Source organism: Nelumbo nucifera, chromosome 4 (genome assembly GCF_055504915.1).
Source record: "Nelumbo nucifera cultivar China Antique chromosome 4, China Antique-T2T, whole genome shotgun sequence".
Lineage (NCBI taxonomy): Eukaryota > Viridiplantae > Streptophyta > Magnoliopsida > Proteales > Nelumbonaceae > Nelumbo > Nelumbo nucifera.
Window position 1 is genome coordinate 66,498,504 of NC_142652.1, and position 60,948 is coordinate 66,559,451.

The window sequence follows — 60,948 nt, forward strand, 5'->3', positions numbered from 1 at the left end:
TTAATATATTTTTAGTACTTATTGTATTTTTCATTATCAATATATTTTCAATAATTGTGTATTTTTGCTATAGATTTTCAATAATTATTGGAGATTAAACCACTGTTATTTATCGAAGATAAGACTATTAATTTAGCTAAAATTATGAGTTTTATGATTTGGTTTGGTCCGGCCATAGGCAATTTGGCCAACCAAATTGACTTGGTCAGGTTGGAGAGTTGGTCAATTGAAACCGATTGACCTTTTGTGAAAACCGACCCACTCAAGCTATACCGGTTTGGGTCAGTTTTCACAAAAGGTCAGTCAGTTCAAAAGATTTAAACTTAAAAATTAAATTGAATTTTAAAAATTATAGTGAAACTATTAAAACTTAAATTTAAAAATTAGATTTATGAAATAAAACATTTTAGACTAAGAAATATGGGAAATTTCTCACTTTTTCATATTAAAAATTATATTTAAAATATAAAAATATTAATATATATCCATGATTAGGTTGTTCGACTTTGGTCGGTTTACAAATGGCGAAAGTGAAACTGATCCAATTTGGTTGAATTGGGAAATTTTTGAACCAAAACCAACCTACAATACTAGAAAACCGACCAATTTAGGTCGAGTTAATCGGGTTAGTCAGTTTCATAAGTTTGATTTATAAACCTAACTGAAATTAATTATTTTTATTTTTGTATTATAAGAAATTTATTAAAAGTAGTATATAAAATATGAACAATTATTAATTATTTAAAAAGTTGAAAATATAAAACAATTGTATACTCTTATGTGTTTCTATTAGGGTCATTTACTAGAACACACCTTATAGTTTTACATATTTACTTAAACCTACCTTATTTAATTAATCAACCTTTCATTAAGGAGTGTTTGTTTTGCCATTAGGCCCATGATTTATTATTCCAAAAACACCCTTAACACTTTTCTATAAAGAAAACAAAATTGGCCAAATATAGCCAATAAAGTGGTTGCCCATGTCTTATTAAGGGCAAGAATGGTATTTTTATTTCTACTTTCGTTTGATTAAATTTATTTAAATGAACATTAGGGTCAACATTGTCATTTTCACTATCACCTAATAGAAGATTGATAAAATCCATTGCAAATTATAAGTGGTGTTTTAGTAAAATTCTAATTATAGGGTAGATTTTAAAAAATCCATGAAACTGTAAGGGTATTTTTGTAAACGACCCTTTCTATTGTTTATCTTTAGCTAAATATATCTCGTGCATCGCACGGGTCCCCGCTAGTATATATTAAAACAAGGAAGTCTAGAAATTTTCTCTTTTTTTTGAATTTTTATTTTTTTTAATTCCATGTCATTTTTGAAAGAACCAATGAGATGCACTTTCCTAATAACCTAAATAATCCCTTCTCCTAAAATTTCTCCTAAACTACCTTCCTCATTATACCCCATTTTCTCCTAAATTATCTCTAATTCCTATTTATCTTCTAAATTATCTCTAATTCCTATTTATCTCCAAAATTATTCCTAATTTAGTAGAGAGTTTCTCTCCTAAATTATCTCCAATTCCTATTTATCCTCTCCCCCAATTTTTATCTATATCTATCAAAAGAAAGTTTGGATTAAAAAACTTAAGAATTATATAAATATTCTAAAAAATTATATAATAACTTTAAAACATTTATTAAAAATACAAAGAGTAATTTTATATTTTTACAAAATATGTCACAAAATTATGTACTAACAATTTAAATTTTCTTTTTCCATACTATCAATTTAAATGTTATTCAAATAATAAAAATTTGACATTAAAAAATAAAATCTTATTCAAATATTTCAATAAATAAATATCTTAAATAAAAAAATATTATAAAAGTATAAATAATTATATAAAAAAATTCATAATATGTAATAGCTTTAAATAAATAAAATTCAAATAACAAACAATTTCAAATATTTTAAATATTATTTTAATATTTAAATAACTAGACTTTAAATAGTTATGATAACGAAAATATGTAATAAATTTAAAAATTTTTAAAAGTATAAAAATAATTATAACATAATAATTCAATATCTTACAAAATTAATAATGAAATTATGTATTAAGAGTATAAATTATAATTTAATGAATTATTAAATTCAATAAATAACAAAAAAGTTTAAATATTTTACATATTATTTAAATATTTAAATAACAAAATATTTAACATAACTAGATTTTAAATAGTTAAAATAACGGAATTATGTAATAAATTTAAAAAAAAAATCTTATAGGTAGAAAAATACTTATAACATGATATTGAAATTAATAATAATTTAATACCTTACTAAATTAATAAGGAATATATGTAATGACTGTATAAATTATAATTTTGTGGATTAATATTTTAATAATTAAGTAATATTGTAAAATTTAAATATTTTATATATTATTTAAGTATTTAAATATGTAAATATTTTAAATAACAAAATATTTAACATAACCAGATCTTAAATTAGTTAAAATAAATAAATTTTGTAATAAATTTAAAAAAAAATCTGAAAAGTAGAAAATAATTATAACATATTATTGAAATTAATAATAGTTTAATATTTTTACATAATATTGTAAATAACTAATTTCACTTTTATCAATTAAAAGATCATTTAAATAACTTTCATAAAAAATAACATTTATTAATAATTTTAAACTCTTAATATATATTTATTATATAATTATTTATACTAATATTAATATTTTTTGTATTTCAGTAATTATTTATTGTTTCTCGTGATAGATGTATTTTCAATAATTATGTATAAATTTATTTTTGTTTTTTATTTAACAAAAAACTTTTAATAATTATTGGGGATTAAACTACTATTATTGAAATTTTTAAATTTTGTTTATTGTATTTTTTGTATTTTTGTTATAACTTTTTGATTAATATTTATTAGAGATTAAACTAATAGTGTATTTTTGCTATAAATTTTTAATAATTATTGGAGATTAAACTATTATTATTTATTAGAGATGAGACTATTAATTTAGTTGAAATTATGAGTGTTCATGAGCTGGTTCGATTCGGTCATAGGCTGTTTGTCCAACCAAATTGACTTGGTCATGTTGGAGTGTGAAAACCGACCCACTCAGGTTGTACAGTTTGGGTCAATTTTTTGGTTTGGTCAATCAGTTAAAAGATTTAAACTTAAAAAAATAAATTTAAATTTTAAAAATTATAGTGTAGTTTTTAAAAAATAAATTTAAAAACTAAATTTATGATATAAAACATTTTAAACTAAGAAATATGGGAAATTTCCCACTTTACCATATTAAAAATTATATTTAAAATATAAAATATTAATATATATCAATGGTCAGGTCATTCAATTTTGGTCAGTTTACAAATGGCCAAAGCGAAATTGATCCAACTTGGTCGAGTTGGATATTTTTTAACCAAAGCCAACCTAAAATACTAGAAAACTGACCAACTCGGGTCAAGTTGATCGAGTTGGTTGGTTTCATCAGCTTGATGAATAAGCCTAACTGAAATTAATTATTGTTATTTTTGTATTATAAAAATTTATTAAAAGTTGTATATAAAATATGAATAATTATTAATTATTTAAAAAATTGAAAAATAAAATAATTGCATACTCTTATGTGTTTCTATTAGGGTCATTTACTAGAACACACCTTATAGCTTTACATATTTACTTAAACCTACCTTATAGTTTTCATTTTACTAAGATACCCTATATATTTTACAACTTATTCACTTAATCAACCTTTCACTGAGTGTTTGTTTTGCCATTTGGCCTATGTTTTTTATTCCAAAAATACCCTTAACACTTTTTGTACAAGAAACAAAATTGACCAAATAAAGCTAATAGAGTGGTTGTTCGTGTCTTATTAGGGGCAAAAATGGTATTTTATTTTTATTTTCTTTTGATTAAATTTATTTAAATGAAAATTAGGGTCAACACTGTCATTTTCCACTGTCATCAAATGGAAGATATATTAAATCTATTGCAAATTATAAGTGTTGTTTTAGTAAAATACAAACAATAGGATATTTAAGTAAATCCATAAAACTATAGGGGGTGTTTTAGTAAATGACCATTTTTATTATTTAGCTTTCGCTTAACAAATCCTATGCATTGCACGGGGTCCCCACTAGTAAATAGTTAAATATAGTCAATATTTAATCCAACCCATATTTAAGGAATATTAAATAATGTTATTACCAAAAGGTAATAAATAAAGCTTGTAAATTAACAAAAATTAAATATTCTTATTAGTAGGGTTAGTAAATTACCATAAATTAATAAATATTGTTATTAATTAACTCATCATGACTTTTTAAAGTATTTTAGGTAAATAATGCTATATTCATGTTAATTAACAACATTCTATAGAAATTAAAAACTCTTTAACTAATTTCTATAAAATTGAGAATTATATTTAACAATTCTCAAAATGTATAAAATTTTAGTTATTGCTATTATTATAGTTAATAACCGAATGCAAATGGAGGAATAAAATATTATAATGTTGGAAAATGAAATTATTTATTAATTTATATTTGGAAAATAAAAGATAAATTAGTGTAATTTTGTTAGTAAACTACCTAATAAAAATAAATACTTAATAACAATTTAAAATAATTTTCAATAAATCTCCATAATTACACAAATGTAACAAATTTTTTAAAAATTTTCATAGAACTACATTTTCATAAGATAACATTTTGGAAATTAAAAGGTATAGAATTTTTTAAAGTTTATTTAAAATGTATTAGATAATTATTGAAAATTATTGGAATATTTTGGAAATTTTAGAAAAATTTATTACATTTGATAGATTTTGGAAAACTATTGAAAAATTATGTAATTTTCATTGTAAATTATTAAATACAAATGAGAATGGGAAAGGAAAAACTATAGATTGAACCAATAATTACACAAATTATTAAGATAAATTAGTATAATATTGGAAATAGGAAATTATCGATTAGTTTATATTAGAAAATATAAGATAAATTAGTGTAATTCTGTAAGTAAACCATTTAAAAAGAAAATAAATTATTTAAGAACAATTTAAAAATAAATTTGAATAAATTTTCAAATTTACACAAATGTAATAAATTTTTCAAATATTTCATAAAATTACATTTTTGAAAATTAAAGGCAATTTAGTGTACTTTTAGAAATCTACCATGTGGTTGATACTTAGAATATCCTTTTAATCATTTTTGTCATCAAATTGAATATTGGATTGACAGGGAGTTGGTGCCTTGCCTTAAACCCGCTCGACACTAGGGACATGGCAAGGAAAATTTGAGGGTTCCCCATCCTTGATGAGGAGTAGGTGCCTTGCTTGACATTGATGATGGGGCAGGGAAATTCGAGGATTCCCCATCCCTAATAAGGAGTGGGTGCCTTGTCTTGAACCTATTTGACATTGGGAACGGGGCGAGGATGGGGTAGAGTGTCTTGACTGTGGGGGATAGGGATGGGGTGCCCCACCTCGAACCTGCCCCATTGCCATTCATATATAATTGTTAATTATTAGTGAAATTAATAAAAATGTTAGCTTTTGTAATTATTTTTATTTATTTAAAGTCAATCAAAATTTCATTTAAAATTAATGAAAACAATAAAAACTATTAAAATTACTACAAATAATTAATAAAATTAAATTTCTTAAAAAAATATTTGTTCATACTAAATTAATAATAATTATTTTCTATAATGAAAATTGCAATTACTAAAATTTTAAATATTAATAGTAACTTTGAATACTTTTAGTTAATTAACAGCAAATTTGATTATTAATTTATCAATTAATTAATAGTAAATAAAGTTATTCAACTTTTCATATTTTCCCGTGCACCACACGAGTCCCCACTAGTATATACTAAAGTAAAGCTTGCCATGTGAACAGTCCTCTCCTTGCTCCGTTACCCAAACCATTTATTCTAGAGGGGGTTCAAGATCCCTCTAGAAGAACTAGGAATTGCAACCTAACATGGCTTATCACCTTTTTTTTATATCTCCTTATTAGGAAACCAACTATGAGATCGACTTCCGTCAGGGCAAACCTGTGCCCACACCATTCCAACAGTATTTTGCAACGTTGCATTGGGAATATCTCCCCATGAAATAAAGTCCACAAGTACAAAGATATTCTCAATCCAAGGTAGTAAGGCTGCTCGAATAGGCTTTGCCTTGATGGAAGCCGAAACTCACTAACTACTATCCCCCACTTTCTCCAAAATTATCTCTAATTCCTATTTATCCTCTCCCCCACTTTTCTTCTATATCTATCTAAAGAAAGTTTCAATGAAAACATTTAATAATTATTTAAATATTATAATGAAATTATGTTAATAAATTTAAAATATTAACACAAAAAATAATTATAATAGGTTTAATAATATTCATATTTCTATTTTTTTTTTATGAAATTCCTAATGAAATAATGTAATAACGATATAAATAATAATTTTCTGGATTATTCAATGAATTTAATCACTAAATAATATTTTAAAAAAATAAATCAAAATTATTTAAATAACAAAGTATTAAAAATATCTAAATAATTATGTAAGAAAATATTTAAAATTACATAATAACTTTAAAGAAATAAAATTTAAAAATAAAAAAGATTAAATATTTTCCATATTATTTAAATATTTAAATAATGAGATATTTAACACATCTAAAATTTAAATTGTTAAGAAAACGAAATTATGTACTAAATTAAAAAAAATTCTTAAGAGTAGAATAATAATTACAATAGATTTCAGAACTTATGAATTAATAATAGTTTTATATTTTTCAAAATTAATAACGAAATTATTAATTATAATTTCATGGATTGTTAAATTCAATAAATAATTAATATTTTATAATTTTAAATAATGTTATTATTTAATTTTATATAATTCATAACTAAATTATGTAATAACAATATAATGTTATTATTTAATTTTACATTATTAATAACTAAATTATGTAATAACAACATAAATTATGTTTTATGGATTATTCAATCTAATAACTAAATAATATTTTAAAAACATAAATAAAAAAATTATTTAGATAACAAAATATTAAAAATAGCTAAATATTTATGTAAAAAATATTTACATAATAGATTTAAAGAAATAAAATTTAAATAACAAAAATATTAAATATTTTGCATGATATTTAAATATTTAAATAATGAAATACTTAACATAACTAAATTTTAAATAGTTAAAATAACGAAATTATGTAATAAATTAAAAAAATTAAGAGTAGAATAATAATTTTAATAGATTTCGTAACTTTTGAATTAATAATAATTTTATATTTTACAAAATTAATAACAAAATTATGGAATAATAATAAAAATTATAATTTTCTGGATTATTAAATTTAATAAATAATTAGTATTTTAAAATTTTAAATAATGTTATTATTTAAATAATTAAATCATATTATAAATAACTATTTTTTAAATACTTTAAATATCAAATTATTAATAACTAAATCATATTTTATATATTACTTCAAAAACAAAAAATAGATTAATTAACAAAATTATGTTATAACTTTAAAAAAATTATCAAAATAAAAAAATTAATTATAATTAGCAGGGCCCCATGCGATGTATAGGATGTGGCACCCCTCCCTGTCCCTCACCCTTGTAATCAAGACACTCTACCCCATCCATTCCCCATCCAATCCCCAAATTTTCCCCACCTTTAGGCAACCACCTAAAAATAATCTAATTTACAGATATTTTGCAAGTAGGATTATGGGAATTTGGGGTATTTTAGGAATTGGATTATAACAATTTGGAGGTATTTTATAAATGGAATTGTGGGAACCTAGGATTATAAGAATATGATGAAAAACTTAGAGATATTTTAAAAGTCAATATTAAATCTATTGATATTTTACTAATTTACCACCGGATTTGTGGAATTATATGCAAACCCCATTCCCTCCTTGTCCCTGATTTGGAGCAAAAATATTTTCCCCATCCCCACCTTGTCTCTTCCCCATCCTTATTTATGATTTGAGAAAACTTGCCCCTTCTGGGGTGGGGCAAGGTATTATTTATGTTTTATAAACTATTTTTAGTAATTATTTATGTTTTAAATACTATTTTTAAATATTTTCAATATAAAAAATTGAATACTAAATCATATTTTAAACATTACTTAAAAAAATAGATTAAATAACAAAATTCTATAGTAACTTTAATAATTATATAAAATATAAATAAATGAAAAAATAAATATTGTTGATTAGGTCCCACGTCAACAACCCTCTTAGTATCTATACTATATTATAAAGTGATTAGGTCCCACGTCAACAGTCCTCTCCTTCTCCCATTCCCCCTTCTTTCTTCTCTCCTTAAATCTCTCTCCTTTTTTCCTTACCCCTTTCTAGCTCTATCATTCTCTCTCTCTCTCCTCTTCTTCCATACCAAGCCCACCCATTAAGCCACGTGGCAAGGGAGTTAGTTATCAAGGAAAGAAAGAGAGATTTGGATTTATAATATCTGGCCAAGTGGTAGCACTATCCCTTAGCTTCCCCTAAATTATCTCTAATGAAATTATGTAATAACTTTAAAATAATTATTATAAACACAGAAATAATATTTTATGTAATATTAAATTTAATAACTAAATAATATTTCAAAAATATAAATGACATAATTATTTTAACATTACTCACATAATAACAATTTTAAACTAAAAAATCTTATTTAAATAATTCAATAAGTAAATACTTTAAATAAAAATATTAAAAATAGATAACTAATTATATAACATAATATTGAATATTACATAATAACTTTAAAATAAGTACAATTTAAATATTTGATATATTATTGAAATATTTAAATAACTAAATTTTTTAAATAAAAAATATTTAAAATTAATAAATCTTAAATAGTTAATATAAACAAATTTATGTAATAAATTAAAAAAAATATTACAAGTGAAAAAGTAATTATAATAGATTTCATAATATTTGAATAATATAAAAAAATTATAGAATAAGTACAAATTATAATTTATAGATCATTAAATTCAATAAAAAATTAATATTTTAAAATATAAATAATGACATTATTGGAATAAATAAATAATATTGTAAATAACTAATTTTTAAATAAGTTAAGTATAAAAAAATTAATAACTAAATCATATTTTGAATATTAATTAATAACTAAATATATTTTTGTTTTTTTATTTAACAAAAAAATTCAATAATTATTGGAGATTAAAATATTATTATTTAAATATAAAATTTAATTTATTTTACTTATTGGATTTAATGTATTTTTGTTATAAATTATTGATTTATATTTGTTGGATATTAAACTATTATTGGATATTACACTATTTTTTAAATAATTTAATATACTTTTAGTATTTATTGTATTTTCATAATTACTATGTTCATTGTATATTTCCTAGTTATTTGTTATATTTTCATTATAAATTTATTTTCAAAAATTGTTTATTTTCGCTATAAATTCTCAATGATTATTAGAAATTAAACTATTGGTATTTATTAGAGATTAGACTACTAATTTAGTTAAATTAAGAGTGCACATGGGTCATTTTGGTTCGGTTGAAGGCTGTTTGGCCAACAAAACCAACTTGGTTGGGTTGGGGAGTTGCTCACCCGAAAGTAGATGTGTATGGGCCAGGTAGACCAATGGGTTGTCCTAGCTCGGCCCATTCTAAATCAAGCTTGGTCAACATTTTAATCCTAGAGGTTTAGCCTTGGGCTTTAAACATTAGGCCTGACTAGTATTCGGGTTGGGCTCGGGCTTTCTCAAATAAGCCCGGCCCAAGCCCGTCCTGATAATATTATATATAATAACAACTACAATATATATTAATAATACATAAAATATATATTATATAATAATAAAAGTAGTAGTGAAAAAGGTATTATATATTATAAAATGTAGAATATTATAAAATATATATTATATCATTAATAATGTATAATTAATATAATATATAATATTTGTCTAGATCGGGACGGGCTTAGTCAAGCTTAGTCAAGGCCTACCTGGTACAAGTCTACCTGAAATTGACTTAATTTTAAAATTCTCAATAAATTTAAAATATCTAAATATTTTAAATAACGAAATATTAAACATAACTAAATTTTAAATAGTTAGAATAACGAAATTATGTAATAAATTCAAAAAAGTCTTACAAGTAGAAAAGTAATTATAATATATTTCATAATATTTTAATTTATAATATATCAAAATTATGTAATAATAGTATAAATTATAATTTAACAAATTATTAAATTCAATAAATAATTAATATTTTAAAAAATATAAATAATGACATTATTGGAATACCTAAATAATATTGTAAATAACTAATTTTTAAATATGTTAAATATAAAAAATTAATAACTAAATCATATTTTGAATATTAATTGAAAGATAGATTAAATAAGGTAATTATGTAATAGCTTAAAAAAATATTTATTAATAATAATTTTGAAATATTTATCCATATCTATTATTATTTGTATAAAATAATCTTAATATTTAGTGTATTTTTAGTAATTATTTATTTTATTTGTGATAAATATAGTATTAATTGAAGGGATGAGAGATCCATCATATGGATGGCCGAACCCTACAGGAAGGTTGGGCAAAATTTCAAAACTTCATTTTCAATGATCGTTTTTGAATCCAAAACCGGACCAGGTCTGAAACCAAAAAAGAGGAGAGGGATATACCTGATACGAAGTAGCAATAACTCCCAATGAAGGTGTTCACACCCAATGAGAATACCAAAACCCGCTTCCACCGAATATGACACAGTGTGTAATGAAACAGGATCAACAGGACAGCTCTTCAGCAAGAACCGGGATCCTTCAGCAAGAATCGAACAAGGGCTGGTGAGCACTACTTTAGATTGTTTCTTCAGCCAAGAAACAATATCAAGAACCTTTCTTGATCAATTCCTCAAGAGGAGATCGAACTGAGTAGGGATAGCAAGAATAGGAGAAAATTCTGCAGTTTATTGTGTTGTGTAACTAAGGAATTCACCCCCTTTATTTATAGCCTTCTCAGGATCAACCTCCTAATCTAATTAGGAGAGAGTTCCTTAATCCAAATCTGATATTTGGATATGGACTCTTGAATGGATAAGACATATCTTATCCTTCAGCTAATCCTAATCAGATTATAATTCCTATCTTGCCTCCTTTTAATTAACTAACTTAAGCCCAATTTGAATTGGGCTTTAGGCCCATTAAGCTTATGTGCTCACTTAACCTCTTAACCTGTTGCCCAGTTGGCTCTCTTTGTATGGCGTGGGACCCAAACATTGATCTATACATCAGCCACATGGGTTCAGCCCAGCCTTTGTTAGAAGGCCTAGCCGAATTCAAGGTAGGAGATAGTGAACCCCTGAGTCCCATCACCATAGACTCTTAATGGGCCCAACATTTACACTAAATGGTCCTTAGGTCCAGCCACCTTATGGAAACCCAAGGACTATGGGCAGATGCAAGATTAGCCCATCAGGTATTACCCTCAATGGTCTTACACTTAACCTCTCAGCCCATAATGATCACACTGCCCGATGAGAGAGGACCTCTCCCTCGGCTGCAAGGAACAGTATTGTACTCTCTACTCACATGGATCCCGAGAATTAAAACCTTTTGCAAACATTTTGAAACTATAATATATGAGTATATCTCTATATAAATATATTTTGCAAAAGCAAATTTCAACGGTTTAAATCAATTGTCGGCAGTTTAGGTTTCCATCAGAGAGAGTGCATTCCCCGATCATTCACTTTGTCCAACAAAGGGGCTGATCCTGTCATTATGATCACCCACTCAGATGAATTCTCGGACTGCCCCAACATACCCAGGTTTTGACCCCCTCTAAGGATCTCACTAATTGGCATATCAAAGACAACCCAATCCGACACCTAGTGTAGTACCATAATCGAGTCTAGGGTTCGGGTGTAACATTCCAGTTTTGCTCATCTATTTCCAAGGTCTAGGGCAATACTGGAATTTTGGTCTGGTTCAGGGTTTCAATAAAACCCACATTGCATGTACCTCAGGCCTCACCCAGGCAACTGAGACAAGCCACCCCAACCAACTTGGCGGTACATCAGTTTCAGCCTTGGTAGGATAAATCTTCCCAGATCTATCCAACAGCTATGAAGATTCTAAACTAACACGAGTCTCATAAGTGTCCAGTTTAAGGGTATTACACAGAAACACACCACAATGACATAAATCAATTATGTACTTTAATTAATTTTTAATAAATGTCAAAAGATACATCAATCTTATTGGAGCTAAGGGCATAACTGTCTAATAGCTCCCACTTGCACTTAGGCCCAATCGGATGCAAGCTGGAGTTCCATACTTTCCATGTGTTTCTCAAACACTTTCTGTGTAAGTGGCTAAGTCAATGGGTCTATTACATTCTCCGCTAACGCTACTTTCTGAATCAAGACGTCCCCTCTACCAACTATCTCCCATAGTCCATGGTAGTTCCTCTCGATGTGCTTCGATTTCGAGTGGATTCATGGCTCTTTAGCCTGAGTTATAGCTCCATTATTGTCACACAACAGTGGAAGGGGTGATGTGCAGGATGGAACTACTCCTAATTCCTAAATGAACTTCTTCATCCAAACGACTTCCTTAGCAGCTTTACTTGCGGCAATGCATTCGGCTTTGATCATAGAATCTGCGGTGGAACCTTGCTTACTGCTTTTTCAGCTAACTGCACAGGCCCCCACCGTAAAGATGTACCCACATGTAGACTTTCTATCATTTGGATCTGAATGGAAATCGGCATCAGCATACCTTTCGATCTGTAGTAAACTACCATCGAATACCAGACAAAACTCTTTTGTACTTTGAAGGTATTTCAGTATGTTTTTCATAGCTGTCCAGTGTTCCTGTCCTAGGTTAGACTGACTTCTACTTACTACACTCACTGCCTGAGCAATGTCAGGATGAGTGCACAACATGACATACATGATGCTCCCTACGGTTGAGGCATATGGAATCTCCTTCATGCCCTCAATCTCCTCGGGAGTCTTGAGAGACATACCCTTGGAGAGAGTGACTCCGTGCCTGAAAGGAACATTTCCTTTCTTGGAGTTCTCCATACTGTATCTCTTGACAATTTAATGTAAGTAGATTGGGATAATCCTATTATCATTTTCGATCTATCTCTATAGAGTCAAAGTCCCAAGATATAGGCGGCTTCTCCAAGATCTTTCATGGAGAATTGCTGTGAAATCCACACTTTCATCGTAGTTAACATTTCTACATCATTTCCAATGAGTAGAATGTCATCTACATACAGAACCAAGAATGTAACCTTATCTCCACTGGTTTTCTGTAAACACAGGGCTCATTCAAATTTTCCTCAAAGTCAAACTGTTTGACAATAGAGTCAAACTGGATGTTCTAACTCCTAGAAGCCTGCTTCAGTCCATATATGATCGGTTAAGTTTGCATACCATGTGTTCCTGACCTACAGCAATGAATCCTTGTAGTTGCTGCATATAGATATGTTCAGTAAGATCTCCATTCTGGAACACGGTTTTGACATCCATTTGTCAAATCTCGTAGTTACTGTATGCTGCTACAATTAGCAAGATCCTAAAAGACTTTAGTATAGCCACCAACGAAAAGGTCTCCTCATGGTCGATTCCCTCTTTCTAAGTGTACCCTTTCGCCACAAGACGAGCTTTATAGGTCTCAATGTTACCATGTGAGCCATTCTTCCTCTTGTAAATCCACTTGCAATCAATTGCATTCACCCCAGAGGGTGGGTCCACATGAGTTTAGACCTTGTTGGTCTCCATCGAGTCCATCTCGGCTTTCATGGCATCTACCTACTTCAAAGAATCTATATCTAACATAGCTTCCACATAAGTCGTGGGATCCTCCTCACTTGTCGTGGCTTCCACCAAGTAACTTTTTTGGTCATAGATGTAACGAACTGAAGGCCTGGATACCTAGGTAGACCTCCTAGGTTGAGTATCTAGAGATTGTGGGACATCTCCCACTACTCCTGGGCTCTCCTCATCAAGAACAACTTCTTGCTAAAGATTCTCTAGGATGTAATCTTCTTCTAAGAAGCAGACATTTTGACTGCAAAACACCTATTGTTTTTTCGGATCATAGAATAAGTAACCTACAGAGCCTTTGGGGTAACCTACAAATAGGCAACGGTTGGTCTAAGATTGCAATTTGTCAGTACTATTTCTTTCAACATGTGTTGGACAATCCCAAATCTTCAAGTGTCTCACACTTGGTTTCTTACCGGTCCAAAGCTCATAGGGAGTCTTCGAAACGGATTTGGTTGGAACCCGGTTCAACATGTAGATCGCAATCTCTATTGCGTATATCCAAAAGGATTAGGTAATTCTGAGTGGACGAGAAGTGATCAGACCATATCCAATAGGGTCCAGATCCTCCTCTCCGACACACCGTTTAATTGTGGTGTAGCAGGAGGGGCTAATTGTGATAATATCCCATTGTCCTTTAAGTAGTCCCTGAATTCGTTAAAAATATATATACTCACCACCTCGATCTAATCGAATGGCTTTAATTTCTCTCCCTAACTATTTATCGATTTCTTATATGAACTCCTTGAGCTTTTCAAATGATTCAGACTTATGTCTCATTAGGTACATGTAACCATACCGAGAATAATCATCGGTAAAGGTTATAAAATAAACATGTTGATTACGTGTCCTAACATTTAGGGGACCACATACATTAGTATGTATAAAGTTAAGTGTGCTTGTAGATCTTTCAGGCTTACTGGTAAATGGCCGCTTCATCATCTTACCAAGAAGGCAAGGTTCATAGGTTGGAAGATCTTCTATGGTTAGAAAATCCAAAAGACCATCATTTACCAACCTTGTGATACGATCTATGTTGATGTGGCCAACTCGGTAATGCCATAGGCATGTGGGACTAACTGTATCACAGATTCTTTTCTTGGGGATTATTTCTGACGTAGTTTCGATAATGTTGGTTTTTAGAGAGGGATGGAGAACATGGAGACCATTCTCAAGTTCCCCATATGCTAGGAATTTGTTATTACATTTAATAGTAATCACATTACAAAACAAAATAAAATAACCATCCATGCACAATTTTGAGACAAAAATCAAATTTTTCTTAAATTACGTACGAAAAGACAATCTTTTAGTACAATAATTCCTTCTCTAAAAACTAATTCTACACTGCCTATGGCCATAGCTACAACAAATGCAGAAGTCCCCAAGTAAAGTGTCACTTCTCTATCACTCAATCTTCTACTTATCTTGAATCCCTGTAGTGAGTTACACGCATGAGTCGAAGCCCCAGAGTCAATTCACCAAGAAGTAGAAGTGACCAATAGATTGGTCTCTATGATGAAAGAATCGAATGTACCTTGTTTCTTAGTCTCCAGGTATTGAGGACAATTCATCTTCCAGTGGTCGGTCTACTTGCAGAAGTGACAGCCATCCGATGCCTTATCTTTCTTCTACTTTTTAGTTTTGTTACCCTTCTTCTGAGCCTTCCTTTTAGCCTTCTACTTTTTCTTGCCTGATTTGCCACTTTCAGCAAGCATGGCTATCGTTTTATCCTTCTTGATTAGTTCTTTAACCCTCTGCAACATATTGCCGAGTTCTTGAAGGTTAACGTTTAGCTTATTCATGTTGTAATTCATGATAAACTAATTAAATGATGGAGGCAAGGAATTGAGGATAGCATCAATTTTGGTGTCATGATCTAGCCCTGACCCGAAAGCCTCCAGTTCATTGATATAACTTATCATCTTTAGACAATGGTCATGAACTTATTGGTTCTCGGTCATCTATGTGGTCATGAAAAGTTTTAAGACCTTTTGTCAAGTAGAACGGTTCTGTTCTTCATACATAGTCTTCAGACTATCCAATATATCTTGAACACTTTGATCTTATCGAATTGTCGTTGTATTGGATTGTCTAAAGAGACTATAATATAACATTGGGAAAGAGAATTTTTCTCTTCCCATTCTTGATACTCTCTTCTTCGGGCCTCAGAAGCCCTATCACCCGGATGATCCAGAGCAGGGTTCTTAGCAATTTTATCCAATTTCTCGGACATTAAAACCAGCATAAGGTTTCGGAATCAGTTAGCATAATTAGGGCCCTTGAGTTTGTTAACATCCAACAATTTGGTGAAGTTTCTGTTTGCCATTTCTAGTAAAGGCAAAGCAGATTTATAAGTCCACAACCTAATTGATTCATGTCATCACATAGAAAAGGCTTCTAATCTATGTTCCATTTCCATTTGGGGCATCTTTGAGATTCCCTCCAATATCAGTGATTGAGACAGTTGTGTCTCTGGAAATGTGGGAAACCACATGGGGTGCATGGAGCCAACTATTTCAGCTACAAAACCCCACCACCTTCTGTAAGGGATCTCATCCACTCATCTTATGAGCTTTCCCTTTGGCCACTATCAGACAAGGTTCATAGTCATTTTAGGTTAAACATTTTTGTCCAGTAAGTGTTCACCCATCATTTTCATGAAAACCAAGGTACCGTGAGAGAGTCTTCCATTTTAGGATAGGCTCCTCCCACATTGGTCTATGATAACCCTGCATTTTGATGCCTTAAGGGCATCAATTCAAGGGTATTTTCATCCTTAGAGTAGTCAAATTGTGTCATTTTCCAAATTAATTTCAATGTTGTGGCCTCTGAGGGTATCTGTGCAAATCTGGGAAGTTTTTATGGCTGAAATGCAAATTTTGGGAAGCTGGTGTGAAGTCCAATTGAGAGAGGGGGTGTTTATGTGAAAAACTGAAAGCAGGAGGGCACCTCCTAGCTGCTAAACCCAGTTTGGCACCCCTCCTACTGTATTAGCATGCTCCCCATGCCTTAGCAAACCCTAGGGCGCCTTTTAATCCATTATTTTCACTCTGAACAAACCATAGCCGCCCCTAACTACTAAATCCTCACATTCCATCCCTTCTAATCTCCATTATCCATTCTAAGACACTCTCTTTTTAGCATTCTAACCCTAAGAGCCACCTAACTTCTAATCTTCACCATTCAACATATAGCCATTAAATCTCAGCCTTACATAATATTGGGTGCCTTCTCCTTTTATTCTTAGCCTTAGGATCACCCTAGAACCATCCTAACCCTTCATTCTAAACCCTAGGGCACCCATATTTTTGCTCAAACCTAGCTACCGCCCCCCTCTTTCTCTCTATTCCCAGTTGTGTCCACCCTTCTCATTAAAAAGGACCCCAGGGGCCCTGTAGAAGGGGTTGGTCAATTCACCCAAGTAAGAAGGAAGGCTGATCTTGAGAAGCTTAGGGGTAGAGGAAGAAGAGGACGCCCGGTTAAGAGGAGGGGTTCCTACTTGCAGTTCGCCAACACCACTACTGCCACCTCTAGATTTGAATCCCAACCATTTTTTCTTTAGTTTTAGAATTACTTTTTGTTCTTTAATTTCCAGTTCATTTTTCCTTCCTACAAATTTTACTTTTATTAGATTTAATTTGTACTTTATTTCTTTTCTGCAGATCTGAAATTTGGCCAGGTAAGATGGAAGGCTTAGCTCAAGAAGTTCGAGGGTCGAAGGAGAAATCCAGAGACTGCTACCTCTGATCAGATTCTTAGACATTTTTTATTATGTTCCTTTTAATTATTTGTTTCTGTTATTTATTTATTTTTGTGCACTTGTTATTCTCAGTACTCTTCAAATTTGGTTTTAATAAATTCAATTTTTTTAATTAATTAATTTTATATTTCTACAGCTCCCCTTTGTGTTCTTTCTCCTAGATCTAAGTACGTAGTTATTTTCCCCTGCTTCCCTATGGACACGACCCGTTCTCATCACTTTACTGCGTTAGTAGTTATTTGAGAATTGGAATAAAATTATAAATGTTTAAACTGGTGTTCCGAAGTGGTTAACGACACGCTCCAGATCACACTAGTCTATGACGCCCCTATCATCTCATGAAGCAATCCAGCCAATTACATTAGTAGATGGATAGCCCAATTTTATGGTGCATCTCCACCCACCAATGTAGTCAACCTTTATACTAATGATGGAAGGCCTTTAGAGAATTCATCATATGAAATTCCCTATCACATGCACTTATATTTAATGGAGGGAACGAAAACCCCTAGATCTGATTTAGGTCAAACCAAAGTGGCTCTCACTAGCTTTCATAAATCCAGATTCAATGTGGGCCCAAAACAACTAGTGTTCCGGGGTGTTCCTCTTGGGGAGAAACTGAAGTGGGCCCCACTAAGAAAGGGAGATCATCCAATGATCTTAAGGGCACCATGGCAATGATGTGCATTCATCCATGGTGTTCAAAAGAGCCACTATCGAATTAACATGGGCCAAGCACTTATGGCCCATGTACGCAACACATCACATCACATACATCACATGCATGTAATCCATAATTGATCCAATCAATTAAATAACTATAAAACCCATAATTAAATTTAAAAAACTTTCAGCCCATTTAAAGCCCATAATATTATCAAATAATATTATCTAGGTATATGGGCTGAACTGGAAAGGGCAGTTCGACCCATATAGCATTTATACTGAATTGGGCTAAAGCAGTTTTAGCAATCCAACACTGGGTTTTACAGATGTGGGCTGAATTGCATCTTGCAATTAACCATCAACTCCTCGACCCACATCGGAAATTTTAGGGCAAAGAACAACCCCCATTGAACCATAGATTTGGTCCAACCAGTTTGGTCCAATCTGGTTCGAATGGGTCTAGGGTTTGATGTTTAATCCAAGATCCAATTCAAGAAACATGATCTGAAAATAAAGAAATTGATACATGACAATCAAGAATCAGTAAGAGGGTTGTTCATAAGGCTGCTACCCTACAACAAGGATCAGTTCGCAGTATGTAGTTTCCAAAACTGCAAATCGCAGATCACTGAACCCGAATCTACAAAATCCTCTCGTTCGCGCTTTTAGCTTCGTCTTCAAATGAAATAAAATAGAAAACCTAATTTTTTATTAATATTACATCAAATTTGAATTCCTATACATTCTATCTAAAAGTAAAAAGAAATAATAAAATTAATTACAGACCAAGAATGAATAGGAAAAGAACAAAAATGTAGATGCACGGATTTCTTGCGCTATAGAAAGATTTAGATCTCCTCCATACGAACAACCCAAAAATCAAGAAATATAAATAGAATAATTCTAAATATATAACAGAATAATAAAGAATTATTTTCAGATCATTCGCTCAAAACTGGGAACCGATTTCCCAGAAAATCGCTAACTGCACAAATTGGGTAAAACAATTTATACCGATTTGCGCATATCAAATCTGGTTCAATTTCGGTTGAAGAATCAAACCATGACTTTGATACCACTGAAGGGATGATAGATCCATCATATGGATGGCCGTGTAGGAAGGTTGGGCAAAATTTCAAAAATTTCTCTCTCCCCCATCTGGGAATCGCATTCCCTATTTTAGAAAACTGCATTTTCAATGATTGTTCTTGAATCCAAAACCGGACTAGATCTGAAACCGAAAGAGAGGAGAGGGATATACCTGATACGAAGTAGCAGTAACTCCCAATGAAGGTGTTCACACCCAAGGAGAATACCAAAACCCACTTCCACTAAAGATGACACAGTGTGTAATGAAGTAGGATCAACAGGATGGCTCTTCAGCAAGAATTATGATCCTTCAGCAAGAATCAAATAGGGGCTGGTGAGCACAACTTCAGAATGTTTCTTCAACCAAGCAATAATATCAAGAACCTTTCTTGATCAATTCCTCAAGAGAAGATTGAACTGGGTAGGGATAGCAAGAATATGAGAGAATTCTATATTGTGTAACTGAGGAATTCACCCCCTTTATTTATAGCCTTCTCAGGATCAGCCTCCTAATCTAATTAGGAGAAAGTTCCTTAATCCAAATCTATATTTGGATCTGGACTCTTGAATGGATAAGACTTATCTTATCCATCAGCTAATCCTAATCAGATTATAAATCCTATATTGCCTCATTTTAATTAACTAACTTAAGCCCAATTTGAATTGGGCTTTAAGCGCATTAAGCTTATGTGCTCACTTAATCTCTTAACCTGCTGCCCAGTTGGCTCTCTTTGTATTGCATGGGACCCAAACATTGATCTACACATAAGCCACATGGATTCAGCCCAGCCTTTGTTACAAGGTCTGGCCGAATTCACTGTAGGAGACAGTGAACCCCTGAGTCCGTCACCATGGGCTCTTAATGGGCCCAACATTTACACTAAATGGTCCTTGGGTCCAACCACCTTATGAAAACCCAAGGACTGTGGACAGATGCAAGATTAGCCCATTAGGTATTACCCTCAATGGTCTTACACTTAACCTCTCAGCCCATAATGATCAAACACTGCCCGACGAGAGATGACCTCTCCCTTAGCTGCAAGGAACAGTGTTGCACTCTCTACTCACATGGATCCCGGGAATTAAAACCTTTTGCAAACATTTTGAAACCATAATATATATAAGTATATCTCTATATAAATATTTTTTGCAAAAGCAAATTTCAATGGTTGAAATCAACTACTGGCAGTTTAGGTTTCCATCAGAGAGAGTGCATTCCCCGATCATTCACTTTGTCCGGCAAAGGGGCTGATCTTGTCACTATGATCACCCACTCAGATGAATTCTCAGACTGTCCCAACATATCCAGGTTTTGACCCCCTCTAAGGATCTTACTGATTGGCATATCAAAGACAGCCCAATCCAGCACCTAGTGTAGTACCATAATCAAGTCTAGGGGTCAGGTGTAACATTGCAGTTTTGCCCATCTATCTCCAAAGTCTAGGGCAATACTAGAATTTTGAACCAGTTCAAGGTTTCAAGAAAACCCACACTGCATGTACCTCAGGTCTCACCCTAGCAGCTGAGATAAGCCACCCCAACCGACTTGGCAGTACATCTGTGTCAGCCTTGGTAGGATAAATCTCCCCAGATCTATCCAACGGTTGTGAAGATTCTAAATTAACACGAGTCTCATAAGTGTCCAGTTTAGGGGTATTACACAAAAGCATACCACAATGACATGGATCAATTATGTACTTTTATTCATTTACAATAAATGTGAAAAGATACATCAATCTGATTGGAGCTAAGGGCATAACTGTCTAACATTAATAATTATGTATAAATTTATTTTTTTTATTTAACAAAAAAATTTCAATAATTATTGGAGATTAAAATACTATTATTTAACTTTTAAATTTAATTTATTGTACTTATTTGATTTATTGTATTTTTGTTATAATTTATTGATTAATATTTATTAGAGATAAAACTGTTATTGTATATTGTACTATTTATTGACTAATTTAATATATTTTTAGTATTTATTGTATTTTCATAATTAGTGTATTCATTGTATATTTATTAGTTATTTGTTGTATTTTCATTATAAATTTATTTTCAATAATTGTGTATTTTTGCTATATATATAGAATACCAATACATTGAAGCAAGAGAACTTGGAAAAGTTTTACAAGATTCCCCATATAGAATACCAATACATTGAAAGTTTTACAAACTACAAGCAAGAGAACTTAATAATTAATTGATTAGGGAAAGAAAGGATTAGACTAGGAACAAGGTTCCCTAATCCCCATAAGCAGGCATCACCATCTTGGCATCTCATCCCCATCGCAACCCACATGGACGTGTTCATGATGTCCATGAACCAGGATTGCCTCTACAGTAACTCCAAGGCCATCTCTAAGGTTGTCCTTCCACGTGCCTCAATACCTCCTTCCCCATTCCCATTCCCATGCCTCATCCTCTTCTTGTTTTTTGGAAGAAATGGTGGGGGTGTACTATTAAGGAGTTTGATTCTCTATCGCCTTTATCTTCTCCTCCATCATCCACACCAAATCACTCAAATCCTCAACACCCATGTTGTGGAAGATCTTATTCTCTGTCAAGGTCTGATTCATAAGTTGGGTGATCTCCAAATCTCAGTTCTCCTTTTCCTGCCTCTTGAGTTGCTCCTTCACTTTGGATATCCTTTGCCTCAAGAATGTCTCTTGGTTCATCATCTTCTTGCTTTGTTCTTGATGTATCCGATCTGAGGTGGTCTTGAACCAAGATCGTAGTGAGATAGTCTTGCCAACTGGTGAAGCCAAGGTGGAAGGATGAATCTGTGCACCAAGATCTGAAATCAAGAAAGAGGATCAATGGCCCGAGGAGTTGTTCCCTGGGTAGGCATTCAAACGCTCAAGTCAGTGGTTTGAAAGGTAGATGGTTGGGTTGAGCAGTTGAGAATAATGCTAGTCCGAGCAAAGGAGGCAAAGTAACAGTATGAAAAGTCCAAAAAAGGTCCCTTACCTAGAGCAAAGGTTACCTATTTATAGCCAAAGATCCGTGTCCAATTCAGATGAGGCTACCGAGGTTGACGGGATAAAGTCCTCTTCCTCGGTGGAGTTGTCTTCCTTATCCATATAGGGCTCCTCTTCTTGGTCACGCTTATCCGTCTTATGTGGTGTCGACGTGTCTGAGGAGATAGGAGGGCCATGGAGGCTATCACGTGGCACCTGGGGCCAACTCAACCATAACCCAAACACCACTCCCCCAGTTTTGAAGTCGAGGAGTGTAGTGCTTGATTGCAGTGTAGTGTGAAAGAGATCTGCAGTTCTCTCGACTAAGGAACTTGAATTTAGGTTGAGCATGCTTTCCGAGTTGAGTGGTTCAGGGTGAAGCTAGTTTGTTAGGTGAACCAGCCGGTTTGATGCCCATGCCATTTCTGGGACGGGTCTGCGAGTGTGTCGTTTAGTTTCCCTAAGGCTACGCGTGTGCAGAGAGGGTGGTGTCGTTTTGTCTTTTCGAGCTGTCAAAGGGCAGCATTGAATCAATGTCATTGATCTGTCATGATATGGGCCATTGGGAGTGTTATAAAAGGGGAGTAAAGAGCATTTTCACTTTGTCATTTGCAAAGAGTGTTCTTTGGAGTTCGGTGAGAAGTAGTCCTCAGCTGGTGCTTCAACTTTTCGCGGTCTTAGTCTTCTCTTCGGTAAGATGTCTTCTTCCTCGTCCTCTGATTCTTCTTGTTCATCTTCTTCTTTTAGTTCTAGTAGTGAGTTCGAGCAGGGGTCTCTTGTCGAGGTCGATGAATTCGAGGGTGAGACTGCAGAGATGGAAGAGGTCGCAGTCTGGGGGCTGAGGCTGATGAAGTTGATGTTGAGGTAATGTCTAAGGAGGGGCCCAATGTCTCTTTGCAGTTAGGCAGCCGCTTTTGGTTGACTCCATGCTGTCTGAATTTCGGGGATCTAGCCTGAATCAGGGCCTTGTACTATATTCCCAAGGAATATGAGATGAGGTGTCCGGGTACTGGCAAGCGAAACACCCTAGCTCGCCCTGGTGAGCTTTGTGTCTACGAGCACAACCTGATGGCTGGATTGAGGTTTCCACTAAGTGAGGGGATAACCGCATTATTGAGATGATACCACATCCAGCCAATCCAACCGATGCCCAACTCCTTTAGGTACTTGGTTAGCCTTCTTTGTTACTATTTAGTCCACGGTTTAGAGGTTACCCTGTCGGTGTTTGTCTACTTTTTGCAACTGAAGAAGCATCAGTAGGGCTACTACTACTTCTCAGTTTGGTAGCATAACAAGGTGCTTGTCAGGGCTCCATCTTTAGTGAAGTGCTAGAAGGAGAGATTCTTCTTCGTGTGCTGTCCTAGAGGCTAGCTGTTTCTTGTTAAGATTCTTAAGCCGAGGACTAAAGTGAAGGTGCCAGTCGAGGCTGAACTTTTTGAGGAGTTGGCGCTCATAAGGCAAATAGAGAGGACAGACGTGCTTGAGTACACATCTTTCTCGATGTTGATCGTGCCGAGATGATGAGCAGAACAGCCAAGCAATACCAGTCTGGTTCATAGGTCATGCTAGGCTGTATTCTTTGTTTCCGAAGTCTTTACTTTGTACTGATTTGAGGCTGGCTTGTGTAGGTACTGAGATGGCTAGATTCAAATAGATGGCTCAACGTATGAGGGCTGCGATAGAGAGGATGCAGCTGGGCAAGACTCAGGGTGTCCAACCACACGCTACCGAGAAGCAGGGGCAGTCGGCGGAGCATACGCCTCGACAATTGAAGAGGCCGAGGCTTCCTAAGGAGGTGGTGGTCATCAATCCGGAGGAGGCTGCACCTTAGTTCGAACATTCGTCGCTGCCAAGGGAGGGTGTGCCAGAGCGCAGTGCGGCAGAGGGCTTGGCAGGTGTTTGTGTGACACAGTGGAGTGTCTGGCCAGGGGACAGGCTTGAAGTGGAGGGGGTCCCCGAGCAGCATACCTGAGGTCTGATGACGCCCATCATCAGACAGGAGATCAGTTGTCTGACCAACAGCTCCCTAGAGAGTGCAGCTTTGCGTCAGATAGTGAATGTAAGTCCTTTCCCTTTCTCTTTGATTGTTTACCTCGGTTATTCACTATTTCTCTCATTGCATTGATGATTGATTGTTTTGCAGTTTGCTTGCTTGGTCATTGGACCCATAGATCGTCTTTGCACGCTGCAGTGCCTTTGTGAGGCGCGGAAGGCGGAGTTCAAGAAGATGAAGGCGGAGAACGACAAAATGAAGGTTGAGCTGTCCAAGCTAAAGCATGACATTGAGGAACGAGACAACACCATTCGCAAACTGGAGGGTTGTGTCCACAATCTAAGGAGGCATGGGATGTGCTGAAGAAGGATGTCGAGGCAAAGATTGCTCGGACGGAGGAAGAGGGGGTTTCTAAGTTCAAGGCTTCGGAGGCCTACCAAAATGACCTGGACAATTTCGCCACTGAGTCTTGGCAGTAGGGCTTTGCCTTTTGTTAGCAGAGAACTGTGTGCCGCTTCCCGGAGGTGGCTGAGGTTGTTTAGGGGTTAGGCCCATTGACCCCCCTACGCCTGGTGAGGAGGATGCTACTGCCGAGGTGTAAGAGTGAGCTGAGGAGCCCTCTGTCGAAGATTGAAGTTTCCTATTCCTTTTTTTTTGTTTTTTTTGTGATGTACATGGCTCGGTATGTCGATCCTTTAAGCCTTGTAATTATTTTTCTAGTTAATGAAGAGTCAAAATGTTTCTGTCCGAGCACTATGTCCTTTTGTTCTCTCCTTTTTTCCCATTTGAGCGATCTGATCATGCACCTTGATCTTGTGCCGACCAAGGTAATGGGTAGCCAAGATTGAGGGATTAATGTCTTTGGCTTTGCGTTGGCCAAGGTGCTTCCGAGCTTTCGACACCTTGGGGATGCTCGGTGGCGCCTGGTCTCGAGGAGCCTTGTGCTCTTTCTGGGCTAGCCATGCTCCTCGGCTGGCTCCGATCTGACGAATTGTCAGCTGGGTGTGTAGAGTTCGATGGCCGCCCTCTTCCCTTTGGAGGTGGAGGTGTCATTTCCGCTTTAGGCTTTGATCGTTCGAGGTCGGCCAAGTCTGCTAGTCGTCCTAGGTTGGCTATGCACTATGGAAAGTCTGAAGGTGTGTGCAGTGACAAGTGCATGCTGTGCACGAGCACCTCAGATTTTAGAGTTCAGTTGGGCGGTGTATGCTTTTGTGTTATGCTTAGATACCTTAGCTGTTAGAGTTCGGCTGGTTGGTGTGTGTGGTGCGATATGCACTGGCCAGTTGGATGAAAAACAAAACACTTTATTAATTTAGGTACTGATAGTACATCCTTAGGTTCCTTGTGTTCCAGCTTCTCGGGATGGGCTTTTCATCGAGGTCTTCTAGCTTGTAAGTGTTCGGTCTGAGAACTCTGGTTACTCTATATAGGCCTTCACAATTTGGTCCAAGCTTCTTGCCACGGGTACTATGACTTTGTGGAGGACAAGGTCACATGTCTTGAACTCTCTTCTCTAGACTTTAGAGTCATAGTACTTGGCCATCTGGTGTTGTTGCGATGCCATTCTAAGGAATGCTTGGTCTTGGGTTTCTTCTACGAGGTCAAGCTCTACACGAAGACCTTCACTATTATGCTCGTCATCGTAGAGCTTGGTTCGGAGAGTAAGGGATCCGATCTCTACAAGGATCATTGATTTGGACCCGTATGCTAGGCTAAACAGTGTCTCTCTGGTAGCTGTCTGTGGTGTGGTCTTGTATGCCCACAGAATGCTCGACAACTCTTCGACCTCCCTTCCCTACAAGTTTGGTCTTCAGGCCGTGGTGTATGGTTCGGTTGGTCACTTCATTTTTTTTGTTGCTTTGTGGTCGGTTAACAGCCGTATTCTAGTGGTCCATCTTCAGCTCGGTGCAAAAGGCTTTAAAATTCCGGTCGGTGAACTGGGAGCCATTGTCTATAATGAGGACTCAAGGAATACCAAAGTGGCAAATGATGCTCTGCTAGAAGAAATTGTGGGTGTTTTGTGCGTTGATTCGTGCCAAGGGTTCCGCCTCCACCCACTTGGTGAAATAGTCCACCGCGACGAGGAGGAACTTCTTCTGCCCGATCGCAGTAGGAAGGATCCGAGGATGTTCATCCCCCATTGGGTGATGGGCCACAAGTTAATAATGGGCATCAGGGGAGCTACTAGCTGATGGTGGAGATTCGAGTGCCTTTGACATTGATCGCACTTCCTGACGAGTTGAGTTGCATTCTCTTCATGGTGGGCCAAAAGTACCCTTGCTGAAGTGCCTTGTGAGCCAAGGTTCGTGCGCTAGGATGGTCTCTGCAAATACCTTCATGTATCTCCCTGAAAATGTAATCAGCCTCGATTCGGGGGAGATACCTCAGGTAGGGGAGAGTGTGTGACCGGCGATAGAGTTATCCTTGGATGAGGCAACAACGGGCTGACCTATGTATTAGCCTCTTCGCTTCAGTTCAATCGGTTGGCAGGGTGCCATCTTGTAGGTAATGAGTTATGGGGTTCATCCACGATGAGCCTTGTTGAATTGGGAGGACGAGTAGGGTTGTCTCTGAAATGTGGGGTTGTGAAAGGGTGTTCATCCGAACTGTTGAGTCGAGGTCTGTGCACGATGATCTAGAGAGCTTTGAGAGTGTGTCGGCTTGTATGTTCTCGAGAATGTGCACTCTGCTAGGAAGCTGGCCAATGCCTGGGCTTTGATGGTGTGACGATCTGAGGTGACTAGGGCCAAGGTGACCTTCTCCAGGTTTGAATACCTGTGAGGACCAAGCTTCTATGTTTGGTCTTCTTCCTTTACCAAGACCGAGCTGAATCTTTGTCTCCAGCCGAGAGGTAGAGCAGGAGTACATCTCGAGGGATCGTCTTTGTGAGCAGGGCGAACTCAAGTACTTCTTCAGTTCTTGGAAGGACCGTTCACATTAATGCCTTGAAGAAGGGCAGGCACTAGTCCACGGACTTTGACATGAACTTGTTGAGGGCGGTTACTCGTTTGGTGAGGCATTACACTTCTTTATAGGTCCAAGGAGACTACATGTCGGGAATTGCTTTGATTTTTTATGTGTTGGCTTCAATCCCCCTCTGCGTAACTATGAACCCCAGGAATTTTCCGGAGCCGATGCTGAAGGCACACTTCATCGGGTTTAGCTTGATTCAATACTTCCTAAAGGTGCTGAAGACTTCCTTGAGGTTGACTAGGTGCTGCTTGACCTTCCTTCTCTTCACCAGATGGGACGGTAGTGCGAGTTGGTGTTTAGATGGTGGGTGATGACCTTGGGGTCAATCCTTGGCATGTCTGCCACTGACTAGGCGAACACGTTGACATTGTCCCTTAGTAGATGTACTATATCATCCCGAAGACGGTCTTCCAAGAGGGATCCAACCTGGACCATCTTCTTGGGGTCTTCATTGGAGAGCGGCACCTGGATGAGGTCTTCAACGGGCTATCTGTGCTATGTCTAGAGCTTGTCCCTTAGGTCCATTCTCTCCGTGCTGAGGGTCTTGGTAGGGTGGGGCCTTCCTTGGTAGGCAGTCAGGTAGCATTGCCATGCAGTCCTTTGGTTTCCGCAGGCCACACCTACTCCATATGGGTTTGGAAATTCGACGACCAAGTGATATGTAGAAACCGAGGCTCGTAGTGCATTTAAGGTTAGCTGGACGAGGATGGCGTTGTATGGAGAGAGGATTTGGACAATGATGAAGTCAACCATGGCTGTAGTGGAGATTTCGCCATCTCCAATCAGTAGTGGCAGGGTATCTTCCCTTGGGGCATGAGAGAGTCTCCGGAGAAGTCTACTAGGGGAGTGTTGAACGGAGTGAGACGGTCCCTGCTAATGCCGAGCTGCTCAAATTTTTCTTTGAAGAGGATGTAGGCCGAGCTTCTTGTATCTACCAAGATGCACCAAACTTCGAAGTTAGCCACCTCGATGGTTATTATGAGGGTGTTGTTGTGCGGAATCTGGACCCCCTAAGGTTGTCTTTGGTGAAGGTGATTGGATCATCCTGCCACCTTCTATTCTGCTCCCTATTTTCGACCTGGTGTAGCCACGCATATGCCTTGTGAGTCGAGCTGCTTTCGCCCCCAAAGGCCATTCTGCCTGAAATTACCACAATGACTCTAGCCGGGGGAGCTTGGGCTAGAGCTCTATCGAGCCAACGTGCTTCCTTCTTTGGCTTATGCTCCTTGATGTCTACGAACCCACTAAGGTACCCGCACCTAACGTGGTCTTCGAGGTTAGAGGTGTAAAGTGGGCCATGCCGCCGTGAGTGGCCAACCCTAAAGGCGGGCTGTGTTGTGCTGGCCCGCGAGCCGCCACAGGTCGTGCCATCCTCCCTGGTGGAAATTTTGGGGGTTGGCCTGGCATGACCCACGACCCAGGCCCAAGCAGTCCTGTGTCGTGTCGTGTCGGCATGCGGGCCTGGGCCGGGCCGGGTTGCAGGCCATGCCATGGGCTTGGACCGTGCTGGGCTGGGCCACAGGGCAGGCCTTGGGCCTAGGCCGAACCGGGCTGCATTTTTTTTTTATTTTTGAAAAATTTGATTTCTTTTTTCTAAGTAAAATTGTAAAACTAAAATATTTAACTTTCCTATGAACTTTGGGAATTATGAACTATTTAAAAAATTAAGAAATGAGAAATCTAAGTTATTTAAAACATAACAAATTGGAAGAAAAATAGGAATTTTATTTCATTTAAATTTGAATGGTACAAATTAGTGAATTACAAATACAATGATTGGATCATTGCATACTTGGATGAATGAAATATAAAAATGGAATAAATTAATAAAATATAAAAAATACAATATGGTTACAAATTGAAAATACAAAAATACATTGTTAAAAAATTAAAAAAATATATATCAAATAAATTAAAAACATATATCAAATAATTTGAAAAAAATGAAAAATTCTACAAGTAGTCAAATTCATGAATCATCATTCATGACTTTCATCATTTGCTTCGGGTAAAATGTTCGATGTTGTATCATGCCCTCCCTTGTCTTATAATATATCTTCTACATCTAGCCAATCCTTGAAGCATATGCACATCTCTATGCTCTCATCGTTCATGCAGCTTCTTTTGTCATCCAACACCTTGGTACCTGCACTAAAACAAGATTCCGATGGAACTATAGATACTAGAGGGGTTAGTAGATCACGTCTCATGGCGGCGAGAACTGGATAATTTTTCGAGTGTTCACTCCACCAGGCTAAAATATCAAAATTATTTGATACTCCACCTAAATTAGAAAAAATTGCTTGCAAATAAAAATTGAGTTCAATAAATGAACTTATTGTAGAACTAGCAGATTTCATCCTTCTACTTATTGAATAAAAATGCTTTTCTCTTCTACTACTGGGCTCAAAGTCAAAAGGAGAAGAAGAAGAAGATGAACAAGTTGTAGGAATATTTCCTACAATTTCATATTCATAAAAACTGTATAAATTATTAATTTCTTCTTTTTTATTTCCAATACCAATATTCATATTTTCATAATATGTTTCAAGTAATATATCTAAACCATCTTTCCTAATCCTAGGGTCTAATATTGTAGCTAAACAATAAAGGGGAGAAATGTTCTCCCAATATTTTTAAAATTTATTTTCTATAATTTCAACAATACATTGAAATTGTGGATTATTTCTATATTTGGCAAAACAATCACTAATCACCATTAATTGATACGGTAAATTACAACTAGTTGGATAATAAATTCCAGATAATTCATTTGTTGCATCATAAAAATGTTTTAAAAAATCTCTTATACAGACTGCCATTTCCTAGTCTTCCTCAAAAATCATATCAATAGGCATTTTTAAATTGTAAAAATCAGAAAGAATTTATTTATGAGATATACAACTTTCTAACATAGCATAGGTAGAATTCCACCTATGCTTTAAATTCTTATTTCCTTGCCCCTGGACTTTTTATATATATAATACAATTTCTAATTTTTGAAATATGATTTGAAATAATATTCAAGGCATCTTAAATACATAAATTTAAGATGTGACATGTACATCTAATCTGAAATAATTTACCATTTAAGCATGGGTTTAATTGAGATTTTAAAATATTTATTGCAGAATCATTATTGCTAGCATTATCAAAACTAATAGAAAACAATTTGTTTTCTATTCCATAAGCATGCAAAGTATTTAAAATACTTGCTTTAATAGTTGGGCCACTATGTTGCCATTCAAGTCTAGTAAAACTTAAAATTCTTATATTCAAAAGTCAATTTTCATCAATGAAATGGCTGGTAACACAAATATAACTAATATTAAATTTGGATGTCCAAACATCTGAAGTAATTGCAACTTTAGAATTAAGATTTGCTAACAAAGACATTAAATTTTGTTTATATGAATAAAAAATTTTAAAAGCATTAGTTCTTATAGTATTTCTAGAAACTTTTTTTATATTGTGGGTTTACAGAACTACACAACCATTTTTCTAGCTTTGGATCTTCAGCTAACATAAATGGTTGTTCAGCATGTACAATATACTTAGCAAGTTCTTGTCTCATTTTTTCTTGTGAATATATAAAAGTATCAAAACTAGTCCCCCTCCCAATCTGTGTTTGGGTTGTTTCTCTCCCTTCATCTTCTTCTCGCTCATGTGTGAGCAGATGTCTACTCAAATGACCCGTACCACCCTTGCTACAATAACTAAAGTCTTTCCTACATTTTTGGCAAACGACCCTTTTCCCCTTCCCCTCAATATCCTCTACTTTGAAAACTTTCCAAACCGAGCTACTCAGCTTAGAAGCCCTTCTTTTTCCCCTTGTATCACTACTACCGGGGGTGAAAGTTCCACTTCCATTGACATCAAACGCATCAGCATCAGTGCTAACACTAATACTATCGTGATGCGATTGAATGTCATCCATGGTGAACATGTTGGGGAATTGGTTTTGAGAAGGGCCGACCATTATTTTTCATTCTAAAAAGATACAAATTAATCTAATTCGACTTACCCGGATTGCCGGTTTAAAATCCCAACTTGATTTCAACGGTTGAAGCCTTTCAACGTCCAAGCCTCCCGAATTGAGATACTTGAGCTGGTTGAGCAACCCTTCTTCTTGTTGAAAGTTAAAACTTCGACAAAGTTGAGACTTGAGAATTGGAGAATGCAGAATCAGACAATCAGCTAATCAAAATTTCTTAGATTGTAGATAATTGAGAATGTATGAGTATGAGAGAGAGAGAGAATTAAGAGAATTGTTGAATTGGTGTGATGAGAACAGTGGAGGATAGAGCTATTTATAGGAATTGAACATAATTCAATTGCCCAAAATACCCAAAAAACTATCTGTTATTTAGTTGTTATGAGGGGTATTTTGGTCATTGTAAAGTTACTTAGAACTTTACCCAAAATGTCCCCTTAAACTAGTTGTTATGTAGCTATTGGGGGGCATTTATGTCATTTTCTCAACCCCCCATAAGCAAAATACAGAAATGCCCCCCTAATATGGCTATTTATAGTTTTTTTAGGGGGTATTTCTCTAAACCCCCCCAAAAGACCCCCCCCTTCCGTGCTATGCTGGGTTAGGGGTTTGAGGCCCATGGGACAGCACAACCCAGCCAGCGGCACGGTACGAAGCACGACCCAACATCTATATTCTCGGGCGGGCCGAGTGTGACCCGTTACGAGCCAGGCAGACCGTGTCGTACCGGCCCATGGCGGGCCGTGCTTTGTGTCGTGCCATGGGCTGGGCTGTGTTGGCCCATGGATGGCCCGTACTTTTGTGCCAGGCCTGGCATGGCCCGTTAGCCGTCGTGCCGTGCCGGGCTAGGCTAGTCCAAAATTGTGTTGGGCCGTGGGCGGCCCGACCTGATTTACACCTCTATTCGAGGTGCGCTCAAGGGAGTGAAAATTTTTTATGTTGGAGGCAGGGTCCTCGGCCTTTGGTCAGATCTCCGGTCCTATCTCTTGCTCTCTCGGTCTGGCCTGCGGTCATCGTGATCTCTTCTCTTCCGGTCATGCTGCTCTTCCTCGCTTTTCTATAGTGCTTAGGCTTCTTTTGCATTCATGTTTCATGAGTGTCGTCACGTTAGGAGGAGGGTTCTTCTACAAGGAGAAGTTCAACGTTGGGGATCGCAGGCTGCTCATGATGGTCATGGCTCTTACGGACTAATCAAGAATTCGAACTTTGAGGGCCTCGGAGTTGAATCTCGCCAAGTACTCCCTTAGAATCTCTCCCTTCCTCTGTCGCAATTGCATTAGACTAGCCAAGAAGAGAGAATTCTTTAGTGCTGAAATCAAGAAGAGAGAATTCTGCACCCTGCGAATACTCTCTTGCCGCCTCCCTGTTCTTGCCGCCCTGTTTGCCAGTTCAATCTCCAGTTGTGGGAGAAGTCAAGATTGGATCTTGACATCAGTTCTTTGAGAAAGGATTGAAAGGAAGTTGTGCTCACGTACCATCCTGCTGATTCTTGCGAAGGACAGAGTTCTTGGAGAAGAACACTGTTGATTTTGCTCCATCCTGCACTGCGCCATCTTTAGTGGGAGCAGTTTTTGGATCCTTCCTTGGGCATGAACACCTCCGTTGGGAGATACTACTTCTCCGTATCAGGTATAATTCTCTCCTACTCCTTTTGGTTCAGATCTGATTCAGTTTAAGGTTCAAGAATGATCCTTGAAAATATGATTTTCTGAAAAGGGAATGCGATTCCCAATTGAAGGGAGAGAAAAATTCTTGAAATTCGCCCCCTTATTCCGCAATCTTTGGGCGTCCATAGGATGGATCTTTCATCCCTTCAGTGGTATCAGAGCTAGGTTCAAATCTTGAACTAGTTTGTTTCAGATATGAACCTGCGCAACTGGGCAGAAGGTGTTCTACCCGATTTGCGCAGATATGGGTTTGGGAAATCTGTTCCCAAAATTAATGGGCGAATAATCTGAAATTAATTTTACATAAATCTGATTATTATTTAGAATTGTTCTTTCTGATTTTCTTGATTTATGGGCTGTTCGTACAAGAGGAGATCAAATTCTTGGTTTGCGCAGGGAACTTGCGATTTTGCAGTTCTTGAATTATTTTGGTCTGTAAATAATTTTTTTTTTATTTTCTAGACTCAATGTATAGGTATTCGATCTGATGTAATTATTAATAGAAATAGGATTTCTATTTATTTTATTTTGGATCGAAGATGGCGGCACAGAAAAGGAGATTTCGCAGAGAAGGTGATTTCGTAGATGGGAGAATCGCTATCTGCGATTTGCAGTTTGTGAAACTGCATTCTGTGATCTAACCTCTGTTTTGTAGGATGGATGGTGCGAACAGCCCTGATTGACTGATTCTTGTTTTTCTTTTATCAGTATTTAATTTCAGATTATTTTCTTGAATTAAAGATCAAACCCTAGACCCTTTCGAACCAAGATTGGTTCAAATAGTTTGAACCGATCTTAGGGTTTAATCAAGGCTGAAAGTCAGCCCTAATTTTCCCACTAATGGGCCTAAGGATTGGTGTTTAATTAAATGGTTAATTCGGCCCAACCTATAAAGGCCCAGTTTTAAAAGGTTAAAACTGCTAATAGGCCACTTAACATTTAAAGCTATATGGGCTGAACCATTCGACCCATATACCTAGATAATATTAATGGTTAATATTATGGATTTAAAATGGGCTTCAAATGGGCCTTACAAATTGTTAATTGATTGGATCAATTTATCCCTGCATGTGATGTATGGATGTGTGATGTGCTACGTACATGGGCCATAAGTACTTGGCCCATGTTCAATCGACAGTGGCTCTTGCGCACACCATGGCTGAATGCACATCATTGCCATAGTGTCCCTTTTGGTCATTGGATGACCTCCCTCAGTGGTGGGCCCCACACCTCATCAAGAGGTTACGTGCGGAACCCTAGTCGATTTAGGCCCACCGAAATCTGACTTTATGAAAGTCAGTGGGAGCCACTCTGGTTTGACCTAAAATAAGAACTAGGGTGTAATTAACTGTTCCCTCCGGCTAATATGAGTGCATGTGATAGGGAGATTCATATGATGAACTCTCTAAAGGCCTTCCATCATTAGCATGAGGATGGGTCCTTTAGTAATGAGGAAACACACCAGAAAATGGGCTATCCATTTGCTGTTAGGCTCGTCTGAGTGTTTCATAAGATGATAGGGGCGTCATAGACCGATATGGGAGGGGCTTCATCAGAAAATGGAAACTCTCTCACAGTACTTTGGCGTTCACGAATATGATGGGTAAGCACTCACTGGACAAAAAGGTTTACCTGAAAATGGCTCTGAACCTTGTCTGACAGAGGCCAAAGGGAAAACTCATATGATGAGTGGATATGATCCTTCACAGAAAGGTGGTGGGGTTATGCAGCTGAAATAGTTGGCTCCATGCACCCTATGTGATTTCCCACATTTCTAGAGACAACCCGTTGTCTCCGTCACTGAGAAAGGAGGGAAATCTTAGAGACGAATAAATGGAAATGAAACGTAGATTAAAATCCATATCTATGAAATGAACATGAATCAAATTAGGTTGTGGATTGATGTTTGCTCTTTTATCAGAAAATGGCAAACGGATCATTTGCAAAACTGCTTGATGACAACAAGTTGAAGGGCCCAAACTATGCTGACTGGTACAGGAACCTTATGCTGGTCCTAGCTTCTGAAAAGCTGGACAAAGTGGCAAAGAATCCTGCCCCGGAGTGTCCGGGTGATAGGACTTCTGAGGCCCGAAGGAGAGACTATCAAGAATGGGAGGAGAAAAACTCCCTTGCCTGGTGTTACATCATTGCCTCCTTAGACAACCCGATATAGAGGAAGTTCGATCAGATCGAACTTGCCAAGGACATATTGGACAGTCTTAGGACGATGTATGAAGAGCAGAATCGTTCTACTCGACAAAAGGTCTTGAAACAGTTTATGACCGCACAAATGTCCAAGGGTCAACAAGTTCACGACCATTGTCTTCGGATGATGGGATACATCAATGAACTAGAGGCTCTTGGATCCGGGCTGGACCTTGCAACCCAGATAGATGCTATCCTTAACTCTTTGCCTCCTTCCTTTAATCCGTTCATCATGAACTATAACATGAACAAGCTGAATGTCAGCTTACAAGAGCTCAGCAATATGTTGCAAAGAGCTGAAGAACTGATTAGAAAGGATGAGCCTGTAGCCATGCTTGTTGAAGCTGGCAAGACAGGCAAGAGAAAGAGGAAGGCAAAGAAGCCTTAGAAGAAAGCCACTAAGGGCAAGAAGCAGAAGAAAGACAAAGCATCAGATGCCTATCACTTCTGCAAGAAGACCGGCCACTAGAAAAGGAATTGTCCTGCCTACCTGGAATCCAAGAAAGGTAACTTCGAAACTTGTGTTATAGAAACCAATTTGTTGGTAGCTTCTGCGTTCTGGTGTATTGACTCCGGGGCTTCAACTCATGCGTGTAACTCACTGCAGGAGTTCAAAGTAAGTAGAAGGCTGAGTGAAGGAGAAGTCACACTCTACTTGGGGACTACTGCTTGTTGCAGCCACGGCCATAGGAATCGTGGAGTTACTTTTTAGAGAAGGAATAATTGTACTGAAAGATTGTCTTTATGTAGAAAATTTAAGGAGAAATTTGATTTCTGTCTCAAAACTGTGTGCAAATGGTTATTCTGTCTTCTTTAGTAATACGATTACTATTAAAAGAAACAACAGATTCATCGCATACGGGGAACTGGAGAATGGTCTCTATGTTCTACGTCCTTCTCTAGAAACTAACATAACTGAAACTACGTCGGCTGAAATCCCCAAGAAGAGAGCCCGTGATACAGTTAATCCCACGTGTCTGTGGCATTACCGACTTGGCCACATCGGTGTTGACCGAATCACAAGGTTGGTAAAGGATGGTCCTTTGGATTTTCTAACTGTAGAAGATCTTCCCACTTGTGAGCCTTGCCTACAAGGCAAGATGACGAAACGGCCATTTAACGGTAAGCCTGAAAGATGTACAAGCACACTTGACCTAATACATACTGATGTATGTGGTCCCCTGAGTGTTAGGACACGAAATCAACACGTGTATTTCATCACCTTCACAGATGACTTTTCATGATATGGTTACGTGTACCTAATGAGACACAAGTCTGAATCCTTTGAAAAGTTCAAAGAGTTTAGACAAGAGGTCGAGAAACAGTTAGGGAGAGAAATTAAAGCCCTTCGATCAGATCGAGGTGGCGAGTATCTCTCTGACGAATTCAGGGACTACTTAAAGGACAATGGGATAGTATCACAATTAGCTCCTCCTGCTACACCACAACTTAACGGTGTTTCAGAGATGAGGAATAGGACCTTATTGGATATGGTCTGGTCGCTTCTCATACACTCAGAGTTACCCACATCCTTTTGGGGTCACACATTAGAGACTGCGATTTACGTGCTGAATTGGGTTCCAACCAAATCGGTTCCGAATACTCCATATGAACTTTGGACCAGAAAGAAACCAAGTGTCAAACACTTGAAGATTAGGGGTTGTCCAGCACACATTAAAAGAACGAGTGCAGACAAGTTGGAATCCAAGACCAGCCATTGCCTATTTGTAGGCTACCCAAAAGGCTCTATAGGTTATCTATTCTATAACCCAAGTGAGCAGAAAGTGTTCTGCAGTTGAAATGCACAATTCTTGGAAACCGATTATATCCTGGACACCCATCGTCAAGAAGTTGTCCTTGATGAGGAGAGCTTAGGAGCAGTGGGAGATGTTCCACAAGTTTCAGGTAGTGACCAACCTAGAAGATCCACTCGGGTATCCAGGCCACCAGTCCGTTATGGTTATGACCAGGATAGTTACCTGGTGGAAACCTTGACTAGTAAAGAGGATCCCGTGACTTACGCGGAAGCTATGTTGGACATAGATTCCTAGAAGTGGGTGGAGGCCATGAGAGCAGAGATGGACTCACTGAAGACCAATGGAGTCTGGACTCTAGTAGATCCGCCCTCCGGGGTAAAAGCAATCGGTTGCAAATGGATTTACAAGAGGAAGAAGGGCCCCGATGATAAGGTTGAGACCTTCAAAGCTCGCCTGATGGTGAAAGGGTACACTTAGAAAGAGGGCATCGATTCTGAGGAAACCTTTTCGCCTATGGCCATGCTTAAATCCATTAGGATCCTGCTAGCTGTAGCAGCATACCATGATTATGAGATTTGGCAGATGGATGTCAAAACTGCATTCCTGAATGGAGATCTTGAAAGAGTACACTTAGAAAGAGGGCATCGATTCTGAGGAAACCTTTTCGCCTATGGCCATGCTTAAATCCATTAGGATCCTGCTAGCTGTAGCAGCATACCATGATTATGAGATTTGGCAGATGGATGTCAAAACTGCATTCCTGAATGGAGATCTTGTTGAAGATATCTATATGCAGTAGCCGCAAGGCTTCATTGCTGCAGGACAGGAAAACATGGTATGTAAACTTAATAGATCTATTTATGGACTTAAGCAAGCTTCTAGAAGTTGGAACATCCGTTTTAACTTTGCTGTCAAATCGTTTGACTTCAAGTAGAATCCGGATGAACCCTGTGTCTACAGAAAGTACAGTGAAGATAAGGTCACCTTCTTGGTTCTGTATGTAGATGACATTCTACTCATTGGGAATGATGTAGGAATGTTAACTACGGTGAAAGTATGGCTATCACAGCAATACATTGACAAAATAGGATTATCCCAATCTGCATACATTGACAAAATAGTCAAGAGATACAGCATGGAAAACTCCAAGAAAGGAAATGTTTCTTTCAGTAACGAAGTCACTCTCTCCAAGAAGATGTCTCCCAAGACTTCTAAGGAGATTGATGGCATGAAAGACGTTCCTTATGCCTCAGCCGTAGGGAGCATCATGTATGCCATGCTGTGCACTCATCCTGACATAACTCAGGCAGTGAGTGTAGTAAGCAGATTTTAGGCCAACCCAGGGCAGGAGCATTGGATTGCTGTGAAAAACATACTTAAGTACATTCGAAGGACAAAAGAGTTTTGTCTAGTATTCGACGGTAGCTCACTACAGATCCAATGGTATACAGATGCCGATTTCTAGTCAGACCCAGATAATAGAAAGTCTACATCTGGATATGTTTTCACAATAGGATCGTGTGCTGTTTGCTGGAAAAGCAACAAACAGGGGTCCACTACAGACTCCACGACCGAGGCCGAGTACATTGCCGCAAGTGAGGCTGCCAAAGAAGCCATGTGGATGAAGAAGTTCGTTCACGAGTTGGGAGTAGTTCCGTTCAGCACATCACCCATCCCATTCTTGTGTGACAACAATGGAGCCATTGCTCAGGCTAAGGAGGCACGAGCCCACTCGAAGTCGAAGCACATCGAGAGGAAGTACCACATACTGCGGGAGATTGTTGGTAGAGGGGACATCCTGATTCAGAAGGTAGCATCAGCGGAAAATGTGACAGACCCATTGACAAAGCCATTATCACAGAAAGTGTTTGAGAAACACGTGGAAAGCATGGGACTCCGGCTAGTACCTGATTGGACCTAAGTGCAAGTGGGAGCTGTTAGACAGTTTTATATGCCCTTAGCTTCAATCAGAATGATGTACTTTATGAGTTTATTATAAATGAATAAAAGTGCATATTTGATTAATGTTCCTTTGGTATGTTTCTGTGTATTACCCATAAACTGGACACTTAATGAGACTCGTGTTAGTTTAGAATGTTCACAGCTAGTGGGTCGGTCTGGGGAGACCTATCCTGACAAGGTTGGCACTGTGGTGCCACCAAGTCGGTTGGGGTGGCCAGTCTCAGCTACCAGGGTGAGACCCTAAGCACATACAGTGTAGGATTAATTGAATCTTTGAATTGGACCAGATTTTCAGTATTGCCCTAAACCTTGGAGATTGATGGGCAAAACTGGAAAGTTACACCCGACCCCTAGACTTGATTATGATACTACACTAGGTGTCGGATTGGGCTGTCTTTGATGTAACAATCAATGAGATCCTTAGCGGGGGTCAAAACCTGGGTATGTTGGGACAGTTTGAGAATTCATCTGAGTGGGTGATCATAGTGACAGGATCAGCCCCTTTGTCGGACAAAGGTAATGATCGGGGATGCACTCTCACTGATGGAAACCAAGACTGCTGGTAGCCGATTTCAACCGTTGAGATTTGTTTTGCAAAGTATATTTTATATAAGATATAAAAGTATATATATTATGGTTTCTAAAATGTTTGCAAGAAGGTTTTAATTCCCGGGATCCATATGAGTAGAGAGTGCAACACTGTTCCTTGCAGCCGAGGGAGAGGTCCTCTCTTGTCGGGCAGTGTATGATCATTATGGGCTGAGAGGTTAAGTGTAAGACCATTGAGGATAATACCTGATGGGCTAATCTTGCATCTGCCCACAGTCCCTGGGTGTTACAAGGTGGCTTGGCCCAATGATCACTTAGGGTAAGTGTTGGGCCCATAGAGCCCATTCGATGGGTTTCAGGGGGTGCACTGTCTTTAACAGTGTATTCGACCAGGCCTTGTAACAAAGGCTGGGCTGAACCCATGTGGCTGATGTATAGATTAATGCTTGGGTCCCACGCCATACAAGGAAGCCCAACTGGGCAGCAGTTAGGAAGGATAAGTGAGCACATAAGCTTAATGGGCCTAAAGCCCGTTTCGAACTGGGCTATTTATTTAGTTAATAATGGAGCGAATTCTGAGATGGATTAGTAGATAGGATAGGGTCTTGACCCTATCTACTCAGAGAGTCTAGATCTGAATGTGATTCAGATTTAGAAACATCCTAATGAGATTAGGAGAAAGCTAATCTAATCTGCAGATAAGATAGGGGTTTATCCTTATCACCTGAAGAGAAGGCTGATCCAAATATGATTTGGATAAGCAGTTCCTAATGAGATTAGGAACTGATCTTTCTAGGTTAACAAAAGAAGGGGGCAGCAGCCTTTAGAACACATCAGATTTTCTTTAGTGCTGAAATCAAGAAGAGAGAATTCTGCACCCTGCGAATACTCTCTTACCGCCTCCCTGTTCTTGCCGCCCTGTTTGCCAGTTTGGTCTCTAGTTGTGGGAGAAGTCAAGATTGGATCTTGACATCAGTTCTTTGAGAAAGGATTGAAAGGAAGCTGTGCTCACGTACCATCCTGCTGATTCTTGTGAAGGACAGAGTTCTTGGAGAAGAACACTGCTGATTCTGCTCCATCCTGCACTGCACCATCTTCAGTGGGAGCAGTTTTTGGATCCTTCCTTGGGCGTGAACACCTCCGTTGGGAGATACTATTTCTCCGTATCATGAATAATTCTCTCCTACTCCTTTTGGTTCAGATCTGATTCAGTTTAAGGTTCAAAAATGATCATTGAAAATATGATTTTTTGAAAAGGGAATGCAATTCCCAGTTGAAGGGAGAGAAAAATTCTTGAAATTCGCCCCCTTATTCCGCAATCTTTGGGCGTCCATAGGATGGATCTCTCTTCCCTTCAGTGTCTCTAGCTAGTTGTGAATTGCACCAAGAATTGGGTCTCCAGCTGTTCCCAGGAGGATATACACCATGGGGAAGGGAGGCGTACCATGTCATGGTGATTCCATAGAGGGTGGCGACGAAAGCTTTGCACATCAACCCCTCGAACGAGTCGTATCATCATGACTTTGATGTCTTCGACATGGTCATTGGGGTCTGAAGCTCCGTCGTACTTTTCGAACTGCGGAGGTCACCATCCAGCTAGAGGGAGTTTGTCCATGATTTCTTGGACAAAGACTTGTTCCATTGCAAGATGGTTATGAGGTTCTACGGGTCGGGCCGTTGCAGGAGCCGCGCTTCTGTCCACTTGGATGCATTCCAATTCAGCCAAGCATTCTTTCAGCTCCTTGATCTTAGTGTCTCTATTGACTGGGGCTGTGCCTATGGTCCTTTCTCCCTTCGGTACTGTAGGCCAGTCTTTAACTGAACTGGATTTGGCAATTGAGATTGGCTACTGTGGTAGACAGTGGCCGAGTCGTTCTTTCGCCGGGACCTGGGTAGAAAAGTGCAATTTGTTGTGGTCGTCGCATGCACGGGACCGAACTGGGGAGTCTAGTCTTCTTGACAACTACAGCCTTTCTTGATCGAACTGAACCCTATGCCTTTCTGGGTGACGCTTTTTGGGGTCCTTGGAGTGAAGATCAGCTGTAGTAAGTGCTTGCGCAGGGGAATGGCCTAGAGGCCTGTCTAGCTGTCCCAACGTCTACATCATTGCAAGAATCTGGTCAACCTTTTGCTACATCACCTGGAACTGTGCGGGGTTGACTGTGGCTTGCTATTAGGGCTCCCGAGGTGGAGAGCTATGGTGAGAACGAGATCCCCAATATGGGGATCATTCTCCAGAGCAGTCGGATGCGTTTCTTGGTATGATTCTTGATTGCACGGAAAGAGATTTGGGAATGACTTTTCGTACATATCCCACAGACGGTGCCAATCTGATGTTGTCCGATCCGAGGTGGTCTCGAACCAAGATTGTAATTAGATAGTCATACCAACTGGTGAAGCCAAGGTGGAAGGACGAAGCCACACACCAAATCTGAAATCAAGAAAGAGGATCAAAGACCCGAGGAGTTGTTCCCCGGGTAAGCACTTCGACCCTCAAATCAGTGGTCTGAAAGGTAGATAGTCGGGCCAAGCAGTTGAGAATAATGCTGGTCCAAGCAGAGGAGGCAAAGTAACAGTATGAAGAGTCCAAAAAAAGTCTCTTGCCTTGAGCAGAGATTACCTATTTATAGCTGAAAATTCGTTTCCAATTCGGATGAGACTTTCAGGGTTGTCGGGATGAGGTTGCCCGTCGAGACCTTCGGGATAAGTCCTCTTATCCAATAGAATTGTCTTCCTTATCTGTACGGAGCTCCTCTTCTTGGTCACGCTTATCCGTTTTATGTGGTGTCGACATGGCTGAGGAGATAAGAGAGCCACAAAGGCTGCCACATGGCACCTAATAGGGATGGCCGAACATCTGGCTGGCTGTCGTAGGGACTGTAAATGATAGCACAAGCACTCACCCCACACAGGGTGCTAAGCTCACTTACCTTCTTCATCAAAACCCTTCTTCATACCTGCCTCATAGCACATTACAGTTACACGGATTAAGAGCATCTTTAATTTATATGTATATTTTCATTTATAGGAAAATGTTTCCATTGTACAACTGCAATGTTCTGAGTGAGTGCAATATGAGGAGGAAATCAAGATTCTTCGAATCGAAGCCGGCCAAACTAGAATTTTTGAAATAATTTTCACACCAAAGCCAAATCATTTTTTCCTCTTTTTAATAATATCTGTTGTTGGGTTCCCATATCATACCATTAATGTAATCGAAAGCCCAGCCTATGGCTATAGCGGGTCTCTATCTCTTCATTTTCATCATCATTATGATCCAAATCATTTTTTACTATTTCATTTCAACCCATGTCCCTAATCCTTAGCTTCTTAGCCCCTTAGCCCCTTCGATGTGCATACATAATTAAACACAATCCCAAATCCTTGTCTCTTTTATTTAAGAAAGTTGGGGTCACTAGAATACCCATTGACCTCAACTTTCTTAAATAGAAGAGGCAAGGATTTAGGAGTATTCATTTTTTGTCAACATTTAGATGGTTGATAAAGAGAATTAAATGATACTCAAAGGACATTTGTATCTTTTCAAATATCACTTAACAGCTGGTTAACAGATTGGTTAATAGCAAACATTAGATTGACACATTTTGAAAGTTCAGATACTAAATTATCACGTTTTAAAATTTGGGAACCAAAATGACAATAGAGAATTTTTTCAAAATTTTATTAGTGAGATTGATTTGATATATAACACGTAATCATATATTATGTACAAAAAAGCATATGTAACAGCTCCTGTGCTAAACCATGCAAGAATAGTTACTAATTCGTAGTTATATTCTCACATGCTCATCTGATGACTTCTCTTCCTTGTTACAATGTGCCGACATTGGATCAATAGTCTTTTACCTCCAAAACTAAAACACTAAAATCACGTTTGGATTCGCCTCTAGCGCCTTTCAATTCTATCTATTTCAACCTAAGTCACCTATCATAATCAGGAATTATCATGCAAAAAGAATTTTCAGAGCTGTATATTAAAACGACTATTTCGATGAAATACAAAATAAACATATTTTTCAAAGTTGCATGCATACCAAGGTTTTTAAAACCGAATTGGACAACTAATGGGTCCGGTTCTAGAGTCGAATGGTCCGACCATTCAAACTAAATTATGGCCCATTTTGACAAAATTAAAAAAAAAATTAGTCAAACCTTTGAATGATTCGACTGTCCAAATCAGTGGTTTGCTGACCAAATCAACAATTTTTGGAAAAATAACAATTCTGGGGTAAAATTGAATTAGTCACCTGACTGTTCCCGGTTTTTTTCGAGCTGGCTGAGTGTGGCCCATTACAGGCCTGGCAAACCGTGTTGTGCCAGCCCGTGGCGGGCCGTGCTTCGTGTCGCGCTAAGGGCTGGGCTGTGCCGGCCCATGGGCCTCGAACCCTTGACCCAACACAGCACAGACTTCTGTGCCAGGCCTGGCACGGCCCGTTAGCCGTCGTTTCGGGCCCGGCCGATTTATACCTCTATTCAAGCTGGTGGCACAAATTGCGGCAACTCTCCGTCTTGTGGTTGTGGTCTCGATGGAAGTCGATGTACTTGTCTTTGCTTCTTTTGTTGTTCTGGGACTTCATCTTTTCAAGGGAGTGAAATTTTTGTATGTTGGAGGTAGGGTCCTCAGTCTTCGGTCAGATCTCCGGTCTTGTCTCTTGCTCTCTCAGTCCTGCCTGTGGTCGTCGTGATCTCTTCTCTTCCGATCTTGTTGCTCTTCCTCACTTTTCTATAGTGCTTGAGCTTCTTTTGCGCTGATGTTTCATGAGTGTTGTCAATTTAGGAGGAGGGTTCTTCTACAAGGAGAAGTTGAACACTGAGGATCGTAGGCTGCTCATGATGGTCATGACTGCTACGGGCTAATCCAGAATTCGGACTTTGAGGGCCTCGGAGTTGAATATCACCAAGTATTCCCTTAGAATCTCTCCCTTTCTCTGCCGCACTTGCATTAGACTAGCCAAAGTTTTCTTGTGTCTCTAGCTAGTTGTGAATTGCACCAAGAATTGGGTCTCCAGTTGTTCCCCGGAGGATATACACCATGGAGAAGGGAGGCATACCATGTCCTGGCAATTCTGTAGTGGGTGGCGATGAAAGCTTTGCACATCAACCCCTCGGATGAGTCATATCATCATGACTTTGAAGCCTTCGACATGGTCATTGGGGTCTAAAGGTCCATCGTACTTCTCAAACTGCGGAGGTCACCATCCAACCAGAGGGAGTTCGTCCATGATTTCTTGGACGAAGACTTGTTCCTTCACAAGCTGGTTATGAGGTTCTACGGGTCAGGCCGTTGTAGGAGCCGCGCTTCTATCTGCTTGGCTGCATTCTAGTTCGGACAGGCATTCTTTCAGCTCCTTAACCTCAGCGTCTCTATTGACTGGGGCTATGCCTATGGACCTTTCTCCCTTCGGTACTGTAGGCCGGTCTTTAATTGAACTGGATTTGGCGATTGAGGTTCGCTGCTGTGGTAGATGGTGGTCGAGTCATTCTTTTGCCGGGACTCGGGTAGAAAAGTGCGATTTGTTGTGGTCATCGCATGCACAGGACCGAACTAGGGAGTCTGGTTTTCTTGACAACTACTGCCTTTCTTGATCGAACTGAACCCTATGCCTTTCTGGGTGACGCTTTTTGGGGTCCTTGGAGTGAGGATCAGCCATAGTAAGTGCTTGCGCGGTAGGGGAATGGCCTAGAGGTCTATCTAGCTGTCCCAACATTTACATCATTGCAAGAATCTGGTCAACCTTTTGCTGCATCGCCTGGAACTATGCGGGGTTGACTGTGGTTTGCTATTAGGTCTCCCGAGGTGGAGAGCTATGGTGAGAATGAGATCCCCGATATGGGGGATCAGGCTCTAGAGTAGTCGGATGCATTTCTTGGTATGATCTTGATTGCACGGAAAGAGATTTGGGAGTGACTTTTCGTACATATCCCGCAGACGGTGCCAATATGATGTTGTCCGATCCGAGGTGGTCTCGAACCAAGATTGTAATTAGATAGTCGTACCAAGTGGTGAAGGCAAGGTGGAAGGACGAAGCCACACACCAAATCTGAAATCAAGAAAGAGGATCAGAGGCGCGAGGATTTGTTCCCCGGGTAAGCAATTCAACACTCAAATCAGTGATCTGAAAGGTAGATAGTCGGGCCAAGCAGTTGAAAATAATGCTGGTCCAAGCAGAGGAGGCAAAGTAACAGTATGAAGAGTCAAAAAAAAGTCCCTTGCCTTGAGCAGAGGTTACCTATTTATAGCTGAAAATTCGTGTCCAAATCCGATGAGACTTTCAGGGTTGTCGAGATGAATTTGTCCGTCGAGACCTTCGGGATAAGTCCTCTTCTCCAATAGAGTTGTCTTCCTTATCTATATAGAGCTCCTCTTCTTGATCACACTTATCCGTTTTATGTGGTGTCGACATGGCTGAGGAGATGAGAGAACCACAAAGGCTGCCACATGGCACCTAGCAGGGATGGCCGAACATCTGACTGGCTGTCGTAGGGACTGTAAATGATGGCACAAGCACTCACCCCACACAGGGTGCTAAGCTCACTTACCTTCTTCATCAAAACCCTTCTTCTTCCCTGCCTCATAGCACATTGCAGTTACACGGATCAAGAGCATCTTTATCAAGATTCTTCGAATCGAAGCCGGCCAAACTAGAATTCTTGAAATAATTTTCATACCAAAGCCAAATCAGTTTTTCCTCTTTTTAATAATATCTGTTGTTGGGTTCCCATATCATACCATTAATGTAATCGAAAGCCAAGCCTATGGCTGTAGCGGGTCTCTATCTCTTCATTCTTCACAGTTCATTTTCATCTTCATTATGATCCAAACCTTATCTCAACCATAAGAAATCGGCTAAATCTTGTTATATCATTTCATTCTGTTTGATACTATGCCCACTGTTAAAATTATGAGGACTTATATCATTTTTTACTATTTCATTTCAACCCATGTCCCTAATCCTTAGCTTACTAGCCCCTTCAATGTGCATACATAATTAATCCATGTCTTTTCCCCTTTTAACTCTTTCGTTTGATCAATGAAAGAAAGCCATCTATTACGCCGTAGCTTGGTTTTATCATCAAATGAAATGAACTGGCCGGTTTTAGTGCTTTTATTTTTTAATTTTTTTTTTTTGTAAAAGAAAAACCTTTTAGACTTGTTCCCATTTTAACAAATAACCAGATTAATCAGAAATATATAGATAAGGATGTGGACCAATGGTTTTGAATTATGATAGCCAGGATGTGGACCTCAAAGCATTCTGAGGTCTGGGTACCCACCTACACATGCTTGATTTTCAGCTCTAACAAATTTTTATATTTTCAAAAGGCCACTTTTGCCCTTTTACAACTAAAAGGGTTAATTTAGACCCTAAACTTAAAAAAAGAAGACCAATCGTCGATAGATATGCACTGTATTAGTGGCATCGTTTATTATCCATTAAATAATAAATAAAATAATAGAAAATGCTGATGTAACACTATTAAATTAAAAAAATCTGAAAAATTGCAAATGGGTATCATTGAATAAAATAAAACTATTTAATATATATTTAATAAATGTTAAAAATATTATATAAATAAGACCCATTTGAACTTTCCATTTTAGTGAGAAGTAATAGGCGGGCCCATCTCTCTCTCTCGGCCGAATCTCCCTCCCTATCTTTTCCATCCTTTCCACCCGCCACCCCTGCTGTAACTCTTAGTGGCGGTTAACACCCTCCTCTCTCTCTCAGAGGTTTCATGGGAAGGGAACAATACAACCTCCAAAAAGAAGGAAGAAGTTCTGATCATGAAGAAGAATGATCATGGAGAAGAATGAAGGAAGATCGCAGTGCCACCTCACCTTTTGTCGAGAAAAAAGATTTGGCCAGAAAACCCCACCACTGCATCTCCAAAACACCCCGCTGGATCTGAGGGCTTTGAATGCAATGCCGCTATGGTGAGGTTGGTGTTGAAAATAGGTCCATTGCTGATTGTGGAGAATATGCAGATACAACCTGCAATATTAAGTGTTACTTTGGTCTCTCAACTTTAAAATGCGATAATTGAGTACTCAAACTTTCAAAACATGTCAATTTAATATCTATTGTTAATTAACTGTTAAGTGGAATTTGAAAAGACATAAATGCCCTTCGAGTATCATCTAATTTTCTTTATCAACCATCAAATTAAACGTTGATAAAAAATTAAACACAATCCCAAATCCTGGCCTCTTCTATTTAAGAAAGTTGGGGTCATTAGAATGACCACTGAGACGTGACCCCAACTTTCTTAAATAGAAGAGGCAAGGATTTAGGAATATTCATTTTTTGTCAATGTTTAGATGGTTGATAAAGAGAATTAGATGACACTCGAAGAGCATTTGTGTCTTTTAAAATACCACTTAACGATTGATTAATAGGTTAGTTAATAGTAAGCATTGGATTGACACATTTTAAAAGTTCGAATACTAAATTGTCGAAAACCAAAATGACACTATACCCAAAATACAGGATAATAATAGGAAATTTTTCCAAAGCTTTATTAATGAGATGGATTTGATATATGACACGTAATCATATATCATGTACAAAGAAGCATATGTAACAGCTCCGGTGCAAAACCATGCAAGGATAGTTACTAATTCGTACTTATATTCTCACATGCTCAACCGATGACTTCTCTTCCTTGTTACGATGTGCCACATTGGATCAGTAGTCTTTTACCTCTAAAACTAAAACACTATTGGATTCGCCTCTAGCGCCTTTCAATTCTATCTATTTCAACCTAGTCACCTATCATAAATAGGAATTTGCATGCATGCAAATTGAAAGGAATTTTCAGAGTTGTATATTAAAACGACTACTTCGATGAAATACAAAATAAACATATTTTTGAAAATTGCATGCATATCAAGGTTTTTAAAATCGAATCGGACAACAAATGGTTCTGATCCCAGGGTCAAACGGTCCGATTATTCAAACCAAATGAAGGTCCATTTTGACAAAATTTAAAAAAGAAATTAAAAAAACAAAAACCGATCAAACCATTGAATGATTCGACCAGATCAGTGGTTTGCTAATCAAATTAATAATTTTTGAGAAAATAACAATTCTGGGGTAAAATTAGGGCTGTTCACAAGAAGGCCCAACCCGACCAACCCGAACTGACCCAACTCGAGTCGGCCGGGTTTTCATCAGCACTGATCGATTTCGGGTTGGGCAAAATAATAAATCGATATATCGGGTCGGTTTCGGTTTTCTTATGTGAAAACCGAAACCGACCCGAACCAAACCGAACCAATTAGTTTTCTAGTTCGGTAGTTCCTAGTTTCCTACTTAACTAGTCTTCTACTAGAACTAGAACAACCCTATCTTCTAGTTCTTACTTAACTAAATTGTATCTATCCTAATTTCTATAGTCTTTTACACCAAATAGGCAACCCATTAGGCAATTACAATTAGAATTAGTTGTCCTAGTTCTAGGCTTCTCTATCATTTTTGTACAAGAGCAAAACCGAAACCGACCCAAACCAACCCAACCCGACTCAAACCGACCAGGTCGGTTTTGCCTATCAGTGGGTCGGTTTCGGTTTCCACCTCATGTAACCCGACCAGGTCGGGTCGGTTGGAAAAACCCCTATAAACCAACCCAACCCGACCCGTGACCAGGTCGGGTCGTACCTCTTCTTTCTCCATTTCTCCTTGACTCTCTCTCCTCTCCCCTTTCCATTACTCCCATTAAGTCATGTCACCATTCCCAACCCAATTATCTAAAAATATTCATAGAATCTCTTTTCTAAGGTATCTCCTCTAATCCATTAGAAACTTATCATGTTACCCCACTCCCTAATTAATTCCTAAAATCTCATCCCCCAATCTATATCCACTCTTTCTCAATATTTAAAATATTCATATCAATTAATAAATAGTTAAGTACGGTTAATATTTAATCCAACTCATATTCAATGAGTATTAAATAGTGTTATTACCAAAGCTTAATAAATATGGTTAGTAAATTACCAAAAATTAAATATTCTTATTAGTACAATTAGTAAATTACCAAATATTAATAAATATTGTTATTAATTAACTCATCTGGACTTTTTAAAGTATTTTGGGTAAATACTATTGATCTGTTATATTCATGTTAATTAACAATGTTTTATAGAAATACAAAACTCTTTAACTAATTTCTATAAAATTGAGAATTATATTTAATTATCAAAAAGTATAAAATTTTAGTTATCTCTATTATTATAGTTAATAACTGAATGCATATGAGAGAATACAACATTATAATGTTGGAAAATAAAATTATTAATTAATTTATATTGGAAAATAAAAGATAAATTAGTGCAATTTTGTTAATAAACTACCTAATAAAAATAAATATTTAATAGCAATTTAAAATAATTTTCAATAAATCTCTATAAATACACAAATGTAATAAATTTTTAAAAAATATAATAATTTTCAATAAATCTCCATATATCAATACGATATTTGATCAACATGTGGCTTTGACTGTTTGTGTTTTTTCTGCCTCTTTAACTCCCAAACTAACTCAGCATATTAATTGCCATTTGCCAATTGCCTTATCTCTCTATTCAAAGACATTTTAAAGCCATAACTAACCTATTAAACGAAGGTGCCAACTGACACAATTAGTAAGGTGTATGGCTGGTTGTACCTGAGATTTGGGGTCCAAACAAATAAATGTTTTAAATCTAAGAGTTCAAGTACTGTGCATTCATTAACATTTTTTTAATAACTCCATTAACTGATATTGGATGCACGGCAAGTCTAAATCTCAATCAATCGTTAAAACTATATTTACTTTTCATTGATTCATTTTTTACAAAGTATACTTTATAATACTTATCATCACATTCAATTAAATTAGGTTTTACTCTATGGTGCAGTGGATGTAACATAGACTTTTGCCTAAATCTGTCTCGATTCAATGAAATTTACTTTCTATACCATTCCAAGTTTGCTAATCAACCAAATACAACCTAAAGAATATCAAACCAGGTTAGCAATTAGGTATTTATGGTTATAGACTTTAGTTTAAACAAAATCTTCCCATAAATAAGGGTTTATAGCAGATAAAGGCAACTTTTTGTCTTCAATATCAATAAAAAATAATATTTTTATAAAATAATTAAAATAAAATAAACTTTAAAAAAAATATATCAAAAAAAGATAGTCGTACTGTTCATTTTGAGCTTTAAAGCTGCAGTGACAAGGCCTAACAGAACAAATACGCGGCATTCTCCTCCCGTATTTGACCAGCCCGCGTTGGCTTCATTCTCTGTAAACCCAGCACTTAGGCTGTCGTCTCCAGACGCCAAACCGGTGTTGCCTGCGTTTCTACCACTGCCTCCTCTGTTACTATCACCCAGCAACAAACGAACCTGCTCTTTGTGTGGCGTTTAAACCGACTCACCCAGCACGGCATTCTCCTCCCGTGTGGCGTTTGAAACGCGCCACACAAATTTGGCATTTGAAACGCAGTCGGCATTCTCCTGTTCTTTGTGTGACGTTTATTCCCCGGCAATGGCCGCATTTCCTATCGATCAGACGGCATAGATAGAAAAAGGAACAAACAAACCTGCTCTTTGATCTTGTCCACCCCGACCATGGCCGAGTCGGCAATGTTTGAGACGGTATCCTTCATGGCCTGCATTTTCGTTTGCTTTCACTGTCGGGACACGTTGATCCGTTGAGAAAGATGATGAACTGTGCGACTGCCCTTTTTTTTATATTTTTCCAAAAAAATTATCTTATTTTAATTATTTTATAAAAACATTACTCTTTAGTGATATTAGCAGAAACCCAATAAATAAAGTCAGTAGACAGTACATATATATATGGGAGTGAGGACACTTGGCACATATTGATTGCTTATTGCAGTAAATGCAGGAAAAAGAAAATGCAGCAGCCCTCAGAAATATATTGTATTCAACTTTGAGAAAGAAGTGCACAAAGCAGGCTCAGTTGGTTGAATATATATTCCATCTAGTTTTTCCAAATAATTAGAGAAAATAAAGGGACAACGTAACAGTTAAATGTGATGATCAGGCTTGCTACTCAAAACCCAATGGACGAATTTTGATGAATTCTCAGTCGTTACTGTAATTCCTAGCACAGGACCTTAAGTCTAGGAGATCTGGTGCATCTGGATTGGTGTTAGAGGTTAATTCCATATGGAGAAATAAAACTCATTTTGTTGAATTTAAAAAGAAGAACGGCACTCACACAAATAACACGAAGATGGAAGAAAACGCAATAGGAATATAACACGAAGAACAGAAACGTGGATTTCAATTAGTTTCGTACAGGATCAAGACAAAAGTGAATGTCGTCTACTTCTCTTTTTCTCCAACCTGCATGTGATGAGATAAATGTAAATCTCGCATTAATTATTACATGGGCTGAATCTCAAACTTCTATAAAAGCCACCCGAGAATGGTGAAATGACCACCAGAAGAGAAGCTGAGAAGGGAAGAGGTTTCATTGTGTGTGTGTGTGTGAGAGAGAGAGAGAGAGAGATGGGATCAAGGAGGAAGGAGTTATTGTTGGAGATTTTGGGGTTTCTTTTATTTGATGGGTTGCTTTGCATGGCTGCCGGCACGGTTTATCGGCACGATTGGGTCGTAAGTAATTAGATCTTTGGTTGTCCAGCTGATTTTAGAATTATATATTGGTGATCTGGATCGATCGATGGGGCGTCTTCCCAAGTCCCAACCCAGCTGCTTTCATCTTCTAGTTAGAAGCAGCAGCCATGGTCCATGGATTACTTGCTAATTACTCATAAAGCCGGATTAGAGCCCCTACGGCCCTACCCCAGTGTCCGCCACCACCCCATCGCATTTCATTATTTCAGCCAGAGATGAGAGAGAGGTGGGCTTCTCTTCTCAGGCCCTACACATCCACCTCTAAATTCTATTAGTTGCAGCTGTGAGAGACTAATGAATGAGTCGAGATCGATTCACATTTCACAGCCCAGCTATCTTGATGTTCTTTCATTTCCAGTCTCTGTTGGAATGATGCACCTTCACTGTCGCTTACCAATCCTGCTGCAGTCTGGAAAAAATTTAGCTGTACGTCTAAATTTGACAATCTGGGCTGTATGTGCAGGGTTGTCTATCCCAGACTGGCGAACCTGCAGAACAACCAAATTACGTTGCTCATCCATATTCCCTCCTGTTTCCTGCCACGGATGATAGATAGATCAAACAAAATACAGTCATATTTCAACGCTTTTATCGCGTGAAGATAAAAGCCTCTCTTCCATGGAGGACGCCATCTCTTGATTGGCCTTGGGGAGCAGACTGTGTCGACTCTCTGTATCTCACAGTTGATCAACTTCTGCTGGGCCAAAAGCTCAAAGAATACCCCCATCTCTCTCTCTCTCTCCACAATATATACCCCATTCACCAACCTAACCTCATGTTTTGTCATAGCAAAATTAAACTGAGTAACAGGTTATTGGGCCAGTGGTGATAGCTAGAGTTCATATATATATATAAAGGCCTAACTGACTGAACTGCTGGGTTGGTAGCCCTGCCCTACTGTCAAGGACCAAAATTAATCCAGAAGACCCTGAAATAAACTTGATCCTGGCTTATGGTTGAATTTTCTATTGTTAATATTAATTCAGGAAATCACTACAAGTTGGAGACAGGGATGATGTGATCAGATCTGGAATTTGACAAGAGACCGATTTAGGAAATCATTTTTTTTTTCTCTTTCTTATTATTACTATCACTGCTGCTGCTTATGTTCTTACTGCTGTGACTGATCAGGAATATGCTGATTAATTGTTGTGTTGTTGTAGTTGACAGAAACAAACTACACTCGATTGTGTTATACCAAGCCTATCTTGACGGTGAACGGCATGTTTCCTGGGCCAGAGCTGCATGTCTACAAAGGAGATACCGCCATTATTAACGTTGTAAACCAAGCAACTTATAATATCACTCTTCACTGGTATGCCTAGACTTTCCTCTTCTTCTTTGTCTTTTTTGTTTATCTTTGCACGAAAATTAAGCTGTAATACTTAGACCTGACTAATTAAATAGAGGATATATCTGCTAGTTGGACAAATTAATTATTAAAATTGGCAGACACATGCAGGAGTGTTTTGGTGCAAATGTCTCTTGCTTTCAAGTTTCAACCTCTGGTAATGTCTGTTTCATAAAGAATAGTTTAAGTCTTTGACTTCTTTAATAATGAAGTTAAGATTTAATGCCTGTAAATATAATATGCAAGGCTCACATTAATGATCTGATGTTGTACTAATGTTAAATAATTAATATACTTTTGCTTAGGTAAAAAAAAAAAGAGTTATTATCATAGAAAAGTATAGTAGGAAGAAAAAAAAATAGACATTGAGCTTAACTAGACAAAGCTCACACATGATTGGCATCAGATGGAAGCCCCAATGCTTTCGAATTTTGATAGCTCTTTAGGCTCAGTTTTAAGCAGTACAAATACAAATACGTAGAGTGCAAAATTTTTTATTTCGTATTTTTTGTATATATTTGTATTATACATGTTTTGTATTTGCACTCTTTCCAAACTGAGCCTTAATTTTGTGGCCACAAAAGCAATTAGAAATACGACTCTACAAGGTGCCAACCAGCTGGTTGGTAAGGTCTCGGGCTGTTCGTAGTGGAGATTTGAGGTCAAATCCCTCCATCACCTAGGTTGGGGGTTATGGATTGAGGGATTGGGAGATGGGCTATCCCCCGTTGTGTAGCCCTTCAAAAAAGATTAACAAAAAAAAAGGAATATGACTGATAATAATTACAAAATACACAAAAGTTAAAAGGGTTATGGAGTCTCTTCTATTGGTTATTTATTTATTAGGTTTAATTATGATACCAGAAAGATATCATATTCGAAAAACTTATGACCAATTAATCGGTATCAAAAATGTATTAATAAATTAAATGGTATTCATCAAAATATTCACAAATGGGCTTCGATTGATCAAAGCTCTTCTGGTATCATGTAGTAAAAAAATCTCGGGCTATAGAGAAAATGAGTCCGACAAAAAAAAAAGTAAAAGAAAATGTAATTCATTTGTTATCATATACAGGTATTTTGGACCTTCATTTTTACATCTATAATTTAATTTGATACTGTATACAGATATTTTTTTACCTGTAAAATGGATTCTGGATTACTGTGATGTGAGTCTGTGGAACACTGGTGTGTTTATTCATGATTGGTTATTCATGATTGGTTATACAGCCTGTTACAAATGCAGTGTTTACGACAGATGCCGATGCCGAGAACATAAAAGTATCCTCAATCAGGCAGATCTATAATGACAAAGTTTCACTCGAATATTTGGTTTAAAAAGGTGACAATTATGGTTTTATAAAACGATCCGGAAATGGAATTGTTTTGGCCACTGGTTTTTGGGTCGATGGTCCGATCGTCCAGTTCAAATGAATGGTCCATTTTGATAAATAAATTAAAAATATATAAAAAATAATTAAAAATAAAAAATAGTCAAAAACCTTTGAATGGATCGATGGTTCAACTGTCTACATCAACAGATTGTTGACTTTTTCAATAATTTTTGGTCAAAGATCAGGTTTAAAGTAAAACAAAACCAGTTGCCTAGATGATTCCCGAGCAAAATGGTCCAATCATCCCAATCAACAGCAGTTTGAAAACCATAATGCCAATTGACTTTATTGGTTGTAGAGAGCCTAGAGACTTGAAATCAAATCTCATGTTAATCACTGTCTTCCAAATTAAAATAAAAGAGATCGTGACGGATGTTCCCATATATAAAGGATAAAGGAGAAGAATTGTATTAGATGGATAACTGACATGAATTTTTTTGTCAAACTCTAATCATGATTATTGATAAAAACCCCTATTTTTAATTATTTTAAAATCAAATTATTAAAACAGATGATGTGATGTCCAAACATGAGCAATGAACATCTCCAATCTCCATCAAATCCAAATGCTGATTTAATTATAAACATTAGACATCATTAATGGCATCGTGCCCACCACAACTATTTGCACAATTTGGAACTTTTGCCAACAAATCGATTCATCAGCTGCCTTATGCCTACTACTTACTACCTACTCAATAACCAGTGCATGAGTGCAAAACTTTTTCTGTCTAACTCATACAGTAACCATATATATTAATTAGTCTGTTCCATAGACATATAGAACAAACATGCTGACCTACTTTTGTCCTTGATTCATTATTTATTCCCTCTATATAGTCTGTAGATAGCTTTATCAAAATAGACAGTTATTAATCAGTTCCCCACTTAACTAACCTAGCAGATCCTTTCTTCTGAGAGTAGCACTATTTTTTGTCATGCTCACAGGCACGGACTGAAACAGCCAAGGAATCCATGGTCAGATGGGCCAGAGTACGTGGCTCAGTGCCCAATCCAACCAGGAGCAAATTTCACTTACCAGCTTATTTTCTCTGATGAGGAAGGGACCATATGGTGGCATGCACATAGCGACTGGTCTCGAGACACAGTCCATGGGGCTATCATGATTTACCCTAAGAACGGAACCAGCTATCCTTTCGACAATCCTCATCAAGAAGTACCCATTATACTCGGTATGTATACATGAAATAATGTGATCATGATAGTAGATAGTATATTTTTAAAACTTTTTATAATTATTTTTATATTTCTATATTTTCAAAAATTATTTTTACTTATCATATTTATTATGGTTCAAAAATATAAAGATATGTCTAAATAGAATTCTTGAAAAGGTAACGAGAATTAATAAAAATCTTATTATTCTTATTTATTATAGTTCATTAATAAAATTAATAATTTTTATCACTTACCTTCATCAGAATTTTATTTGAATTCTCATTACCTTTGCAAGAATTAACTTCTATATGATAAATCCAACTTCAACTCCTTCAACTTTTAAAAATATCACTTATTCATGTAGATATCTTGACAACCAATGATGCGGACTTTACGATAACGGAAATGAAAAATTAACCCACTGTATGGTGGGAATAAAGAAGATAAAACCATCTGCTACCTTAATAATCAAGAACTGAACTAATGAAAAAAAATAAAAAAATAAGAAAATAGTTTAAAGAATAAATTGTTCATCCATTTGCAAGTTGGAAGTCTCTTCATAGTAGTTAATGTGGCCCAACATTGACTATTGAGAACATAAGTAAGATATACTTTCAGGTTTTTATTTATTTTTTTAATTTAAATAAATGAAAGGGTAAATTACTAAAACCTCCCGTAAAATTTTTGATCATTGCTGAACCCCCCTAACATTTGGTAAATGCAATCACCTCTCATGAACTTTTCGGAACAGTTGCAAGTAGACCCTCTATTAGAATCTTAAAACAAAAAGCACAAAAATGTCCAAAATACCCATGTAGTTACTTTTGAACAAAATGTTTATTTTCCAATTTTTTTCTTCATATCAATCACTACCCCAATCCCTTCTAATCTCTTTTTTGGAATTGATGTATTTTTCAAATTTGCCCTTCATATCAATTTCTCAAAGGTAAAATTGCAACTTTAAGCTCTTTTTTTGTTGTTCATAACATTTATAGTGTTTTTTTTTTTATGTACAAACCAGCCTCAATATTAATTACATGGGTATTTTGGACATTTTCATGTCTCTTGTTAGAGGATTTTACAAAGGGGGTTTACTTGCAATTGTGTCAAAAAATTTAGGAGAGGTGATTATAATTACCAAAAGTTTATGCAACGGTCAAAAACTTCAAGGGAAGTTTTAGCAATTACCATAGTATGTTTTCTAATTATTGAACAAAAAGAATGATTTTTGTGTATTTTCCCTAACAAGCATTAAATGAGAATGTTAAATAAAATTTTTGTCATTGACTTGTTTTATAATTATGAACAAAAAGAATGGCGTTTTGTGTTTTTTTTGTAATAAGCATTAAATGAAAAAGAAGAGTCATTTCCTAATGAGCATTAATTGAGAAAAAACAAAATTACATATTTACCATTGCTCCTTTGATTCAAACATTAAAGATGGAGTATTTTAATCTAATGAAAATTCCATAAACCAACCACACCTATTCTACTTTTATAGATACTCCCTATTGGGCCCTATTAATTCTATTAAAAAAATCAGTTATGAAGTTGGGCCGACCGGGTTGAGCAGGTCTAACTCGTCCGGCTAAACTAGCTTTACCCCACTGATCAGTTATATGAAGGTTGCTTTAGGGGGATAGAGTTGAAAATCAGCCATAACCTGAACATATAGGTTTTAACCCTAGTGGCCGGAGTTAACCTGAGTCAGGTTGGACCAGGTTCAAGTTGAAGTTTTGCCATATTGAGAACCCACTTAATTATTTTTGACCCAATCATCCTTGTTTTGTTTGTATGTGTAGGAAATTGGTACAACGGAGACGTGATGGAGATTATTGAAGATGCCCTTAAAACCGGAGGAGAACCAAACAAGTCAAATGCTCACACCATTAACGGATTACCGGGGGATCTCTACAAAGAAACCTATTCATGCGCAAATCCAGGTAGCTGGGCATCAGATTAGAGTCCATGTCCATGAGTCCGTGACCATCTATATAGGTAATTAATTAATTAAATTGATGCATGGTGTGCTCATCATCAATTCATCGTCAGGAACATTTGAGATGATTGTGGAGGAGGGAATGAGATATCTACTTCGAATTATCAATGCCGGAATGAATGAAGAGATGTTCTTCAAAGTAGCTCAACATAACCTCACTGTTGTGGGATCTGATGGAGCCTACATCAAACCCATTACCACCGAAACCATCATGATAGCTCCCGGACAGACCATGGACGCCATTCTAACAGCCGATCAGACTCCGGCTCGGTATTACATGGCCGTAACAGTTTACGCCAGTGGCAATGTTCCCTACGACACCACTACCGGCACGGCCATTTTAACATATAAAAACTACACCAATTCATCGTCTCCGGTGATGCCATCCCTCCCCGCCCACAACGACACCGACACAGCAGACAGCTTCACCAAACAGTTCAGAAGCTTGGCAACCGCTGAACATCCAATCGACGTCCCAAAGGATTACGATCTCCGTATCTATACAACGATTACTGTAAGCACATTGCCCTGTGAGTCAGGAAGCACCTGCTTAGGCCCCAGCGGAACAAGACTCTCTTCAAGCTTGAACAACCAAAGTTTCGTGAACCCATCAATCGACATATTAGAAGCTTACTACAAATCGATTTCTGGGGTTTACACAACGGATTTCCCCAGTGAGCCACCTTATCCTTTTAACTATACGGGCGACAATCTGCCGTCGAGTCTTCTGACAGCGACTCAGGGTACTAAGGTGACGGTTCTAGACTACAACACTACGGTGGAGGTTGTGTTCCAAGGGACCAACTTGAACGGGCCGGAGAATCATCCAATGCACTTACATGGGTATAGCTTCTATTTTCTTGGAAGCGGTTCTGGAAATTTTAACAACGTCACCGACCCTTCTAGCTACAACATAGTTGATCCACCACTGATAAACACCGTCTCTGTCCCTAAGAATGGATGGGCTGCAGTCAGATTCCGAGCAGATAATCCTGGTAAGTTTCTGTTGTGTATATATATCTATTGCACGATCAAACTAATTCTGTCGACGGAAAGACCAACCTATGGACTCAACCGGCCGGCGGTTAGATAAACCCCTAATTAATTAATTAGCTACTAATGGTTTTGGATGATTGTGATGTTTTGCAGGAGTGTGTTCATGCATTGTCATTTTGATCGGCATGCTAGCTGGGGTATGAACACAGCTTTCAAAGTGAAGAATGGTTCCAGTGTGAATGAGAGTCTGATACCACCATCACCAATGCCACTATGTTGAGAAATGAGAGACATATATAGCAAGATCTTGGCGAGGACTAGATCATGCCATGGGCGTCGGTGTTGGGCACAAGGCATTTCTAGCTGGTTTTTACGACATTTAATTTGTATTGTTGCAGGGCTGAGCTAGGATTTTTTATTGAGGGGTCAAAATCTATAAAACATGGATAGGGGACCAAAAGTTAGGAACAAGGGCTAAAATACAAGTAAAACTTGAGAATTTTGAAGGCATAGGGGCCTATGGCTCCCCTCCCCCACCCCGTCTCCGCCCCTGTACTGTTGTGTCTTTTGGGTCATTTTAATTATCTATAAATTCAATAATGGTGATGAGATAAATATTCTTTTTCTTTTCTTTTTTTTTCTTTTTATGATATGAGATATATGGTATGTGTTTGTTAGGGCTGTTCATAAGCAGGCACAACCCGACCAACCCGGACCGATCCAACCCAAGTCGGCCGGGTTTTCATCAGTATGGGGCGGTTTTGGGTTGTGCAAATTCCTAAACCGATAGTTCAGGTCGGTTTCAGTTTTCACACAAGAAAATCGAAACCGACCCGAACCGAACCGAACCGACTTAATTCCTAGTTCAAACATGAAGTTCCAAAGCCCATTAGGCCACCTAGTTTTTGAATGGTTGCAAGAAACTTTGGATTAGTGAATAGTGATTAATGAACAACTTTTGTGATTAAATTTTCATTTAAATTTTATCATAGGAGATGGCTGAAATGATGTTCAATTTATGACTGTTTTTAAAATTAGCAAGATTTTATCACAGGGATGAACTTAGAACCGAAACTGACCCAAACCAACTCAAACCGACCAGGTCGGTTTTGCTTAACACTGGGTTGGTTTCGGTTTATATGTCAAGTTACCCGACTCAAACCGACTAGTAAACCGACCCAACTTGACCCGTGAACAGCCCTAGTGTTTGGTATAGTTTCATTTATTAAATAAACATTAATTTGTACTTGATTTGTCTTCAAAATAGTGAAAAGTACTTGATAAACTGTTTATTGACAATTAGGTGCCACTAGGCATCATTAGGTGCCACATCAGCGGAACAGTGAATAAATGCTCAATTGTTAGGAGAAACATTAAAATGAAGCTTCCTCCAATGTTTGATGCACAGATAAAACAAAACTTACTTTTGTAAATATCAATATAGTTGCTAGCTGCCACTCTATTGATATATTATTATAGAATAAAAAAAACCTTAAATTTGTGTTTATTTTTTATATAATTTTATAATTCCACTATGATTTGGGAAAGATATAGCATCTAAAAATTTTTGACCAGTCAACTGGAATCATAAATGTGATAGCCAATCAATGTTATTTATCAAAATTCATCGGTGAGTTTTGATTGGTCAAAACTCTTCCCATGATAGCGCAGGCTTTCATTCATTTTTCAGTTCATGGTATTACGGAGAGTTGGGGACAAAATTTTGTCTGCATGGGAACAAAATGAAATGCCAATACATTACACATCAGCGTTATGCGATGCTTGAATTTGTTTTAAGTAAAAGTAAGAAGGCTGGTATGTTCGTGTTTTATTGGAGATCAGATCTCTTACCAACAAAACTCTCCTAAGA

General features: G+C 37.3%; 1 protein-coding gene and 1 pseudogene across 1 annotated transcript; one reads left to right on the plus strand and one right to left on the minus strand.

Annotated features, from left to right (window-relative positions):
* Window positions 1-21,879: 21,879 nt before the first annotated feature.
* LOC104585603 (agamous-like MADS-box protein AGL80 pseudogene) lies at window positions 21,880-42,416 on the minus strand (annotated as a pseudogene).
* A 9,614-nt stretch (window positions 42,417-52,030) lies between these two features.
* Window positions 52,031-59,358, plus strand: LOC104585604 (laccase-14-like). The gene is made up of 6 exons (XM_088903815.1): window positions 52,031-52,135; window positions 53,320-53,471; window positions 55,853-56,097; window positions 57,886-58,026; window positions 58,136-59,081; window positions 59,235-59,358. The coding sequence occupies exons 1-6, from the start codon at window positions 52,031-52,033 to the stop codon at window positions 59,356-59,358; spliced, it is 1,713 nt and encodes a 570-aa protein (XP_088759941.1).
* The last annotated feature ends 1,590 nt before the right edge of the window (window positions 59,359-60,948 follow it).

Excerpts from the sequence above, each read along its gene's own strand:
- LOC104585604 (XM_088903815.1), top strand. The coding sequence starts at position 52,031 with ATGGGATCAAGGAGGAAGGAGTTATTGTTGGAGATTTTGGGGTTTCTT. Across the intron at positions 52,136-53,319 it reads TTTATCGGCACGATTGGGTC|TTGACAGAAACAAACTACAC; the intron begins GTAAGTAATTAG and ends GTGTTGTTGTAG. Across the intron at positions 56,098-57,885 it reads AGAAGTACCCATTATACTCG|GAAATTGGTACAACGGAGAC; the intron begins GTATGTATACAT and ends TTGTATGTGTAG.